General features: G+C 42.8%; 3 protein-coding genes across 3 annotated transcripts; 2 read left to right on the top strand and 1 right to left on the bottom strand.

Annotated features, from left to right (window-relative positions):
* The first annotated feature begins 19,533 nt into the window (after positions 1-19,533).
* Positions 19,534-32,708, top strand: Frs2 (fibroblast growth factor receptor substrate 2). Its single transcript, XM_032912738.1, has 6 exons — positions 19,534-20,755; positions 24,673-24,764; positions 26,999-27,185; positions 28,636-28,794; positions 29,224-29,387; positions 31,206-32,708. The coding sequence occupies exons 2-6, from the start codon at positions 24,699-24,701 to the stop codon at positions 32,154-32,156; spliced, it is 1,527 nt and encodes a 508-aa protein (XP_032768629.1). The 5' UTR covers positions 19,534-20,755; positions 24,673-24,698; the 3' UTR covers positions 32,157-32,708.
* Positions 32,709-42,506: 9,798 nt separating this feature from the next.
* Cct2 (chaperonin containing TCP1 subunit 2) lies at positions 42,507-55,184 on the top strand. Its single transcript, XM_032912727.1, has 16 exons — positions 42,507-42,610; positions 43,254-43,328; positions 43,416-43,481; positions 44,345-44,456; positions 44,910-44,986; positions 45,082-45,194; positions 45,935-46,137; positions 48,519-48,619; positions 48,820-48,947; positions 49,565-49,668; positions 50,774-50,893; positions 51,613-51,741; positions 51,873-51,976; positions 52,337-52,436; positions 53,169-53,310; positions 54,905-55,184. Exons 1-16 carry the CDS (start codon positions 42,608-42,610, stop codon positions 54,933-54,935), a joined length of 1,608 nt encoding a protein of 535 aa, XP_032768618.1. The 5' UTR covers positions 42,507-42,607; the 3' UTR covers positions 54,936-55,184.
* Positions 55,185-59,722: 4,538 nt separating this feature from the next.
* Lrrc10 (leucine rich repeat containing 10) lies at positions 59,723-60,987 on the bottom strand. Its single transcript, XM_032890802.1, has one exon. It carries the CDS (start codon positions 60,923-60,925, stop codon positions 60,101-60,103), a length of 825 nt encoding a protein of 274 aa, XP_032746693.1. The 5' UTR covers positions 60,926-60,987; the 3' UTR covers positions 59,723-60,100.
* Between the last annotated feature and the right edge of the window lie 10,155 nt (positions 60,988-71,142).

Here is a 71,142-nt window from a genome sequence, read left to right as displayed (position 1 = left end):
TAACTTTTAAAAAGATTTATTCGTTTTTATGTGTTTGATTACATCAAGTATGTGGTCTTCTCAGAGGCCAGAAGAGGGTGTCAGGTCCCCTGGAACTGGACTTCCAGGTAGTTGTGAGCCATCTGATGTGGGTGTGAAGAACCAAAGTCTGGGTCCTCTGGAAGAGCAGCCCGTGCTCTTAACCAGCACGCCATCCATCTAGTTTCTAATGATGTAAGAGTCTTTAGTATCATGATCTGTTTTAATTTCTAATTCTCTCTCTCTCTCTCTCTCTCTCTCTCTCTCTCTCTCTCTCTCTGTGTGTGTGTGTGTGTGTGTGTGTGTGTGTGTGTGTTTGCTAAATGTCTGTTGGGCTGGGTAATTATGGGAAAACAATAACCACTGTCATGTGAAATTTCCTTACTTCAAAGTTGCTTCCTTCAGTTGTAAAACCTGAGGTCATATTTTAGGTTTGTATTAGTAGGTTTTTATTGATTTTTGTTTTGTTTTTCTTGTCACTCCCAAAATCTCTTCTGGTATTTCTAATGGTGACCATTTTATGGAGTGTGTCGTTTTTATTTTTTCTATCATTTCTCCTTGTGTGACAGTTGTTTTTTAATGGTTTGCCTGCATGTATGTAGGTATGCCGCACGGATGTCTGGTGCCCCTTGAAGTCAGAAGAATATGTCAGATCCTCTGGAACTGGAGTTATGGTTGTCTGTTAGCCACCGTGTAGGTACCTGGGCAGGAGCCCTGTCTTCTGCAAGAGCAGCCATTGCTCCTAACTGCTGAGCCATCTCTCCATTCCCTTGTGTGTGTCAGTATGTCTTTTAAACAGACACTAGTAAGTAGATTACTGATACATAATGAAGGATGTATATGGTAGGGAGATCCGTGGAATTTCTGTGATTACCTTTAGGGAATATAAGAACAAAAGTATTTCAGGTATAGATAGCTTGTGCTCTTGGTTTGTGTGGCCAGTGAGCCATAGGTTGGGAGGTTAGTGCTCCATGTGGTAGTGTGGGCAGGTGGTGTAACTTAAAAGGGGTAGGGCTTAACACAAGATAATTTAAGTTCTAGCCTTTGCTGTCTTTAGAATGTGGGACCCTGGACATTCTCTCCAGGCTGTACTGAAAGAGCAGGATTGACTACTTGTTGTTTGTGGGGCCATGAAATCTTTTTTCTTTGTTGTGATGTCTCCCTGGAGATGCTCACTAGAGCCTGCTCCATGCTTTAGGGTTTCAGTCTTCAAGTTGATGAGCTTTATTTAGGTCTTAAAACACAGCCCACCCTCCAAGCATGGTGCTCACTCCCTTAATCCCAGCACCTGGAGGACAGAGGCAGGTGGGTCTCTCGAGTTTGAGGCCAGCCTGGTCATAAGTTCCATTTAATTAATTAATTTTAAAATACAATGAAAAACTAATGATGGTCTGTAAGACACATGTAAAAACTGAATTCAGGTAACTCAGCTCCCTGGATAATTTAAAAGGCAAGCCTGTTTTAAGACCAGGTTTTCTGTCTAGTGAAGGTTTTAGGCATTGCATTTAATTTTATTATGATAATAAATGTCATAGATTGGTGATGCTTATTTAGGTCTGTATACATCTTTTGCATGTGATAAAGATCTTGAAGAAATTAGTGAAGTTTCTACTTTGATATTCTAAATAGATCACAATGGAAAATGTAATATTTAGAAATACATTTTGTGTAGTGCCTAGAATATGGGCAGGATGTCTATATAAAACAGTTTTTTTTTAAAAAACAGTTTATTTATTTGTTTTATATATGTGACTACTCTGTCCCTGTCTTCATATACACCAAAATAATGGTTTTAAAATAAGACATTCCTCGTTTTGAGGAGTGTACGTTGGAAGGAAGATGAGACAGTTACTGACTGTAAAGATTACACACAGAACTTTAGAAACCATGTACACGATATATGCTATCACCCCCCCTTTTTGTTTTTAAAGATTTATTTCTTTATTTTATGTATATGAGTACATTGTTGCTGTCTTCAGACACCCCAGAGGAGGGCATCGGATCCCATTACAGATGGTTGTGAGCCACCATGTGGTTGCTGGGAATTGAACTCAGGACCTGTGGAAGAGCAGTCGGTGCTCTTAACCTCTGAGCCATCTCTCCAGCTTTCATTTTCCTTTCTTAAGCCTGAAACAAGGTGTAAAAGCAAACACTCTTAAGGATGCCTACTGACTTTGAAACCACACAGACCACTCTGTTATCTTCATTTGATTTGAAGGTTTGTGTTGAACATGTTTTGTTAAAAAACACTGAATCTTGGTTATTTTACTTTTCAATTATGTCTGTCTTCCTCCCCATTTTTAGTCATCCATACCCTGACTTAAGGGGCAGCCTTAAGCGTTAGTTTTTCTTGACAGTCCTGGACAAAGGTATTTTGAAAGTTAGCATCTATATTTAGTCATTTGGAACTTTAAGTTGGTAACTCCGTAGCATTACCCTCTGTGCCAAGAGCTAAGCTGTATTGATGTTTAAAGGCACATGATGTTTAGTCATGTGACAGTTTTCATTTTCTAGATAATTGAAGGCATTGGTATAACAAAGCCAAGTTATTAAAAGTCTTTGAAAATTTTTTGACACTTATTTATTGTGTGTGAGACTGTACATGGGGCCATGAGAAGGCAGCTCTGAGGAGCCAGGTCTGTTTCCTCCGTGTGGGTCAGAGAGTGTGCACAGGTGTCAGGAAGACAAGCGCCTGCTTAGCCATTTTGCTGGTCCTGTCTCTCATCTTGCAGATAGTTGAATTTATTAGTCTGATTTTCAGATAACTGAGACTATTCTGTTTAAAGTCTTCAAAGGGTTCTCCCCACCTCCTTCCCCCTACTTAGCTTTTCATGCCAGATTCATTGTCTAGCTCTTGAAGGCCCTGCTGATTATGTTTCTGGTATTCTGGATTTATTTTTACATCTTGGACTATATGAGAATAACTTTGTGAACTTTAAATGAAAATAGATTGTTTAGATGAAAGGTATGTTGGCAGAAGTTTGGGACAGCTCTAGAGATTGGATATGTTTGCTTTGGTCTTGAGGGCAATCACTGAGTCATACTTGGTGGGTCCTCTGTCCCCTGGCTAATCTCTGTGAAAACCCTGCAGTTTGCCAGGCATGTGATACATAAAAGGCAAAGTAGGCCTCAGCCCAGAGGGCGTTTGTTTATTTAAAGAAGAAGAAATTAAGTTCAAACCACCCTACTGTGTTACATCTAATTTAGTCATGTTAAGGGTTCTTAGACTCTTCTGATTCTTTCTAGCGCCTGTGATGCCTAAAGATAACAAATAAATTTGAAATAGTTGAACTTCTGAGAAAACTTGAAACTTTATAGCCACAAACAGAAATACTTTAAAAAAAAAAAAAAAAAAGGGCAGGAGAAAGGCAGTGTCATTTCTTTTGGGAGTTGTCCTAGTGGTGCTCATTTGTGGAGCTGTGCTGCAGATTATTTAAAAACAGAACACTAAGAATAACAGTGTGATACATACAACTTTATTAATTGTTGAACATACATAAGAATCTTTAAATTATTTTTTGCTGTTTTTTATTTTATGTGTATAATGCTGTGAGTGCATGTGTATATATGCACTGCATGCCTGCCTGCTGCTCTATGACACCAGAACGGTTGGATCCATGGAACTGTAGTTATTCACAGCTATGAGCTCCATGCTGGGAATCAAACCAGGCTCCGCTGGAAGGGCAGCAGTCTCTTAACTGCTGAGCATCTCTCCAGCTCCACAACTCTTTTAAAAAGCGTCAGTATGGACCTGTAGATGTTTAGACACTAAAGTCTGAAAACTGAGGATGGTATGTTTGGAAATCAGCTCATCTAAAGTGAGCAACTTATTTTTTGTAAATATTCTCTACCAGATAACAAGAAAGAAGTATTTATTGGGGGTGGGGAGTGCTTTCCCAGACAGGCAGCTATCTTTGATGAAGTGACTTATAAAAACCAGACTGTAAAGGAAAAGGAGAGAGAAACAAGCCAGGGCGGCAGGTGGGAGGGTTGCACAGAGAAAATGAGTTAGAAAGCTTTGAAGTGGGAACATGGCGTAATGTGTTTAAGGAGAGCACAGAGGCCATTGTGGCTCAAGACTAGGAACCGAGGTGGGTGAGTGGTAAGAGATCAGGGAGATGGAAAGGATTGTTTGTAAAGGTTTGTTATTTATTTAGTAAGAGTATTTCCTTGAAGGGTTTAAGAGAAGGATGATATGCTCTGACCTTCTTTTGAAAACAGCTAATCTCACTGATTCTCAAAGCCAGCAAGGGGCTCTGAGGAACCAGTACAGTAACAGAACTATGAAGTAAGCATGGCGTGGATTTTGTGATGAGTGTGACTAGAGAGGTTGATATAGTTTAGGGTTAGAATTGCCTGCTCAGGCTTTGTGGAACTCTGGGGTTGGTTCTTTAGAATGTCAACACGATGTCTGTCTGTCATTTGTCTGACTATCTCTCTTTGCACTGACTGCTTTCTTACCTTACATAGGAAATTTATGGGTAAGCACCTTCTAAAGATGGCCATGAAGTTTATGTATTTAATGCCCTAGTCCATGGTGATTATTATATTGTGGTGTGTGGTGGAGTCATAATTGCTTTAAGGCTTTTTTTTTAAGGGGAAAGAGCAAGTAATAGATACTTATGAAATGAATCATGAATCTTTATGGATACTCTAAATTTTATATAATTATTGAGGTTTTACTTCTGTGATTTTTATTTAATCTTGATGAGAAATATTACCTATTTGTCAATATTTGTAACAGTACTACTCAATGTAGTTTAAATTTCTTTTTAAAACACATAAAATTATTTCTTAGTGTGGAGGGAGTTAGGTTGGGTGACTGTGCCAGGATGTACATGTGCTGGTCAGAGAACAAACTTGGCTCACTTTTTCCCACCATATACTTTCTGGGGATTGATCCCAGCTATCAGAGTTGTTGGCAAATGCCTTGACTCCCTGAAACATTTCTCTGGCCCCAAGTTGAAGATTTTTTGAGACAAAGAATCTATTGCCATGAGAATTGAACAGCATGTCTACCTAAACAAATCCTGAACAAACTTTGGCAGGGAGAAATCTCACAGGCCCCACCCTACAGAGTACTGGCAATTCAGAACAGCCCAGCGAGGGAGAATTAGTCTTTTCTAAGGATAGGTTACACAGTACCACATGATGGGTGGTGCGTGACATTTTCCTTAGAGATTGAAACGTCTCATCCTACAGGGAAACCTCCTTAAGCAGCATGGTAAACAACTCAGAATAAACTCAGAAAGTCCCTGAAACTGACTAGGGTCATTAGAGTGAGCAATAAAAGCCGAGAGTCCCTCTCAGTTAAACAAAGATAAGCTACAGAAGACCAGGGAGAGCAGACCTGCTGCCTGGGAGAAGCAGAGACTAGCTGAATTGGCTGGAAGAGGTTTGGACCAAGGCACTTGGAAAGGTTGCTCTCCAGCCTGTTGAGTGCCTGCGAGCAGTGTGCTCTACGTTTCCAGGTTTGTGAGCAGCTGTCTTTGAGCTACTTCAGCTCTTGTCAGTAACTTCTCACCCATACTCCTGTAAATAACCTCAATAAAACTCATGGTCCACAAAGTTGTACTTTGGTGGTATCCATACTTTGGCTTGTTTTGGCCCCCACTCTTGAGTGAGTATGTAGTGTCTCCCAGGAAAAGTTGTCTTACAGTGATGAATCCTAAAGCCATAACCATGCAAACAACACTAAATGGACGTACGCACATGGAACCGATTGGTCCTGGGGATCAAACTCAGGTTATCAAGCCTAGCCAAGTGTCTCATCAACCTGTCTTGTAGTTTTAATTATCTTAAATATGTTTCTAAAGCCTGGTTTGATGGTATGTGTTACACATTGCACAGGAAGGTGAGGTAGGAGGATCTTGAGATCCAGATGAACCTAGGCTATCTACAAGACTCTGGCATTTAACCAACCACCGGAGCAACCAGCCAGACCTCCCTAACCAACCATGGTAGCACAAGATAATTTGCGCTGTAGTTTTCAGCAGTGCCTGGTTTATCTTACTCCTTTTCTCTAATATCATCTGAGAATGATTTGGATTTGTTGAAGCGAGAGAGACCATCCAAACATCTTCTGAGTTTTCACATGCACACAGACTCACACACAAATAGCATTTATTATTATTATTATTATTATTATTATTATTATTATTATTATTATGAGATAGGGTCTCACTATGTAGTTCTAGGTGTACTCACTGTGGAACTCTCTGTAGACCAGGCTGGCCTCAATCTCACAGAGAGCTGCCTGTCTCTGCCTCACCACTATGCCCAGCCACAAATAGCATTTTGTGGGTAATCATTCAGTTACAGCCTGAGAAGTAGGGGACTGCCAGAATTGTTGGGTTTGTTCTTGAGTTCTGTCAGAGTAGCAACATTCCATTCCCTATAGAAGACCTGTATTCCTAATGCTCTTTACTATACCTTAAAGACCATGAATGTTTAATAAAACATCTGCCCACCCCATGTTCTGGTACCTGGCAGAAACCACATATTCAACTCTCTCCTTCTCAGAGTCTTTACCAAAGGTGGAGCTGATGAAGAGCCAAGGTGGCCTAGGCTTTGTTCATTCTGTGTTCAGGGTGTGTCATCTTTGTCTTTTATGGCTTTTGCTTATGGAGAAAAGATGATGGCGGGGTAGTTGGTATCGTGGTGTTCTGTGGAAGAAAGGTGTTTGAGATCTAAAGTACTTAAGCACTTCATCAGTTGGGGTTAACTAATAACCAGTTTCTTCATTCTCTGTATAAACGTGTGGGGCACTCATTGGTACCACAGCCATTGCTTCAGGTGTCTAAAATAAATATATAAAGTGGACAGAAATCCCTCTCTCGGGCTTTCAGTTTAGGTATAATGGGCAAGTGCTTCATGGTGGTCAGAATGTGCAATGCATGCTTTCCTCTGTTTGTCTGTTTTGTCCCAGTTTGTAAGTCACAGTCAGGACTGTAAGGCCTAGCAGCAGCAAAGGTGTTGAGGACTCAAGCATTCTGGCCCTGGGGAACAGGGCCAGCTTTTTCTTTTTAAATCCTCTATAACTCTTAGCTTTGTTCATGGTTTCTATTAGGAGTTTGCTTATGGTCACAATAATGTAGTTAATTGTTCTTAACATTTTTATTATTTATAATATACGCCATATTCTCAATTACTGTACCCTTATTTCAGAAATGGCTACCAAGAAGTAGATGCCCAGGCGTAATGGTGAGGAAATCCACGGTAATCCACGTGCCATGAAGTAAGATGCAGCATAGCATCCATCCAGATTAGTAAGTAACCAAGTCGCTCTCCTTTACTGTAACAGTTATCTATGCTGGAAACATTTCATAAGAATGTGGGCATTAAAAGAGTTGCATACATTTCTGGTTTTACTGTGGAGTTCAGATTGGTTCTACAAAATATGTCTGCTAGTTTTCTTAAAACAACGGTGCATGTAGTATTACTGAATTACAGCTTTAGAAAGATGTATTGAAAAGAGTTACCTCCATCTAGTACAGCGTCCTTGTTGTTTTTGGAGATCTGTTTTTCATCCCAGTCTTTGTTCTTATTATAAAGATATAGTTTGATCATAGTGTTGTGTAGACAGGCTGTGCTTCTAATCTGGGTATGGTGCCACAGGCCTAAAATCCAAACACTGAAGTGGCTAAGTCAGGATGATTGTATATCTAAGGCCACCTTGGGTTATGTAGTGAGTTCAAGGCCAGCCTGGGATCCAGAGAGACTCAGTCTCAACAAATGACCAAATGACCAAATGACCAAAAAACCAAAAAACCAAGACAAAACAAAACAAAAAGCCCTTCTTTGAGTTAGATTTATTTCAGATACTTCTTCTTTGAATTAAAAACTTGCCCTTCAGTATTTAATTTGGGGTTTCTTAGTGGGGCAATAAAATATTCTACAATTAGATGATCCTAATGTTTATATAATATCAAAATATAATATTATTTTTGTACCTTAAAAAAATCATCCTACAGAATATCATGTCTTGGAGAAACAAGTGTCACTTGAGTTTCTGGTGTTTTAGAATATGAAAGTATGTCTCAGATTTTGTGCCTGACAAAAATGATTTGATTTCAGTTGATAAATAAGTGGTGTTTTTTATCATTTTTTTTTAAGATTTACTTTTTAAATTTTATGTGAGGGAGTGTTTGGTCCCCATATCTGTTTATCACATGCACACCTGGTTTCATTGGAAGCCAGAGAGGGTGTCAGATCCCTAGAACTGAACTTACAACCATGTGTTGGGAATGAAACCCTGGACCTCTACAAGAGCAACAAGTGCTCTTAACCACTGACCCTTTAAATGGCAGTTTTATAATAGGAGTGGATTTTATATTTTTGCTAAAATTACTTTTATTATTAAGAAATTACTGTCATCTGGGCATGATGGTGTGCACCTTTAATCCCAGAACTCACGTGAGTTTAAGGCCAGTCAGGATTACATAGTGAGATCTGCCTTAAAAAGAAGTCAGTTGTAACTGAATTTGATTTCGAAAATTTTCATTTTCAAGAAACTATTTTGAAACTAATTCTTTCTTACCTGAATATTTTTTAAAGTCTTTTAAAGATTTATTTATTTATTTTGTATATGAGTACACTGTAGCTGTCTTCAGACACACCAGAAGAGAACCTCAGATCCTATTACAGATGGTTGTGAGCCACCATGTGGTTGCCGGGATTTGAACTCAGGACCTCTGGAAGAGCAGTCGGTGCTCTTAACCACTGAGCCAACTCTCCAGCCCTTACCTGGATATTTTTAGGGGTCAAAATTATATCTGTTTTGTTTTTTTTTTGTCAGAAAAGAATTCCAAAAGGTAAGAAATCATTTGCATAATAGTAAACTAAATGGAAAAAGTAGAGTGCTTTCTACTGAAAGATAAATAACATCGTTTCTTTTGTCTTCTTTTAAACATTGTGTGAAGGTGCTTGTATGCCACGAGACCCCTGTAGAGGTGGGGGAACACAACTTGTGAGGTTATCTCTCCCCCCTTCCCCATGTGGGTCCCGGAGACTAAGCTAGGTGACTGGGCTTGCCTAGCCCTTTGAGTCATCTCACCACCCCGTTTTGGTGGTTGTCTTTTGTTTATTTTAGTTTTTTAAAGATGGAGTTCCTTACTATGTAGATCAGTTTGGCCAATAATTCACAGAGACCCTGCCCTAGTCTCCTTCCAGCATGGAGATCTAAGTTGTATGTCACCATGCCCGGCTGTTTTTGACTTTTTAAAAACAGGGTCTCATGTAGCCAGGCTATGTCAGATTCACTGTGTAACTAGCTAGCTAAGACTGCTTTGACCTACTGCTTGAATTATAGCTGTGTTCCACCGTGATAGATGGTGTTATTAGGGTTTCAGCCCTAATAGATATCTTTAAAACATTCCTTATGGACCATCCTTTCCAGTGGATTTTTTACGTTTTGATCTTAGCCAAAAGGCCGGCACACCAATCCAGTGGATTTTTTTTTAAATTTGTTTATTATATATAAGTCCCCCCCCCCGCAACAAATTTCAGGTTTTTTTTAAATGTCAGTAATGATGCATTTATAAAAATTTTGGTGAGAAGACCAGAACCTTTGTGGTTGATAATGATTGTCACATTCCATAGATTGTCAAGTGTTGCCCTTTAAATTGAACATGCGGCACAGTCCTTTCTGAGTAACTTTTGTTCTTAAGTCTTTTTATACAACATACTAATTTCTTTATTTTCACCTGGTATACTGCACAGATAAAACCCTAATGTTTCTGCTTTTACAAATGGAAGCCAGTTTTTTTTGGTTTTTTTGTTTTTCTTTTTTTGTTTTTTTGGGGTTTTTTTCGGAGCTGGGGACCGAACCCAGGGCCTTGTGCTTGCTAGGCAAGGCTCTACCACTGAGTTAAATCCCCAACCCCTGTTTTTTTTTTTTTTGTTTTTTTTTAAATGGATTTGGGATGGTCTTTCTCCTTACTGTATGCCTGTCCTGTCAGTTAATACTTTGCTGCATGAAAAAGATATAAATAGCTAGGTTATAGGTTAAGTCTTTAAGTAGTTTTTTTTTTTTTATTTGTGTGTGTAGTTTGTGTGTGTGTGTGTGTGTGTGTGTGTGTGTGTGTGCTCACGGGGTCAGGCCTCATGGCAGGCACCTGTACCCATTGAACTCTCTTGCCAGCCCCCTAAAGAATTTTTTGACCAGGAAGAACCTCATAACACAGATGTTAAAAAGCACATGTATGCAGTTAAAAAAGAGAATGAAAGAAATCAGTGAATAATTTAGTTTTTAGTTATTTTTAATGTTTTTAAATTTTATTTTATGTGTATGAATGTTTTGCCTGCATGAATATCTGTGTACTGAGTGTTCACTTAGTGTTCACAGAGGTCAGATGTGGGCGTTGGATCTTCCGAAACTGGAATTACAGACAGTTGTAGATCACCATGTAGGTATTAAAAATCAAGCCTGGGTCTTCTGGAAGAGCAGCCAGTGCTCTTAACTGCTGAGCCATCTTTCTAGCCCCAAGTGCTTTTATTTTTTATTTAAGTATGCATATTTTGAGTTCCACTAAAGCAGCATTTATTGAATTAATAGAATTTGGTTTACCTCTGTTATATATAAAAACATTTCATTAATGTTTCTAATTTATCACTAATACCACAAACTTTCAGTTTAGAATATTTTGGTTTCTTTAAAGGTTAGGTGTCTGGTTTTGTTGGGTAGGATATTTTAAGTGCCATTGTAGGTTATGTAATGAACAGTTTGATTGAATATATTTCAGTGTCACAGTTTTCTCTGCCTGTTTTATAGTATGGAGTTCATGTATAATGCATTGTAAAACTGTGTCTTTTATTCTGAAAGGCTCATTTTGCTTCAGACCCAGGTACAGGCAGAGATCAAGATTGGTTTTGAGTAGTTTATGTTATCTATGTCAGTCTAGATCTTAGGTCTTCAGATATACTTATTACTTGATTTTATTTGAACATCTGGAAACATTAAGAAATTGTCCATGTAGGTGGTAGAATAACGAATGCAGATTGACTGATAGTACATTGGTTAAATTCTTGTGGAACTTGAAGTTTAGCAGCTCAGTGGTGCTGGAAGTCCACCCCAGGGTCTCTTACCTGCTAGGAAGGTGCTTTCTGTAGGTTTTGTGTCTGAGAGTCAGAGACAGTCTGTGATTCTGAAAAGTTAGCACTTTCTGATTCAGATCCTTTGTCATGCGTGGGTCAAGGCTTCAAGTGTTAAATTTAACTGAAACTGAACTTTATTTTTGAAACTTGAGAGTTTATATTTTAATAAAAGTGTATGCTTGTTATAGGTAATTTTTTGTTTCATATTCTGCTCATGGAGTCTTGTAAGATCTAGCTGGATTTTACTTTTTTAGTTACTTGCTTTTAGAATTGAAAAACAAAGACCAAAAACTCAGAGTTGGTTGACACTGCACACAAATTGCTACCCCAGAACAAAAGTGCTGATGAAGATGAATCGAGCCTGTGATGTGGACTGAAAGGCAAACCTCTTCTCTCCCCCGCTTGGAAGAACAAGCACTTTCCTTGCCAACGAGGACTGACTTTAAGTGGACCAGCTGTCCATATTGGGAACATAGGGTTGCTAAGGTGACCACGCTGTTTGCAGCAGAATGCAGCTGAGAGGGCAAGTTCTTGCTGTGTGAGCTGAGGGAAAGAATGTGGTGTGACTGTGCATCATTCCTAATCACAGAGTGCTGTGTGGGCAGCCGGAGATGCAGGGGAGCGCCCATGCTGTGTGCAGCCAGAAACTCAGTTCACAGGGGAAATGTCTGCCTGCCTGCCTGCCTATGAAATAAGAGTGAATTTCTTTTGCTTGATGACATAAACATTCATTATATCTAATTTTTAAAACGTATTTGACACAAGTGTTTACTTATTCCATCTCGTCCTTTTTACTTGTGAATGCATTGTGGATAAGTTCCCAGTAATGATGTGTTCTTTGCAATTCTTTGACTTGACACTTTAATCAGGATTATTTGGAAAGTCCCTTCCCCCATCTTTACTCTTCTAAGACAGTCCTCAGACCTCAGCCTTTCTGACAGTAGGTCTGAGAACAGGCTTGCCCTGTTCTGCCTGGCTTAGTTGTTGCCTCCCTCTGCCCACCTCTGCTCCTACTGTTTCCAAGGAAGGGCTTACCTGGTTTTGTTGTTTGTCTACTTGTTTTTTATTTTTCTCTTTTGAGCATGGACCTTCCTTTGGAGTTTATAGGCTTGCCTCAAGCTCCTGTCTCCCCAGCCTCTGCTCCTGAGTGCTAAGGCGAGCTTATCTTTGTTTATGTGTCAATAAGGACAGATTATCTCTGCATGTGTGTTTGAGACAGTCTCTCACTGAGCCTGGGACTTGCCATTTGGGCTAGGCTGGCTTACCCACAAGTCCTGGGGATCTATCTGTTTGTGTCTCCCCAGTGCTGTGGCTGTAGCCATAAGCCTTCATTCCCAGCTTTTTAAGTTGGAGCTGGGGATCTGATCAGGCCTCCATCCTTGTGTGGCAAACACTTTACCCACCGAACCGTCCCAGCCCTGTGAGATCCTCAGGCATCATTCATCCTCTAATGCATCTACAGATCGGTTCTGACGTTTGTATCTAGTAAAAAATGTAGTGATTTAAAGTGAGCTGGAGAGACGACCTACAGTTAGGAGCACCTGACTCTTTTTCCAGAGAGGTCCAGTTGAGTTCCAAGCACTCAGGTCAGATAATGGCCACCCGTATTGACCGGAGCTCCAGGAGATCCAGTGACTTCTCTTGACCTCTGCGGGCGCTCGTAAACAAATGACATTCATCCTTACAGACACAAGCTCATGCAGAGAGAAAGGTACATCCTCATGCTTCAATTCTGACACACCTTTGGATTCTGTCAGGAGCACTGTCACTCATACTGAAGTAAGGTATATGTGTAGACACAGACTGAACAAGTATTGTTTGGATTGGAGGTGGGCTTTAAATAGCACTGTCCTGTAGGAGAGAGACGCACCAGTCCTTTAGGAACAAGGTGGATTCTAGGACTGGGGCAAACACAGAAGCAAAGGAGTAAACCCTCCAAAGATGGGGATATGTAAAAGGAGCACAGGAACCAATGAAAGCTCCCTGTGGCCAAAATTAAAATCATTTGAAAAACAAGGTCATGTGAGGTAGTTACTAGCGATAACTCAGTGTAGAAGAAATGCCCATGGCCGATAGTGGTATAAATACGTGCCTGAATAGAATAGAAGCAGGGAAAACCACTCTCTTGCGCAGAAGAATTCCAAATGATTGGTGAGTGTCACAGATAAAGCTCAGCAAAGAGACTGCCAGCCCAGCACACCAAACAGCTGAGCAGTGTTTTACATTCAGAGTTGAAACTGCCCCCCATACCCTCTCCTCTGTGTGTATGTTATTCTGGGAATGGAACCCAGGATCTTACATACAGTAGATCAGATCTTTCTCTGCCCTCCCACCGCCAGGACTGCAGTTGAACTCAGCCTCTTGAATGCTGGCAAGTGCACTTGTGGAGATGCCTTTTAGCCCACACCACCTCTTTCCATGCCCAGGCTCACCTTAGGCTTCGAACTCTGCCTTAGCCTCTTGGGTACCCTGAAGAATGGTAGGCCTGCAGCACCATGCTTGACTTCCTTGTTTTGTGAGTGCCAGCCTTCTTTCTAAAACATACTGTGTGAAAGAGTTGGAGTGGAATAGCTTCTAGTGGAGAAAATGGCAGGCACAGCCCCAACCAGGTGACCAGGCCATAGTCATTAACATCAGCCATGGTCACGTTGATAGTGTTTCAAGGGCTGTAAAATTTTATCTCTGGCTTTTCCCAACCTCACAATCCTCATCTTATTATAAGAAAAACATGAGGGGTTGGGGATTTAGCTCAGTGGTAGAGCGCTTACCTAGCAAGCACAAGGTCCTGGGTTGGTCCCCAGCTCCGAAAAAAAAAAAAAAAAAAAAAAAAAAAAAAAACCAACCAACAAAAAAAAAAATGAAACAAATTCTAGCAAAGACCTTTATAAAGTATTTAACCTAGTATTGCTCAGAATTGGAGGAGTCACAGAAATAAGGAACATTAGGAGAAAATGTTATAGCCAAGAGAAGCCTTAAGAGATTTTAAGATTGCATATAATACAAGTATCTTGGGGTGAATGAAAAACTTATGTAAAAACTAAGTAAAACTAAATAAGTATACTTTAAAAAATTTTATTAATTATGTTTTGTTTTTGAGACAGGATGTCATACTATAGCAAGGCTGGCCTGGAACATAGTGAAATAGCCTAGGTTGGCCTCAAACTCATGACAGCCCTCCTGCCTCGGCCTCTTAGATGTTGGGATACAGGCTTAAGCTTCCATAAATGTGTATTTTAGTTGTTAATAATGTTGTTTCTTACATCAACAAATGAGCCATGTAATAGTACTACGATGTTAATAGTAGACGTAGGTGGGCACAGGGTCTTCTCAGTGTTTCTCTAAATCTAAAACTTAATAAACTAAGCCTTTTCAAGTATTGTTTTCTCCCAGAAAATATGTACCTCAGACTTTTTTGAAAACCATATTTTTAATAATACCATGCTGTCGAGCAGTCCATGTTTTTATTTTATTTTATTTTAAAATCTATAAATAACAGTAAGGGAGTACTTTGCCTGAGGGTCCTGGTGAATGGTTCTTTTAGAGAGGCCCTCTGAAGATATGAGTGTTAGTTGTTATTTTTTTTAAGTCTTAACTCCTTTAGAACATTTCAAGTGTTTTTTTATCTTCAGGTTAACCAAAATTCTTATAAAATACTGACTATACTTTAGACTAATTTTTTGCCTGTTTTTATATTGAGTTTCTGTTTAGCTTAACTTGTAAAAGAAAGGCTGCAACATTAATGTTATTATTAATGTTGCTAAGTCTACTTTAGTATTATAAAAGCAGCCCTGTTGAAATTCAGAGTAGTTTGGGCCTTAATCTACAATAATTTTTTGTACAAATGTTTTTTCTTCCTAGCAATAGTTTTAACATAGTTTTAGTAATTTAAAGAGAGATACTGGTTGCGCATGAGTAACATTTATTTTTCAGAATAATTTTGCATAACAAGTTGAACGATCTGATGACTCTTGTGTTAATAATGCAAATATCATCAGAGCTCTAGTAGAGGACACAGTGCTCACTGCTTCCTAACTTGTGTGTTGGGGAGAGGAAGTGTTCTGAATACTTTCCTTTACCACAAGATTTTCTTAGTATTGACAAGATAAACACACTCATTTCTGGCATTTTAATTAAAGTGTGAAAGCACATATGCTGCCAATTCCAGTCCTAAACAACCCCAGTTTTAGTAATGGGAGTGACTGTAAGTCTTTACAGTGACTTTACCCTTAAGCTAAAAGAAGACGAACTGTTTACTCACTGATTTTCTTTTTTAATTTTTGAGTGAATTAGTAGAAAGAAAACTAATTGGAAGAAATTAATATTCCTAAACCATTACTTCAGTAGTTTTTGAGGTTTTAAAGTTACATTTTTTTTTTTTTTTACTATTTGTACAAATATTACTGTTTTAGCTAAGTAACTTTTCAATACACCAAAGGTTATCACTGTGTAGACCAGGCTGGCTTTGAACTCACAGAGACCCTCTTGCCTCTGCCTTCTGAGTACTGGGATTAAATATGAGCTGGGTATGGTGTTACTTGGTGCCTGCATTGGTCAATGGTTGTTGGATCCCCTGGAACTGGAGTTACAGATAGTTATGAGCCACCGTGTGGATGCTAGGAACCTAATTCTCTATAAGAACAGTATCTGCCCTCAGCTACTGAGGGAGCTCTCTAGCCCTTATTTTTTCCTGAGGTTTAAAATATAAGCACACCACTTTTTCTGTACCCCTCTTCTCTTCTTCCCTTCCCATGTCTTGCCCCTTCCCCATTGGTGACTTTCTTCTCTTTTAACCGTGTCCCTTACCAGGACAGAAAACAGATACACACAAATCAACATGTAATTGCAGCCTGCTTACTCATTGGGCATTGCCAATGTACACATGCACATGTTTCTAGGACTGAGCACCTGGTTTAAATAACTGTCAGGGCCTCAAACCTGGGCAAGGCAGGCTGATTGTCCTTCTCTCAGCATTGTCAGTAGCCTGTAGCTCTTCATCTAGGGTGGGCTCCATGAGACTTCTCCTATCTCAACTGGAATTTCAATTATTGTTGAAATTGTCCAGGCCTTGTTTAGGCAGCCATCCATGTTGTTGAGATTTCATGGGTGTAGTTCCCTGCTACAGCTTAAAGGCATTTAAAAAAAAAAAAAAGATTTATTTATTTATTTATTTATTATGTATGAGTACACTGTAGCTGTCTTCAGACACACCAGAAGAGGGCACTGGATCCCATTACAGATGGTTGTGAGCCACCATGTGGTTGCTGGGAATTGAACTCAGAGCCTCTGGAAGAGCAGTCAGTGCTCTTAACCTCTCTCCAGCCCCATATTTTTCTTAATTCAACATAGTTTATTGTTTGTGTGTGTGCGCACACATGTGTGTGTGCATGTGCATGCTCTTACATGTCTGTGGGTCAGAGGAAAACTTACAAGCAGTGGTTCTCCCACCGTTGGATTTCCAGGAGCAGTAAAAGCAAAGCTGCATTTTATATATAGTCACTTCCTTTTCACTGTGCGTGCATTGCATTCAGTTCTGAGTCATTCAGTAATGGAGAGAAACCAAAGAGGTTTAAGAAGTCACACAGAAGGCTGGAGAGATGGCTCAACAGTTAAGAGCACTGACTGCCCTTCCAGAGGTCATGAATTCAATTCCCAGCAACCACATGGTGGCTCACAACCATCTGTAACAATCTGACACTCTCTTCTGTTGTGTCTGAAGACAGCAACAATACTTACATACAATAAATAAATGTTTAAAAAAAAAAAAAAGGCACATAGAAGATCTGAATCAAATACCCAGAATACCCATGGTCCAGTAAGTTATTCTTCTTCTATTGGAAGTACTTACTTTGAGAATATATTTTCATGTACAAAGTATGCTTTTAAAGGAAGCACAAAATCTTTGCTACCCAATATATCTTATATGGTAGGTATTTGTACTGAAAGTTTTTTTTTTAATTGAATTTACATCCCGATCCCTGTTTTCCCCCTCCCCCATATTGTCTTCCCCCAGTGTCCCTCTCCTCTCCTCCTCTGAAAAGGAAGCAAGTCTACCACAATACTTTGGCAGTGCTAACAGTCAGAACAGTTCACACATAGGGTGATAGAATGGACTGTAGTGGTACACAGCTGCCACCTTAGTGCTCAGGAGCAGGACAGAGGAGGACTACAAGTGTGACAGTAGCCTGAGCTGAACAGACCCCTGTCTCAAACCCCAAGCAGACAATAACAGACACTGTACACACTGACTTCAAAAGGAAGCCAGAGCAGCCGGGTATGATGACATAGCCTTTAAACCTAGCACAGGCAGGCTGATGTCTCTGAGTTCAGGCCAACCTGCTCTACATTGTAAGTTCCAAGATAGCCATGGCTATATAGTGAGACCTGTCTCAGAAAAACAGACAAAAAAGAGGACAGAATGGATGTTTTTCAAAGATTTAAAATAGAATCTGAATTGTTCTTAAGTCCTTTCAGGTTAGCATACTGATTCTGTAATGAGTTCATCTTCAAAATGGATTTTTCTGTTTTTGTTTTTGCCACTCTTATTTCTCTTCAGCCTGTTTACTAACTGTAAGCTTACCCAGTGTGAAAGTGGACAGATGCTGAGAGCCCCCCCAGAGAAAGCAAGGGTGAAAGGTTTCTCTGATTCATTAGTTGACACTGTGAGAAGAGAGGTAGGCAGTGGGAGCAGAGCCTCAACTGAGGTCAGGGGTCAGTGGTAGACTCTGTTTAGCTGTGGGCATATCATACAGAGTCTAATGCTCTTGGGTATGTGTGCTCACACTAATGCTCTTGGGTATGTCACTGGAGAATGGAGAGGAGGTGGAGAATGGGACGTCTTACACCTTTTTCATTCATGACCCATTTGTGTGAGAAAGTTTTTTATAACTATAGGTGTATGTTTATAAAGTAAGTATACAATGGAAATAATCATTGATAATAAATCATGATGTTTTTATTTAAAACATATTATATATACACAGTTTTACCAAAAGCAACTTTGCATGCTTATTTCTACATAAAAAATTAAGTGTTGGGTGAATATGTAAAACTGTAGGACAAGACTATCAAGCATCTTCATAGATGGTTAATATTTTGTAATAAGTGTTGAGAGTACACACACTTGGTATGAGAAGATGTCAGAAGTATGTTTAGAACCATTTCTGTCCTAGGCCCAAACCAAAATTGACTGATCAACTTTTATGGCACTCAGGCGAGCAGCTTGAACAGTGCTTTCTAAAATCAAGCCTTCTGATGTGCACGAGTCAGAGGCAGACTGGTTGGGTACCTACCTGTAGAGGAGTAGGAAGTATTGTCTTTGTTTTCTGTAGTTAGGCCTTTATGATGGTGCCAGAGCAGAGAACTGTATGTACAGTGTAAATGCTGCAGTCACAGCACTTACATCCCCCTGTCTGAACCAAGGCGTTCTAAACTGTATTCACTGATGTTGGGGATGGGACATGGAGGGGGAAGGCACGTATTGCAGTGCAGTGGACTACTATCAATTTATTGCCCATTGATACTGCATTTATTTTTGATCATTGAACATTCACAAACTTTTGACTGGGACTGGAGAGATGGCTAGTAGTTAAGAGCACGTGCTGTTCATGCAGAAGACCCAGAGTTCAGTCCTCTGACAGCTCACAGCTGGCTAATTGCAGTTACATGGGATCCAACACCCTCTCTGACCTGAGCACCAGACATGTTTGTGGAACACAGATGTACATGCAGGCAAAATTCATACATATAAAATAAAAACAAATTTTAAAAACAAAAGTGTGGTGGAGAGATGTTGTAGCAGTTAAGAGCACTTGTTGCTCCTCCAGAGGACCCAGGTTTGAGCCCACGTACCCACAGCTGTCTGTAACTCCAGTTCCAGGAGATTTGATGCCGTGGCTTGGCTTCCACAGGCTCCATGTGTACACATGGTGCACAGACATACATGTATGTAAGATATGTGAATATACACTAAAAATAAAAATTGTATGAAATTCTCAAAGAATTAATTAAAAATATATTTAAAACACTCAAAGTAAATTCCCTTTTATTGTTGTCAATTTTTTTTGAGACCTATAGAGGTATTTTTGTTTGTTTTTAAGATTTATTTATTTTAGTTATAAGAGTTCACAGAAGTTCACACCAGAAGAGGGCATCAGATCCCATGACAGATGGTTGTGAGTCACCATGCGGTTGCGGGGAATTGAACTCAGGTCCTCTGGAAGAGCAATCAGTGCTCTTAACCACTGAGCCATCTCTCCAGCCCCAAGACCTATAGTTTTTAAAAAGCCATATTATCCAGATATGGTAGTATGCGCTCGTAATCCCAGCACTAGGGAGGCTAGGGTAGGAAGACCATCAATTTGAGGCCAGCCTCCCTATGTAGTAGAAACTTAGATGCTGCAACCCTTTAAAACAGTTTCTCATGTTGTGGTGACCCCCGACCATAAAATTATTTTATAGCTACTTCATAACTGTAATTCTGCTAGTGCAATGAATTGTAATTTAGTATCTGATATGCAGCATATCTGATATGCAGCTCTTGAGAAAGTTCATTTGTCACCCCAAAGGGGTCTCTACCTACAGGTTGAGAACCTATGTTAAGTCTAAGCCTTAGACTATCTAGCAAGGTCCCCATCTTTATAGAGAGACAAGCAAGAAGCTGTGCTAAAAGAGATGCAGACATGGTACCCATGGAGGGGATATGAGCAAGTACCTGGTGTGCTTGTTTATGTTCAGGTATTTGTAGTAGGAGATGAAATAATATTGATTATCTTAAGTACATGCTTTTGGAAGTGGTTATTTTGAATTATCATCCACTTGTGAACTCTGGTTAGTGTGTAGGTCTAATGGGAAGTTCTGGAAGCTCTGATAAAGTGCCTGATAGATACGATCTAGGTGTCCAGCAAACACCTCTCTGCTTGAGTGCATTTGGTACCCTTCCCTCTGTTGTAAACAAATTGACCAGAAATTTCCAAAAGTACAGTGATGTATCTCTTAGGACTACAGACTAATTTATTGCTAGAATGTCATTATCATGACTCTTTGGAATGTTTTTCCTATCAGTTTTTAGATTGACTAATACCTGTCTGGAGGTCTTAGGGAATAAAGATATAGAGGGTATATTTAAAGGAGTCTTGAGTTTCGGGACAAATCACTAAGAATGCAGAATCAGTATACTCCAGCCTTAGACAGGACTTTAGGCCTGGAAAGGAGTTGTGTTAATAACCAAGGTCATACATATAAAGACGTGAGCAGGCAGAATCAAAGCTGTAATGGAGAAGTAGAAGCCCCGTAGAACTTGGGTTGGTATGTCATTGCTTGATATTTAAAAATCCAGCTTAGATACCAAGTTTAAATGACTATTTTAGGTATTTGAGTTTATGTAGTGAGATGAACTAGTGGTGCATCCAGAGCCTAACTGAAAACTGTTGTTATAAAGGAGGTGACGTCTCAGGGCTGGATGCTTCCTTCAGTTAAGTATTGCACTCAGCATGATGATGCTCTGGGCTCAACTGCCAGGAAGAGATTGATTTTTTTTTTTCTGTTATTTCTAGGTTAAGGTAACAAACGAGGACATCGTGTTTTGAAATATGATTAACCTCCTGATGCAGCTTCAAAGGCTAACAACATTAATGGCCAGATCTAGGTAAGTTGAGATTTGCCTTGAAAGAAAGGACTGATCAATTTAATTTTGCTGAATGCAATTATGTGTGTTGATTTACTGACTCCCCTACCCCCAGAAAATTGGCTTTTATTCAACAGCGTTTACTAATATAGAATGTCCAGCTGATTTGTGGGATTTTTTACCGCAGACCAAAGCTCCCTCTGGCTATTAAATGCACTCAGATATGTGTGTTCTAGGGGAGCGTAAGACCCCTTACATACATACATACATGCTGAGTTCTGGTTTGAAGAAATGTGCTAATGAGCTCTGTCCAGAATTTAAAATGCCAGTGCTTATTTTGGGCTGTCACACAGATGTGGCCTCCAGATACTAGTCTGCTGTTCAGAAATGCAGACTGTCCAGCACCCTGCCTTTCCCTTGCCTAGGACAGTGTGATTCTGAGGAGAGTGCAGAAACATGAGTGCAAATTCCTCATCTTTTAGGCAACACACAGCCATTATAATCAGGACCACTCAGCACCTTCCAGTACGCACATGAGAACGGTCAGCAGCAGGCAGGCACACATGAGGGAGGCGCTCAGGGCACCCACCTTCCATTGCAGAACTGTTTGTTACTGATAGAATGTGTACCACAACTGCCAGCTGCAGCTTCTCACTAGGGCTAAGTCTCTGCTTTCATGCCAAAACCCTTGTCCTTCATCCCTCTTCTTTGCTTTTCTCCTGACCAGAACATCCTGTAATTTCTGTCTCCTTTACCCTCAGACTCTAGATCAGTCAAGCCCTCTGACTGCCGAGTGCATAGTTTTGACTCTCATCTTTTGCTCAGGTCCTCTTACCTAAAAGTCTTCATGGTCACTCACTCACTTGCCAATCTCTTCAGCGCCCTCAGTTTGCAACCTTTGTCTTGTATTTTATAAGATGGGAGATGCCATCAACTTCAGCTTATTCACTATTACCTGCCTGTCCTTGAGAGAGAGGGAGAGAGAGAGGGAGAGAAAGAGGGAGAGAGAGAGAGAGACAGAGACAGAGACAGAGAGACAGAGACAGACAGAGAGAGAACATGTGTTTTTGTACATGTGTGTATGCATATATGTATGTATGTACACATGTGTGCATGCGTGTGTGCTGTACAGGTAAACTATAGGGGCCAGAAGAAGGCATCTATCCTTTGGGCCCGAAGTTACCTCTCTAGTCCCTTCCATTCTTATTTTTCTTTTGCCTCAGAGTACAAGGCAGTCTACTACCTCTTAGTAGGCCCCAAAGTCTGGCCCCTGTACCTAACTCACCTTTAGCTCCTCAGCTCACTCTGTCATTTAGGTTCCCCCCACACACTTCCCCTCCATGTTTTAATAGAAGAAAAAACCTTTTTCTGACCCGTTGATTATAAATCTGTTTCTTTAATTCTATGACACCTTAAGGAACGATAAGCATATGGTGCTCTCAGGACTTAGTATAACCTCAGTACTGAGAAAACTTGAGACAGGACAGTTATAAGTTTCAGGCCTCCTCCTACCTTTTTTTTATGTGTGTGGGCTTGAGTGTATGTATGTACATACATATATGTGTGTGTATGCATGAGCCGGCAGAGGGCAGGGGGCAGTGGATCCCCTGGAACTGGAGTTACATGTGATTGTGGGCCATCATCTGAGTGCTGGCAACCAAACCTAGGTCTTCGGCAAGAGGAGTGAGTGCTCTTAAGTGCTAAGCTGTCCCCGCTTCAGTGTCCATGCAATCTGCCGATCTAAGCTCCTCCCTCAGACCCATATTCACATAGTTAGCTCTTTTGTACATCTCCGTTTGTAGCCTCAGGTTAGGGTAGTTGAAGCTGAGTCCGTCATCACTTTCACCAGGAGGGTCTGGCCATGGAACCAGTACTGGCCACCCACACAGCAGACCCTTAACTTCTTGCTCCTTTGTACCAGTCTAGCCATTCAGCACTGCGGACTGTGTCTCTAAGTCATCTCTCTCTTCTTGTGCCTACTGCTGCCGTGCTGTTGGGTCTTTATCCTAGTTCAGGTTTCTGTTGATTTTTGAGTTAATCTCACACAAATGTATCCTGCAGGCAAATAAATTTTAAACACACATCTGAGTATCTCCCTTTTGTGGTTAAAATGAATGAGTTTTAAGGAGGTTGGAGAAAGAATGCTATATAATTTTAAGATTTTCAAAATGTTTCTATGAATTGCCTCTTTTTTGTAAACTTAAAAAGTATTTTTTCCCATTTAGTAATTTAGCCCTTGTTGGTAAGGAGCGTAACATGTATGGACCATGACTCTGTTAGACGGTGTGCTAGTGCCCTAGGGAGTGAAGGCAACCAGGGGCCTATCTCTAGAGAGAACACAGTGGACTGAGTCAGTGCAGACAGAACCACTGCAACAGAACATGGTAAAAGGCCATGACAGTCCACTGTGGGAACAGTGGAGGTGGTCCTTCTTGGGGCTTATATACTATTATGACTTTTCATCTTAGTTATAACTGCCCGGCAGATCACAGATGGCCTAAAGTACCTACTGTGTGCTGAACACTAGGATGCAAGGATGAGTGAGGTGTGCTTCTACCGGGAAGGGGCTCATAATGGAGGGAGAACAGATAGCCAGCACCAGTCTCTCCTGTGTACAAAGCGTGGTGGGTGCTTTGCTATCGGACAGCCTGGGGAGCTTAGATGGGGATGTAGGAGAAGTGTAAAGTCTAAATCAGCCTAATTGGCTTGGGCCAGGAAAGTTTCATCTTGTGACAGGGAAGCCACAGAAAGCTGTGTGGAAGGACAGATGTGAGCTGACAGGCTAATGTGGGGAAAGGTGGTTTGTCACTATAACTGAGGTAAGGTAGGCAGCTCAGCAGAGGGACAGGAGGGTTTGCTTGTTAAACCTGAAAGTGGTAAAGAAGTGTCTTGGTTTCAGTCAGATCTGTGCTTGTGATGCCGTGGCTCCTCTGAGGCTCCTGTGTGCTTTTCAGTCTCCGTATAGCAAATAGCAAGTGTATCCCACCCTTCTCCTCTGTTTAGAAGTAATGCGTTGGCATTCTCCTGTGCTTACTTGGAATGTTCTTGAGTGTATTCTCACCTCTTTAACCTTTCCTGTCTGACCTTCTGTGGCAAAGAATTAAATACACAAAATATCAGGTTGTCCGGTGCTGTGTGTTTTGTGCTACTGGTGGAATTTTGAATTGACCTTCTTTCTAATTAATGTACTGTTTAAGATTTGCTATTGTATGAACTCTTCGATGTTGCCAATGAACTCTTACCTAATAGAATATAGAAAAGGTACTACAATGACTAGTTAAAAGTATAGCACACACCCCCCCCCCCAAGCTGAGGACTGAAACCCAGGGCCTTCCGCTTGCTAGGCAAGCGCTCTACCACTGAGCTAAATCCCCAACCCAACATCCTTTTTTAAAAATTGTTTTTGGTTTTGTTTTGGGGTTTGTCTGTCTTGTCTGTCTGTTTGTTTGTTTTTGAGACAGGGTTTCACTGCGTAGCCCGGCTAGCCTGGGGCTTGTTATGTAAATCAGGCTGACCTCCAACTCACAGAGAGCTGCCTGTTTCTGCTAGGATTAAAGGCATGTACCACATGCCCAACTTTTTTTTAAAAGGAAGGACATGAAATTTCTGATAAGCCATAAAGGATTAGTTTCTTGATTAACTGTTGAATAACTGTAAGCTATTAGTTAGATACTGGTATAAGGTTTTAGAATAAGCAGACTGTTATAAACTGGAGATGTGAGTTTCTGTGGCATGTACAATTTACTCTTATCAAAAGCAGAATTGACCAACTAGTTGGTCAACTAGTTGAATGAAATTAGTCCTAGACATTAGCGTTGTTGGGCTTTATTTTCTGCACCAAAGAATCATGCTTGTACAGAATGCTGTGTAATCTTTTCCTGTTTGAGATCTTTTGTATCCTGTCTATAATAATTTTCTTCAAATTCTTTTCTGTGTAGTGCTCACATGGTCTTCTGAAGAAGCCATGGGTAGCTGTTGTAGCTGTCCAGAGAAAGACACTGTCCCAGATAACCATCGGAACAAGTTTAAGGTCAGTAAAACCAGCAGAGCTATGTTTCTCCTTCTACCTCCCTGGATGTACTCCAACACTTGATCTTTGTTGTCTTTTTAAAAAAATCCCCCTTTCCCCCCACAGAGTGCCTTTTTGTATTTGAGTAAATATGGCGCTTTCTTACTGACCATATGGGTTGTTCCTCTGTTCTTCACTGCTACAGCAAATACCTAAAGCTAAATACTTACAAAGCAGAGAGGTTTGTTCAGTTCACAGTTCTGAAAAGTCAGCATAGCAAGCTGACCTTACCCAGGGACCCCTTTACTAGACTGCCTCCTTGTGGGAGAGTATCTTACTAGTTTATAAGACCAGAATCCTTGGGGTTGGGGATTTAGCTAAGTGGTAGAGCGCTTGCCTAGGAAGCGCAGGGCCCTGGGTTCGGTCCCCAGCTCCGAAAAAAAAGAACCCCCCCCCCAAAAAAAAAGACCAGAATCCTGAGAGACTGTGGACTGCCTGAAGTCTCACAGGATCTGTATTGATTCCTTTTGAGGGCACACCCCCAATGGCCTAAGGATCTCCCACTATGCCTCAGCTCTTTAAGGTTGTACCACTTCAGCACTGCCACAGTGATGACCAAGCCTCCGACACATGAGCTGTTATGCGGACAGACCATAATAGGAATCCTATTTTAGTTTTCATTTGGTCCTTTTTGTTCAGTTAGTTTTGGTAATAATTTTTTAAATGTCATTTTACAGTTTTCTTGTGACTACAAGTTTAGCACTTGTGAGCTTTCTATTGCTATAACAAAAATCTTACATCAAAGAATAATTTTATTTTGGGTCAGTCTTAGAGGTTTCAGTACATGGTCTGTTAGCCCACTGCTGTAGGATACAGATGTGATAGCGCATCAGGGCACAGTGACCAGAAGATCCTTCTCTTAAGCTCTGAGACACCTTCACACATGCTTAGATCATGTTTTTTTCTTAATAAGAGGGTCTCACTGTGTATCCAAGGCTTCGTGCAGGCCCAGTCCTCCTCTTTCCTCTATTTGGGACTGCATGCACACGCCACTGTGTCTGGCTTGATTTCTTAAGTGCACTGTGCTTGCAGTTACTGTGATCCATCCTGAGGTTGGCATACAGTTAGTCCTCTTTCGTCTCTCAGTAACCTATGCTAAAATAGGCTAACTACTCCCAGAGCTGTTTAATATCACTTAGCAATCTTACCTCGCTGTGCTGGGAGCCCTCGCCTCTTTTTTTTTTTTTTTTTTTTTTTTTTTTTTTTGGGAGCTGGGGACCAACCCAGGGCCTTGCATGCTTCCTAGGCAGGGCTCTACCACTGAGCCAAATTCCCAACCCCGAGCCCTCGCCTCTTTTTTTTTTTTTTTTTTTTTTTTTTTTTGGTTCTTTTTTTTTTTTCAGAGCTGGGGATCGAACCCAGGTCCTTGCGCTTCCTAGGCAAGCGCTCTACCACTGAGCTAAATCCCCAACCCCCAAGCCCTCGCCTCTTGATGACATGTATCTGTTTCTGTGGAAGTTCAACCCCTGTTCCCTGCCCACTCTGCTGTCTTGGGCAGTTTGTGTGGTTAGGAAGTCTTACCTCCACTAGTGCAATGGAAGCCTGTAGTCTAGAGTGTTAGGAAGACTAAGTGGGGAAGTCCATGTAGATCCCCTGCCCATGCCCCAGGGATAATGATCTCCCGGATGGCACCCTTCACTCTTAGTCCTTGGCCATTTTCTTTGCTGTGACAGTGGGAGTGGAGCCCAAGGCCTCAGGCATGCTAGTCACCTGCTCCAACACTGGGTCACACCAGCCTCCTGGGCATTTTCTGAAGCTCAGAGCAGTCCTCTCTTTAGACAGACTTCGTGCCTGCCTTAATTTGTTCTCTTTGAAAGGTGATTTCTTTGTTGTTTTAGCACCGTGCCTTCATATTGTGTTGTCATCTTGTGAGCCACCAGATTTCCTCTGTGAAGTTAATCCTACTCAGGCCTACAAGGAAGGACCCTTGTTTTCCTCAGGCACCTTAGGCTACCATTGCCCCCTTGTATAGGCTCCGTTGCATTCGTTTGTCAACAGTCTGACTTTGTGTTTGTGTCTTACTAAATGGGAATGTGAATTCTTTACGCATGTGGATGGGTATTATTGTACACAGTCCATGCCCTACACACACTGGCGGTGGATGGAGTAGCAAGTGCAGGAGAGGCTGACGAGTCATCCGCAGTGCGTTGTTTTCTGAGAGGCAGTGAAGTGCTGAGTTCCTCCCATCTCTTTAGGTCATTAACGTGGATGACGATGGGAATGAGCTAGGCTCTGGTGTAATGGAGCTCACAGACACGGAGCTGATTCTGTATACCCGGAAACGCGACTCGGTGAAGTGGCACTACCTCTGCCTACGACGATATGGCTATGACTCAAATCTATTTTCTTTTGAAAGTGGTCGAAGGTGTCAAACTGGACAAGGTAGGTAAAGCCTTTATTTCTCCAGATGATACATATTCAAAGCACTGCACTTCCGGTTACTCTTTGCATAAAAGCCTGGGCATGGAGACCCATGCTTGTACACCTAGCACTCGGGAGGTAGAAGCAGGAGGATTGTTGTAAATTCTACATAGCAAATTCCTGGCAAGCCAGGGTTAAAAAGGAAGACGCTATGCCAATAAATACCACACAAAACTCCCAAAAGGATGGTTAATAAACATAAATTATGAATTCATTTACCAAGCATGCACTAAACACTTTGTCCTCGGTAGAAATAAAGTAATTGGTTTTTTTGGTTCTAACTTCTTGGGCAAAGAATGTGAGCAGTGAAGTGGTGCCGTAGCTGAGAGCTTCACATCCTCCTCCTCAGGCAGCAGGCAGAGAGTGTTGGCCTGGCCTGTGCTTTTGAAACCTTAAAACCCACTCCCACTCCATGTCCTCATGTAAGACCAAACCTCTTAGTTCTGCTCATAGGGACCAGTCATTGAAATATGAGCCTGTGGAAGCCATTTGCTCAGACCAGCAGGACCCCTGCTTCAGAATGTCTTCTCTCTGAGTGTTCTTTTTTTTTTTTTTTTTTTTTAAGATTTATTTATTTATTGTATGTGAGCACACTGTAGCTGTCTTCAGACACATCAGAAGAGGGCATCAGATCCCATTACAGATAATTAGCCTGCGTATGGTTGCTGGGATTTGAACTTAGGACCTCTGAAAGAGCAGTCAGTGCTCTTAACCACTGAACCATCTCTGCAGCCCTCTCTAACTGTTCTTACAACTTAGCAAAAGCCTTATTACCGCATATTCATTATACATAAAATGGGCTTCTTTGGCATATTCATGCATGCACATAGTAAAGTTTGACCACACCCACCTCCCACTCTTGCTAATCCCCTTCTCTTCCCAGCTAGTCCCCCATCTACTTTCATGTCATTTGGTGTGCAGGAGCTGGAGATGACAACTTGGGGAAATTCAATGAGTCTCATTAGAGTTACTTATAGGAACGTGTGAAGGTTTGTTCAGGAGTACAGGCTACACCATTGATAAGTGTGTCTTTCCTTCCCACATAGCCATTAACTAGTTATAAATCCTAAAGCCCCTTGAGCCAGCTCTTTTACTTGATGATAGGGTTTGTTGATGGGTCGACTAAGTTCAGTTCTCATGTAACAGCTACGGTCATGTCTGGAAGTCAGCATTCCAGACCGCTCCTTGCCCTGTCTCTGGGTCTGACATTTTTTTGCCTTACTATATTGTTTCTTGAGCCTTGGAGAGGTCTCAAATATGACCAAATATTCAATAGTCATTTGTTTTTGGTCCTTTGAATCAGCCTGTGCAGTTGTTGCTGACTAGAGCAAAAGGAAATTCTTTTGACCAAAGTTCTTATAGCTTTTTAAAGGCATGGTTACCATGTTATGCTCTTGATTTATATTTGTAGGAATTTTTGCTTTTAAATGTGCCCGTGCAGAAGAATTATTTAACATGTTGCAAGAGATTATGCAAAATAATAGTATAAATGTGGTGGAAGAACCCGTTGTAGAAAGGAATAGTCATCAGACAGAATTGGAAGTCCCTAGAACACCTCGAACACCTACAAGTAAGTAGCCCATTTTCCTTTCATGGTGCATGTCAGACATTTATGAGATATAGGTTATGGATATTTAATCTAGAGCAATTGGAAATGGTGAACAGCCACCAGATCTCTACTAGCTTTAGTTACAAACACTTTAAAAATGAAAACATTAAACAGCTCATATTGTCTAGAATGTGAGTTAAAGGTAGGAGTATAGGTCAGTATCAGAATGCTTGCCTTGCCTGTGTGTTGGGGGCTGTGAGGGGGGCTTTAGCACCAGCTCTACAGAATGAACAGCCAGTCGACGAGGTCAGACTGTACGGGCTGCTTTCTGTGCTCTAGCTCTTGACAGGAAGGGTCACCAACTCCCAGTGTGTGTTAGTCTCACTCATTTTTATTCTCTGTTCTACTCCATGTCCTGCTTTTCTTCTCAACACAATAAACAAACCACAGCTCCAGGGCTTGGTGCTCAGAACCTACCTAATGGGTATCCTCGCTACCCCTCGTTCGGAGACGCTTCATCCCACCCCTCAAGCCGGCATCCTTCTGTGGGAAGTGCCCGCTTACCTTCAGTCGGCGAAGAGTCCACACACCCTTTGCTGGTGGCTGAGGAACAAGTAAGGTCTAACTGTGTGAGTGAAGCTGATTGTGTGGGTTAAAGTGTACTGTGTTAGTGCTTGAAGCTGTTATTCAGTACGGGATTTAACCTCACTGTGAATTACTTCTGCATCAACAGTTGAACAAGTGCCATGCATTTGCTCCATGCATTTGCTAGCATGCACAGCTGCTGGGGCAGCTTCACTTTCCTTTTTCTTTCAGAGTAAGGGTTTCCCTATGCAGCCCTGGGTGTCCTGGAACTCACTCTGTGGTCTTGGACTCACAGAGATCCCCCTGCCTCTGCATCCTGAGTGTTGGGATTGAAGAAACTTTCAAGTAGTTTTTCAGTACCTAGAGAGGTGCATCTGTCAATGAAGAAAGGCAAACTAATAGGCAGTTCTGAATAGAGTAACCCTCAGTGGGTCAAGACTGTATGCTGCTTTTGATGTCTTAGTCTTTGTAACCATCAAACAACAGAGGGAAAGGTAGACTTTGCTGTCCAGTTGTTTGGAGCTCTTTGGTGTTCCTCACTAGTTCTATGTGCAGCCAAGTATTTGAACATATATATTATCAGATATGTTTATCTTTTGTAAAGTGTATGATCATTCATAATTAAGAGACTTTTAGTGTTTTTAAAGTATAGTCCACTGAATATTAGACATATTTATATTACTTACTATAATTATATCTACTTGAGTTTTGCATTTCATTTTGAATCCTAAAATTCTTAGTGTCCTTCAGATACTTGTAGATTGTCTGCTACAATACCATCAGACCTTTCTGAGCAGCGACAACCTTACTAGGTCGCAGCTACTTTGCATCTATAAATTGTATAGAACTCTTACACAGGACTTTCCATTTTGTTGAGTGAGATCATGAGGAGATAGTGACAGAGCTGCTTTTTCCTTTCGTGCTTGTGTTTCTTACTTCTGAGTCATGTGGTAATTAATACCTGAGAATAACTGCAAAAAGAACATCCTATTTGGTCCTGACTTCTTCCTCCTCTTCCCTCTCCTCCCCTCCCCGCCCCTCCCCCCCCCTCCCCTCCCCCTCCCCTCCTCTCTTCTTCCCTCTCCCTTCCCTCCCTTCCTCTCTTCCCCTCTCCCTCTCTCTCCCTCTCTATCTCCCCCCACCTCCCTCCCTCTCTCCCTCTCCGTTTGAGACAGGGTCTCATGTAGCCCATGATAGCCTCAAACTTGTCAATCTTCCTGCCTCTGCCTGCAGAATACTGGAATTACAGGTATGTGTCACCATGGTCAGCTGACTTCCTGCCTAATGAATGCAGCCCTGTTTCAATATAATGCTGCATGTAGTTATTCTTTTTATAACTTAAGAGATTTCTCCGTACTTTCCCTACCTCCAGTCTTTTGATTAGATAAAAAGATAGGTGCAAACATTTTGAGATAGCAGTACATTTAAAGAGGAAGTGATAAAATTAACATATGTAAGCCAGGAATGGTGGCACAAACCAATAATCCTAACATTTTGGAAGTAGAGACAGTTGAGTCTAGTTTGACGCCAGCCTGGGCTACATAGTAAGACCCTGTTTCAATAAATAAATGGAATGAATTGACATGACCAGTATCTATTTAAACATTTTATGTGTATGGGTGTTTTGCCTGTGTTTATGTGTGTAGTGCCTGTAGGGGCCAGAAGAGGGCACTGGAGTTACAGAACGTTGTGAGCTGCCATGTGGGTGCTAAGAACTGTGAACTCTCTTGGGTCCTCAGAAGAGCAGCCAGTGCTCCTTACCATTGAGCCACCTCTCCAGCTCCGACTAGTCAACCTGCGTTTGTTTTGTGCTTTACACTGGACTGATTTGCTCTGTTTCTTTTTAGGTACATACTTATGTAAACACTACAGGTGTACAAGAAGAACGGAAAAACCGTGCCAGTGTGCACGTTCCCCCAGAGGCAAGAGTTTCTAATGCCGAAAGCAACACACCAAAAGAAGAGCCAAGTAATACTGAAGACAGGGACCCGCAAGTGCTTCTTAAGCCTGAAGGAGTCAAGTTTGTTTTAGGACCAACCCCTGTTCAGAAGCAGTTAATGGAAAAGGAGAAACTGGAGCAGCTTGGAAAAGACCAAGTCAGTGGGAGTGGTGCGAGTAGCACGGAATGGGACACTGGCTATGACAGCGATGAACGCAGAGATGTGCCCCCTGTTAACAAACTGGTGTATGAAAATATAAACGGGCTGTCTATCCCTAGTGCCTCAGGGGTCAGGAGAGGTCGTCTGACATCTACCAGCACCTCAGACACCCAGAATATCAACAACTCAGCACAGAGAAGACCTGCACTATTAAACTATGAAAATTTACCATCTTTGCCTCCTGTGTGGGAAGCCCGCAAGCTCAGTAGGGATGAAGACGACAATTTAGGACCAAAGACCCCATCTCTAAATGGCTACCATAATAATCTAGATCCAATGCATAACTATGTTAATACAGAGAATGTAACAGTGCCGGCAAGTGCTCACAAAATAGACTGTTCAAGGCGTAGGGATTGCACACCCACAGTCTTTAACTTTGATATCAGGCGCCCTAGTTTAGAACACAGGCAACTCAATTATATACAGGTGGACTTGGAAGGGGGCAGTGACTCTGACAACCCTCAGACCCCAAAAACACCGACCACTCCCCTCCCACAGACCCCCACCCGGCGCACAGAGCTGTACGCCGTGATAGACATTGAGAGAACTGCTGCTATGTCCAACTTGCAGAAAGCGCTGCCTCGGGATGACGGCACGTCCAGGAAGACTAGACACAATAGTACTGACCTGCCCATGTGAGCCGGACGCATTACGTCGGCGTCTGCACCTTCGCGAGCTTTCCACCAGGAAGAGGCAGCGCTTGTTCTCCTTTCTACACTAACTCCTTTTGTAGACTGATCTGTTTTCCCTGAGTATTTCCTGTGCATCTTTAAAGGGAATTAATGCAGAGCAGGTACTTCACTAATTCATGATGTTGTGCTCATCGCTGTACAGCAGCGTCCTCGTTTTCACAGTGCCTATTTACCATGAGAAGGGGAGGGAGTGCATACTGGCTGACGTAGACTCAGTGTTCTGGGTGTGTGCATCTTTCATGTCAAAGTTGTGGTTGCATTCGAACCTTTTGTAAAGTCTCTTGACAGTGCACATCACTAACATAATGCTAGGCCCTGAGAGGAATCCTGTAGGTCACTGTTCACAGGTTATGGTCTCCAGCATGCAAGGTGAGGATTTATTTCATCAGTTAAAGGCTTTTTGACCTGGGCCACACTTGTGTAAAAGAAACAAAGATAACCACACTTCCTTTTGTACCAGTTAGTTCCTCTGTCTTCAGTGTCACTAGAAAGAACCCAGTCTAGTAGTCTAGTTGTGTATCGGAAGGCAGAAAGGAGACAGCTCCGCGTTCTCGCCTCCCGGTGTCATTTGAAGGGCATGTCCAGATAGCATCTTACTCAGAGTTATGATGGGTTTAGGAATCAGTCTCAGGTCACTTTACCCAAAAACATTTGAAAGTCTACACCATGATCTATTGGTGTTTCTTTGTGATAGATTATTGAAACATTGTTTCTGGAGACATCTGTGCCATTGAATCCCCACGAGCTTCAGTTTTAGCCCCTTCCGTCTTTCGGCTGTCTTGCCTTGTTATATAATATCTTTTAGTTACAACACAATGTTTGTGCACCATTTTGGAATGGGATTGTGTGTTTGCTCTCACTACTTAGTCTGAATTTTCATAGTTATGGTCTTGAAGGTCCATTTGGAACTGTTCTCTGACAGGGTTACCCTTGTCCAGTATTTATTCATCTGCTGTTTACTTTCAAGTTGATGACAAAAGCATCATTTGGATTTTGAATTTCATTTGTGTCCGTGGGTAATCTCTTTAGTAGCTGAGAAGAAAAGGAAGATACTCTTAAAGGTTTGAGTCCCCACCAAGGGTCCTGTCCTCTCTGGGATACCCTGTGCAGCACGTTAGCAGGGGTTGTCCCAGCTCCACGGCCACAGTCCCACTCTGCCGGCTCTGCTGTCCTCTCATGTGGGGCTGGGCTCTTCTTATCCATGATGTTGGCGAGCTGATAATGTTGTTGCCAGCACAGCAGGTGCAGGGAAGTCTTGAAGCAGTTCGATTATGTCATAATTGTGAATGTGAAATGAAGAAAGTTTATATAAACTGATGTGATCCCAGATTTTGAACTCTTGGAAATCAAGAACACTCCCAAACCATTGTATAGTAAATGGAAGGTTAGGCAGCCTTATGAAATAGTTTACTTGTTTTCTCTAAAGTTGAGGACGTTTCATGTTATGATCTGGATATACCAGATGTGACTGAATAAAGGTTTCAGTCATCCGACGTTCAGTGTATTTAGGAACTCAGCACAGAACAGTGCCTGGATTAGCAGAACAGGACTGGGGCCATGAGAAGCGAATTATTACATGTGCTCATCTTTAGTGCCATTGGGTTATAGCATAGCAGGCCTTTCCTTTTCCTTTTCCCTCTGTGAACTAAAATGTTGACTGTTCTCTTCAAGAGAGTAGTGGCTACATGTGCTGTTTCCATGGTTAATACTCTGTTCCCCACTCGTCCTTCTCCTGAGTAGTTTGCTGGTTGTGCCAAATTTCAGGTGGTTTTGGTGGCGTGGGGTAAGGACACTGACGGGAACAGCGTACGACTTCCTCCGTAACGAGCAGCCAGACAGGAGTAACTCCACCTCAGAGGACTCTTCTCTCTGGGCTGGATGCTCTGTTCTTCCTTTGTGCTCCTGGCTTCCCTTCCGATTGGACTTAGGGTCATAGTTTTTAGCTGACCAATACCACCATTTCAGCTGTGCTTCAAGTAGTATATGGCCTAAGAGTGCAAACGGGACCACTTCATCTGCTAAGAATTTGATTTTAGGGTACAGCATGAATATTAGGAAGAGGTAAACAGGGATGTTAATTTCTAGATGTCTTCTGGAAGCCACCTTTGTTTCTGTTTAGTCAGTCATGCAGAATACCTGTATCCTTTACCGTCGTCTCACAGTGACATTGAGCTCGGCCCTGGAAGAATGTACCTGCTACCATTTGGTAAACTTTAGAGCGAGACTTTTCACTGGCATGTATTTGTAGCCATATGTCTCAGATTTTCTGAAGCAAACCTAATTTTAGGTAATTGGTTTTGTTGATTAGTTCATGTGACCCCACTTTTTGGTTTTGGAAATAAAATCCCTGCTCCCTTTTTTCTCCCCATATAAAATCCTTTTTTAGTCCATATAGATCTTAACATTTCTTTTCCAGACCAGGGCTGGAAACTGATGGGTATCACTAGTGTTTTCTGAACGTTGTGTTTCCCAGTTTCATCTTCCTTTGAAAAGTGAAAATATGGTGCCTTCCCTCCCTTCCTCCCTCCCTCCCTCCCTCCCTCCCTCCAAGAAGATTGGAAAACCGTTCCTTTATCTCCTGCTGCTGTGGAGGTGATGAGACATGCACTTTACTCTTGAAGACTCAGCAAAAAGCTTTTCACTTCTCAGTATCTCCACAATAGGCCGCATTTCCGACTTAGGGCATTTGCCAAGCAATCTTTGCCATTACAGATATTAATGTTGCCCCCCCCCCGCTGTGTTATAAGTCAAACGTGTTTGTTTATGCTCCCACTGCACCCACCCGAATCTGTGGCACAGCATATAAAATGTACCTCACTAAAGTTCTATTAAAAATGGGACAGGGGCCTTATGTTCTCATAATTCCCAGCAGTGTGCCACCATGTATTTGCCTCAAGGCAAAGGTTTAACGAGCTAACAAGTACTTCCCAGTTCCCATGTGCTGTTTTCTACCCACAATACCCAAGTGTTTGTGCAATGTGTAGTGCGTATGTATAAATATATATATATATATATATTCTTTAGAGACACCATTCAGAAGTAATGTATTGGCATCTCATTCATATTTCTGATGTGAAATATATGGTACTATTTACTTTTTCCTTAATGTTTGCCAAATTTGAATCAAGGCATTGGTACGAAATTCAGCATGTGTAGGAAACATTTTGGCTTGAAAAGTTAGCAGATCCTTTCACCCTGTCAGTGTGCTCCGCGCAGACCAGCGCCCTGCCGTCTCGCTGCCCAGTTCCCATCCCTGTGTCCTTGATTTTCAGGGTGTAACACAATTCTTTCATAGCATCCTGTTGTTGAAATTCTCTGGCAATTGGACAATGACAATGTGGAAACAGGCTGGTATAGATAGTACAGTAGTCACCGGGTGCCGCATTTGCATTAGTAAATGCAAAATAGATGTTTTATAAAGGACAGACTTTGTGTTATGTTTCTATTTTCATTACAGTGTATAATAATGTAAGATTATTGTATGTTCTAATTTGCATTATAAATGTTTTTTTCCTACATAAAGGCATAAATATAGCAACTTTGTATAAAGGTAGCTTATTAGATTTAAATTTTTCTTTTATAAAAGTTGTCTACAGTGGGACTACCATTGCCAAATTGTATATGAGATACAAATCTTCCCCTATGGTTAATTTCTTTTCTAAACATTCCATATTTCTCTAATGAAAGACGCGATACTGTACTATGCATAAATTGTGTTTTAATGCTGTTGTATATCAGCAGTTTAATTTTGGGTTGGCAAACGTAACCACTGTTAATTACAATAAAACCTTGTGTGTATAACGGCGTCGCTGGCCCTCTCACCCCTGTCCTTGTTCTCACTCCCCCATCAGTGCCAATGTCAGTCGTTCTGTAGCATGGCAATAAAGCAGACCTTTTACACTGAGGCAGAGGGTGGCTCTGTGCAGGGCACGGGGGCGGGAGGCCCGCCTGCCCACCCATAGCCGTCGTCCCGGTGTGGGGCTCTTTTGCCATATAAGCCATGTTGTCAGGCGTGAGAAGTTATATATGATGTAAACATGCTCTAAGGACAAGTGTGGCTGTGCTCGAAAGCTTTGTTCTTGATGTAACAGTTATAACTAGTTTTTAATCTTTGGAAAAATCAAAGTCCTTGAAGTACAATCAAGACTTTATTAACTGGAGTACTTAAAGAATAAGCTAGTGATGGGATTTTGTTCAACAAGGGCTAAGCAACACTTTAAAATGTTCTTATTTATTGTCTTAGTATACTTCACTATCCTGAAATTACAATGTGTAAACTGTGGTTTCATCTTGGACTATGTAGCATCGTGCAGTGCCATACTGTTACCATTCTGGCATAAATACCCATGATGAGGTACTCAAGTTGATACTGGAAGCTGAGCTGACCATACACTGACCTTAAGCATTCATGAAAAACTGCTTTGTTGAATAAAAATCTGATGAGTTCTTATGGTCACTTTCCCCTTATTGCCAAAAGTAGATTGCAATAAAACCCAAATAAAAGTTTGAATACTTATGTAAAGTTTTACTGTATTGATATCCCACGTTTCTTGACACCTTATGATAAAGGTGTTAATTCACCTTAAGTTGAGGAGTGCTGCTGTACAAGTGAATGCAGTGCCCATGTAGACCAGCAGAGGGAGTCGATCCCCAATAGACTGGCTGGTGGGAAACAAACTGTGGCCCTCCGTCTGCAAGACCAGTATGTGCCCCTAAACACTGAGCCATCCCAGCCAGACTGTCTTCAAGGAGGACACAGACTGCGTTAAAGATTGCACATTGATTTGGCAGACTCTTTAGTATCTAATGTGCGTGGTCATTCCAGTTTATCTCACTCAGTTCTGGGAACCCAACCCTTATTTTAGCCACTGAATGAGATTGCCAAGTCTTGTCTAGTATAGCAGACATGGGGGTGAAATCATTTAAGCAGTATTGGGGTTAGCCAAAGCCACAAATGGTTGGGTGTGTACATGGGCCACATTAGAGAATGCTGGAATTGGTTATGGTGTGCTGAGCATCTTTGAAGACTAGGGTGTCAGTGCTCAGACTATGAAAGCTTCTTTGAATTATTTATGCATTTCTCCTTCAAAGAGCTTTTGGGGACAGTAACTGGTCACATGTTCTTATTTAACAGATGGGCTTAAATTTGGCCCTGTGCTAGTCACCGACAGTGACCTTCATTCTCAAAAGAATCTACAGTTAGGCTGTCACTAGTAATAGAAGACAGTCCCTTTCCTTCCAAAGAACTAAGCACTAAGACATAGATTGCATATTACAAATGACTTCTATAACTTTAGAATGACAGTAGCCAAATTCCACAAAATAGAGGAAGGTGTAATTTTTCTTTTAAATGGTGTGTGTGTGTGTGTGTGTGTAAAGAATTTAGGTTTTGGAGGTTTACTTATGAATATTTTCTTCAGGTATGTAGTTAATAAATAGTAGTGCATTCTAGAAAATGCACATAGGTTATGGAAGAAGCATTTCTTGTGTACTGAAGCCTATCAAGATTTCCTTAAATATGTCCCATCTCTGGAGAGATGGCTCAAGAGTTAAGAGCACTGACTGCTCTTCCAGAGGTCCTGAGTTCAATTCCCAGCAACCACGTGGTGGCTCACAACCATCTACAATGGGATCTGATGTCCTCTTCTGGTGTGTCTGAAGATGACAGTGTACTCATATACATGAATAAATAAATACATCTAAAAAAGTATAATGATGGTTCTTTTAGAGAGGTCCCACATATTGAGAAAGAATTTCCCTACTGACTACAAAAGAAGTCAGTACTGTCCCCACCGAAAAACCACAGGGCCCAGAAGCTACCTATAAAAACAGACAGCAAAAGCAACCGCGATGTAGTGTATTCTTTCAGTACTGACAAGTTTTTTTTCCATAGAAATTAGAATTTTGACTTGTAAAATACCTTAATTACCAGGTACTGTCACAAATGGTAGCTTGCTTAACTTAAAACCTTTTAAATGTTAATTTGTGTGTGTATTTGTATGCGTGTGCATATGTATCCACAACTATCCTTGGAAGCCTGAGAGAGGACCTGACACTCCAGATCTGGAGTTTCACGCAATTGTGAATTGCCAGATATCCGGGTGCTGAAAACCAAACTCCTGCCCTCTGCACCGAGAACCAGCACTCGTAACTGCTGAGCCATCTCTCCAGCCCCACCCCCACCCCAGTGAGTACTTTAAAGATGATCCTGGCTGCTGCTGGTGACATGGCTCAACTACACTGACTGCTCTTCCAGAGGTCCTGAGTTCAATTCCCAGCAACCACATGATGGCTGGCAACCATCTACAAAGAGATCTGATGCCCTCTTCTGGCATATAGGTGTATATGCAGGCAGCACTCCTACACTTTAAATAAATAATAAAACAAAACAAAGAAAAGATGATCCCAGCTAATCTTGCAGGCTTCCTGTCCCCATTGGCAGACTATTAAGTAGTAGCACCCTGTATGGTGAACGATAGGATAGTGTCGTGTCACACAGTAAGAATCCGAGTAGGTGTGGATTCTGGAGTCCTACTACCCTATAAGAATTATGAAAGTTCTTGAGGAATTTCAAGAAGTCTCATTACCTGTGTTCTGGTTGTTTGTTATTTCAGTTATATCTCTCCAGACTAGCAGTTCTCAACCCATGGTCATGGGGATTGAACAACCCTTTTACATGGGTCTCCAAAGATCAGAAAACATATTTACATTATGATCCGGAACAGCAAAGGTACAGATATGGAGTAGCAATAAAAGTGATTTTATGGCTGGGGGGCACCACAGCATGAGGAACTGTATTAAAGGGTCGCAGCATTAGGAAGGCTGAGAGCCACTGCTCTAGACAATGACCGTTCTTTCCCCCAAGTCACCTCTTAGCAAATATACTTCGGAGCTTTTGCGTGTCAATCCAAGTACACCAACTGCAGAAACAATGTTTTCCAAACCACACTGGAGTTACACCTAAGCTGAGTAGAGCTTGCTATAGCCCAGGCACCCTCTAAGAAAGATAGTCTTGCTTTTGTGAGATTATATATTCTGATTACATTCATACACCAGGAAATTGAGGCACAGAAGTAAAGTAGCTAGAGGTAGTCAGTTAATTCACCAAAAGGGATTCCAACCATAGCGAAGAAAGACTGAGGGTGGTTAGATGGGGGTTGGTGGGGAGGTGCGTCACAAGACAGGATGAAGAGAGCCAAGAGAAACAACCTGAGGAGTAAAAGGGGAATAAGCAGGGTCCGTGGACCATGTAATATGCCCAGCTCAAAACTGCTGCACAGGTTATAAAACATTTTGTGGGGGAAAGTGATACATTCAGCCAGTGGGACTTTTGGAATAGCTTTCAGTCAATTCAGAACATCGGTGGAAGCCCAAGATTACAAAACTCGTCTTAAAAACAAGCTGCCATTCAAGTCCATTTAGCAAAATTCCAGGTGAAGGGAGTGGTAAGAGGAGGAGACCTAAGACGCAGGGGAGAAGACAGTCTCTAGAGCCCCATTCCAGGGGACTGACTCCTGGCTGCCTCTCAGCTCAGATCTCCAGGAGGGCAGGCCTGTCTCCCTGTTCTGTTCAAAGCCTTTATGCTCGCCTATCTTTCTAAAGTCTGACAGGGAGCGGACATTGGTAACCCTTCACCCACAATCCTCCAGCTTGCCACCCACTGGACACTGTAGACTTGGTGCACAATAAAAACAGCAGCCTTTTAAAATGGCAGGTATGGGGGTTGGGGATTTAGCTCAGTGGTAGAGCGCTTGCCTAGCAAGCACAAGGCCCTGGGTTCGGTCCCCAGCTCCGAAAAAAAGAAAAAAAAAGAAAAAAAGAAAAAAAAATGGCAGGTATGTTAGCTTCTTAGTGTGACTTGCTTCCAAATACCACCTGGGATATACCCATTAAAATACTTTTCAGGGGGCAGAGGCAGGCGGATATCCATGAGTTGGAGGCCAGCCTGGTCTACAGAACTAGTTCCAGGACAGCTAGGGCTACACAAAGAAACCCTGTCTTGAAAAAACAAAAACACACACACACACACACACACACACACACACACACACACACACACACACACACACACACACACACGAGCGTTTCCTCAGAAAAACTTCCCTGTGACAGAAGACTGGTTAATTTTAAAAAACCAAGTTCTTGGGCCTGAACACACTCCTTGTTATTGGATCTTAGGATAGTGTAAACCAGGGTTACGCAGACTTATTTAAAAGAATGACTGTTGTGGGCTCTGTGGACCCATATAGCATAAACAACATTTGATGGGGGGCTGGGAGGATTGTTCAGTGGTTAAGAGCCCTTGCTGCTCTTGCAAAGGACCTGAGTCAAATTTCCAGCAACAGGGTTAGGTTGCTTACTACTCCAGCTCCAGAGGCTCTGATGCCTCTTTTTACCCCTTCCCGGCACCTACATGTAGATGCGAATACACAGACACACAGAGAAATGAGACTTTAAAAAAGTCTCCGTGGGCAAAGGCATTTGCTATTGAGCCTGACAACCTGAGTTTAGTCCTCGGGACCTATGTGATGGCAGGACAAAACTGGTTTCTCAGCGCTGTCCTCTGGCTTTTTACATTTGTACACATACATATGCACACATAATTATTTTAAGTGATGGGGTTGGGGATTTAGCTCAGTGGTAGAGCGCTTGTCTAGCTGAGGTTCGGTCCTCAGCTTCAGAAAAAAAATATATATATATATATATATATATTTTGAGTGCCTATGACTTTAAAAGCAGTTGAGGGAGGGCTGGAGAGATGGCTCAGAGGTTGACTGCTCTTCTAAAGAGGTCCTGAGTTCAATTCCCAGCACCACTTGGTGGCTCACAACCATCTGTAATGAAATCTGATGCCCTCTTCTAGTGTGTCAGAACACAGCAACAAGGTACTCATTCACAAATAATGTTTAAAAACCAGTTGATAACTAGATTTGACTGTCCATAGCTCGCCAGCCCGAACTTACTATATCTAAGGGTAAATATAACTAAACATTGAAAATGCCTTAGTGTTGGCAAGTATCAGAAATTTAGGTACTTACTAAGTGATCAAAGAGAGAAATGTTACCAATGGATAAAAGAAAAACTAACATTCTTTTCAATCATTTGGGGCTTTGCCTTAGGTATCAAGAGCAAAGAGAAAAACATTTTAATATTTTTAAAAGAATTATTTATTTTATGTGTAAGAGTACACTGTTGCTGTCTTCAGACACACCAGAAGAGGGCATCAGATCCCATTACAGATGGTTGTGAGCCACCATGTGGTTGTTGGGATTTGAACTCGGACCTCTGCTCAGGAAGAACAGTCAATGCTCTTAGCCACTGAGCCATCTCTCCAGCCCCAAGAGAAAACTTTTTAAAAACTGATTTATTATGTAGTTTATGTATGAGTGCTCTGTATGCATGTACACCTATCTGCATGCCAGAAGGGCATCAGATGGTTGTGAGTCTCCATGTAGTTGCTGGGAATTGAACTCTGCACCCCAGGAAGAGTAGATACTGCTCTTAAGCGCCGAGCCATCTCACCAGCGCCGAGAAAACTATTTGTAATAAGCTGAAATATTTCAGACTTGATCTTTGCGGAGAAGTCATGTAAGAGTTATAATGGGCTCTCCCCTACCCCGAGGGAAAACAAATGAGGAAAACCTGAACTGGACTACTAGAGCCAATGTCTCAGCTAAGACTCACTAGCGCTTGTCCTGGGCAGTTAAAATCCAATTAGTGTCTTAAAATTAAATGAACTGCAGGAGTAGTGGCGCCCACCTTTTATACCTGCACTGTGGAGGCAGGGTAGAAGGATCTCAGATGGCCAGCGATGTCTACAGCCAAGCTAAGCTAGAGTTACACAGTAAGACCATGTCTAAGAAGTTAAATGAAGATTCCTTTATAATAATAATGTTAAAATTTATTATTTAGAAGTCTATTGATAAATAACCCTGCCAAAGTAAAATAAAAAGCACGAAAAATGGAATGGTTGCTACCGGGACGAGTAAATAATGGAAATGATTAGTGTGCAACACTTGAAAATGTACAACTGACCTTAAAACAAATTTTGAAAGATTAAATTTTAAAAATGTATGTTAAGCAGGAACTTCGTTTCCGTGGCAACCCGCGCGGTACAAAGTCTCTTTGTTCTCCAGTTCTATTCTAAATCAGCTCGCCCCTAGCCCCGCCCACATCTCAATGATTTCCGCTACTGGGCTAACACCAGCCGAGGCCCCGCCCTTCTACAGAGAGCAGCTACACTTCCGGCCCAGCCCGCCACGCAGGAGGCGGAAACCCGCGCAGGTCGGCCCCGCCCCCTGTGGCAGATCGTGTCGTCACTTCCGCCTTCCTTTCCCCTAGCTGGCTTCCCGGCGCGGCTTGTGAGGGATTATCCTCTACTCCGAATTCGTCGGAACCATGGTGAGCCTAGCTTTCGGCCCAGGCCTTCGGCTCCTGCCCGGGTCCTGCTGTGTCCCGCCTCCCCTCTGCTCCTCTTGTCTAACCGGAGTCGCAGGCTTCCTGCGGCCGTCTCATGGACCCTCGGCACATGGCACGGGCCGGGCATGAGGCCTGCGTGGGACCCGCTGACCAAGCTCTCTGCGTGGGGCTGGAAGGGAGAGCGCGCCCTAAGCCAGCATCTCTTTGTAAGATGAGAGCTTCTCATCTAGGGTACCTCGACCACCCCCAGGCCTCAGCCCTAGCGGAGAAGTTTCTAGCTACTCTTGTCGGCCCCGCCCTCTTCGGGGCGGGTCTTGAAGGGCGAGCGGCTGTGCAGGCCTGTGAAAGATGGAGGGTAGCTACCTGGTGGTTGGTGCTTGCCCATCCTTAATGTTGCCTTGAGTTTTGTCATAAACACTAGTGGGTTGATGTGATGGCTTATCCCTGGCGCCTACAAGAACGTCCCTCTCGCCATTTAAATAAATACCCACTCCGACGACTGACTCCTGAAATTATATCGGAAACCAGTTTTCCTTTAGATAACCTTACCGATCTAGTGAGAGGCCCTAGATGTGTCTTATCGAGTACTGGCGTTCAAACGGCGTGTGTTACTTTCTCCTTCTAGGCCTCCCTTTCCCTTGCACCTGTTAATATCTTCAAGGCTGGAGCTGATGAAGAGAGGGCAGAGACAGCTCGCCTGGTAAGCCCGTCTGCTTCTTTTAAATGAAAGATCCAACTCTTTGTGAGTGTAAATTTTGACCGCCTTTTCTGATTTTTCTTTTTTAAGTCATCCTTTATTGGTGCCATTGCCATTGGAGACTTGGTGAAGAGCACTTTGGGACCGAAGGGCATGGTAAGAAAAATAAGAAATTTTTAGAAGTTTCTTTTGTTTCTAGTTTTGTTTGCTTTTCCTGTGGTCTTGTGTTGTAGTGGCTGGCCAAAAAGTACATTTTTTTGCTTTTTGGGTTTTTTTTTCCTTTTTTTCGGAGCTGGGGAACCGAACCTAGAGCCCTGCGCTTGCTAAGCAAGCGCTTTACCACTGAGCTAAATCCCAACCCCCCCAAAATACAAACCATTTAATAATGGTTTAAAGCCTTTGGTGTAAATTTAGTAATAATTTTTTCCCCTTATGTTTTGGAATCTAAAACTTTAAATTAGAAAAAGTCCTTTTGTATTACCATCCCCAATCACACATCTCTCTCCAGTGGCAGCAAGAGTTACCGTTTGCAAAACCTGGTAGCGATGGTTCACTTACAGATAAGTTTGTCATGTTACATATTTTTTGCAATGCATTTTTTAAATAACAGATACCATTTTTTTGTTTATGTCTATGTGCTTTTAGTGTGCTGTTTTCAGAGTTCATGCTACCTCCTTTTATGTGAATAGATTTTTATAGCCTTGGTACTAATATTTTTAACTGATCTTTTGGTTAATACAGAAAGGGTTCCATTGTGATTTTTTTTTCTCTAGTATGCTATACTTTAACTCTCGTATAGTGTTGTGGGATGTGCTTTGAACTTTGCTGATGGACATTTGTCTCCTTCGTAGTCTTGTGGTGGTGTAGCAAAGCTAGTTTGTATTGTCTGAACTTCTAAGATTTTACACAGTGAGGTTTACAAAGCACGTGGTAGCCAAAGAACCTTTCAGAGGTTTCTGTGTCAGCAGGTATTCTTCAGGAAGTACTTAGACCTTAGTTTGACACAAATTTCCTTTCAGGATAAAATTCTTCTAAGCAGTGGACGGGATGCCTCTCTGATGGTGACCAATGACGGTGCCACCATTCTCAAAAACATCGGTGTTGACAACCCAGCAGCCAAAGTTCTAGTTGGTGAGTCTGAAACTTACTTATTCTTTTCTAATAATTTATTTCCTGGCAGGTTGTGTTAACTATTTAAATGAGAGATATTGGCATTTATCAGTATTAAAATGAAATTCAGAAGTATTGTCATCCATAGTCCGTATGGCTGCTACAACCACAGACTAGGTAGTTTTTAAATGATACAAGAGTCTTTGGCTGAACTGCCAAGTCCAAGATCGGTGGGCCCTTTTCTGGTGAGGTCTTTTTTTCTGTCATAATGTGACAAAAGACATAATGTGCTGAGACAAAAAAAGATTAGGGATTAGTTTCCATGAACTTGTGAGGTACATTCAAGCTAAAGTATTTAGAGCTTTAAGGTCTTCCAGTCAGATCTGGAACATACTATAAATGGAGTGTAGGTTTGCTGTGGAAGTTGTAAAAGAATTTAGTGATACGGAGGCATAATTTTGCTTTTTTTCCTAGATATGTCAAGAGTTCAAGATGATGAAGTTGGTGACGGCACCACCTCTGTTACTGTCTTAGCTGCAGAGCTACTCCGGGTAAGAGCGGCTGACATTTCCACCTTAGTACTGGGACTGTGGTTTGAGCAGTAGTCGAATCCTTGGTCACTCTTATGTGCCTTGTTTATTGGCAGGAAGCGGAATCTTTAATTGCAAAAAAGATCCATCCACAGACCATCATTGCGGGTTGGAGGGAAGCCACAAAGGCAGCAAGAGAGGCCCTGCTGAGTTCGGCTGTGGATCATGGGTTGGTATACCGCAGTCCCCTTGGGAAAGAAATCTAGAGAACCCTGAGCATTATCTTGGTACCTTGCTCTATCCTAGCAGCTAAAACCCATGCCACCCGCCCAAGAACCTTGGCTAGGCCTTCACTTCCCCTTCAGAACCTCGGCCTCCGGTCTCTAGAGTTAGCTCTCACTAGCCTCAAGTTCACTGCCCAAGTGCTGGGAGTACAAGCCTGTTTCCATACCTGCTTTATTAATCCCTTTAACATGATTCTTAGCCAGCATGTTTCTGGGTATTGATAGGTTCTCTGCGACAGTAGTCGTGAGGTGCTTTAGTACGGGACTGATGAATTTTCTTTAAGCTATATTGTATTTTTGAGAAGTTTTAGCTTTATAATATAGGAAATTTGCTACTCAAGAAATATTTCTGTGAGTGGAATTGCTGAGTCCAAAAGTCCACCTATTTTAGTTTACTTCGATGTGTATTACTAAATGAACCTCCGGAGACGATTTTTATTTGTGCTGAGTGTGTTGCAGACAGTAGCTTCCCCACTGTGACAGTATTTAATAGGCTTGCGTGCTCAGGTCTCTGGGAGTTTGGGAGTTTGGTGGGAAGACAGGATCCCATTGTTTTCTTTTTCTTGATTTTGATGACCTTAAAGGCCTGAGTAGGATCAGGTACTTAGATGAATCTTTGAAAAGTAAAGTATACTTAATGAATTAATAACAAGTACGTTTTCTTCTGTCTGATTGGTTTTATTAGTTCTGATGAAGTCAAATTCTGGCAAGATTTAATGAATATTGCAGGAACAACATTATCCTCAAAACTCCTTACTCACCACAAGGACCACTTTACTAAATTAGCTGTAGAAGCTGTGCTCAGACTGAAAGGCTCTGGCAATCTGGAGGCGATCCACGTCATCAAGAAGCTAGGTGGGAGCCTGGCAGACTCCTACCTTGATGAAGGTATGTGTGTGCCAAGCATACCCACTGATCAGAGAGCTTGTCTGTTAGGACCACTCAGCTGCTTTTGTCATTTTAACAATTTGTTGTGTTGACAGAATGAATCCTCTTTAACACTACTTGAACATGTTTTAGTTTCTCGATTTCATACAGGGTGAGGTCTTACTGATGATGGAGAAACTCTAGCTTTGCCCAAAGCTGATCCCCAGTGCTACTCTTTAGGATTATGTGTGTTTTCCAAACAATCTCTTAAGTCAAATCACTTAATTAGCAGGTTGTTATAAGGAGTTTTCGTGATTGATATTTTATTGACTTTTGTGTGGCATTTGCTTTTTTTTTTTTTTTAATTAAAAAATTTGGGTTGGGGATTTAGCTCAGTGGTAGAGCGCTTGCCTAGCAAGCGCAAGACCCTGGGTTCGGTCCCCAGCTCCGAAAAAAAGAAAAGGAAAAAAAAATTTTTTTTAGACTTATTTTCATAACTGTTGCCCATGGAGGTCAGAAGAAGGTACCAGAACCCCTAGAACTGAAGCAAAGAAAGATGACTATGAGCCATCACCATTTGGGTTCTGGGAACCAAACCAGGTCTTCAGAAGAGCAGCAAGTGCTCTTAACTGCTGAGCCATCTCTTCAGGCCCTGTTGTTTTTAAAGAGTTTTGTCTAGCTAGTGGTGGCCTTGAGTGAATGAGAGACAGACAGACAAACGGGGGTGGGGTGGGTGGTGGATGACCTTAAACATCTCTGTTCCTTCTGTTGTCTCCCAAACTCTGATTATGCAGTGCTGAGAGATCTGTCCAGGGCTTTGCGAATGCTAAGTAATCTGTGCAAGTTTGTGTCTCTGTGTGGGTGTGTGCATATCAGTGGCCAGAGGCAGCAGCTCCACTCAGCTGGAGTTACAGACTGGTGTAAGCACCCTGGGGTGAGGTGCAGGGAGCCAAATCAGGGCCTCTGCAGCAGTATAAGCACTCTTAACATCTGAGCCATCTCTCCAGGTTGTTTTTGAGAAAAAGTATTTTTGAAGTTTCTTTAGTTGACAAATAATTTTTAAGGTATAGAGATGTAGTATTTAAGGACTGAGTGATGCTCTTTTCTTAGTGTAATTTGTAGGGCATGTGTTTTTCAGTTCTTCACATTGTATTTACTTTCAAACGAGCTGTGGACCTTATAGGCATTTTCTTAAAGTGTTCAAAAGAAGCAAGTTATGTTGTGTAACCTTGTTTCTTCAAATGATTTGAAATCCTGGTTCTCGTGTGTGTCAAATGCCATTTGTATTACACAATTCTGAAAATATTTTGGTTACATTGATATGCAAAGGCTCTGTAGTGTTTCTAGTGGTCTGCCAAGTAGGGGAAGCCTTGTAACAGTGGCTCATACTGCTCCCATTCCTGTGTATGTGCTCTATGCCAGGAATTATAATGGAGCCTTAGCCCTGTGTAGTTCTCCTGATCATCTGCTAAGTGATAACAAGCTGACTAGAGCAGAAAGCACAAGGTAGGCTTAATAAGCCCGTTGTTTGTTACATGTCTGGAAGAAGTCTTTCCAGACGGTCAATTCCAGACCCTAGGATGACACCAAATCAACAAGGCTGGAAATTAGCATCTCTGCCTTTAGTTGTACATGATTTACATGAGTATCTGGTTGACCCTAGCCTTGGCCATGAGGGCAGAGCATGATTGGGACCAGGTTTATGTGTTGTGTTGTCCATGGTGGTCCATTTTACTGCTAGGCTAAGCTGTCTTGTTTATTGTGGGGTCTCTGTTATGTTGCCCTAGCTGTCCTGGAACTTGCTGTGTACAACAGGTGGCCTCTGTCTCTGAGAGACTTCGAGTTCTCACTGCTTGTTTTGTCTTGCAGGTTTTAAACTAGTAAAAATGAACGTAATGTTACTACACTGTAATCCATAGACTCTAGTCAGTTTCAGGGTGATATGTTTTATTTCTGTGCTAATGCTGTAGGATTGCCTGTGTGTACTCTCTTCTTTTAGTCATTTGCTTTATAATGTTTATGGGTATTTTTGCCTACATATATGTCTGCCATGTGTGTGCCTGGTGCCTGCGGATCCCCTAGAACGTTGGATCCTCTAGAACTGGCAATACTGAGTGTTTTCAGCCAACATGTGGGTACTGGGAAATGAACCCAGGTCCTCTGCAAGAGCCAATAGGTGCTCTAAACCACTAAACTGTCTGTCCAGCTCCGTGGGTTCTGTTTGTCAAGTATATTTTAGATACTAGGGTGATGTTTGGAATCACTACTATAATGACATACTTCTTAGATTCATGGTACATTGAACTTTAAAGTACACTATTTGGATTACTAATTTGCGAACAGACGACTGCAGGTTTACACATGCGTCCTAAAAGTATTTATCACATCTTTGTTTATTGTAGGTTTTCTCTTGGATAAAAAAATTGGAGTAAATCAACCAAAGAGAATTGAAAATGCTAAAATTCTTATTGCAAATACTGGCATGGATACAGACAAAATAAAGGTATGTGACTACAGTTCTTAAAATGCTGTTGCTGTTAACTTTTAGGAGTCAGTCAAAGTAAATAACTTTGATCCATGTACAGATAACACCCCCATCATACTTTGAAGTGTCTGTCTGTAGAAACACTGCAGTACAGTGTGGCTAGAGCTTTGTTTCTAAGGGACTGACGCCTAACTCTGCCTTTCTGTCTTCATTCTTAGATATTTGGCTCTCGGGTAAGAGTTGATTCCACAGCCAAGGTTGCAGAGATAGAACATGCAGAAAAGGAAAAGATGAAGGAGAAAGTTGAACGTATTCTTAAGCATGGAATAAACTGCTTTATTAACAGGTCTGTGTAATCTAAAGTTATTTTTTCTTATAAAAGTTGTATTTCCTATCAAGTTACTTATTGTTAGGAACTGCTGCACATGGTTTTACGTAGGATTGCAGATGGAGGCAGTTGATTGGGTCAGGACACTCAGTGGACTCTTAGCTTCCGGGCAAGTTTTGTGTGCTCTCGGGTTCCTCGGTTTTTATTGCGCTCTTCTCAGTACTTTTACACACATTTTTATTGTACTCACCTTTCGTGTGCTCATACAAGGATACAGTGCTTGCTGTAGTATGAAGTAAGGCTATATTAGTTGGGTATTGTGCTTTAGTGTGAAGCCCTGTTAATGTTGAACACTAGCAGTGAGGTAACGTTGATCTAATGGAGAGTGACTGACTACTAGACAGGTAGAACATATTGTGGGGTTTCAATTTCTGTTTTTGCTTATGCTATAGAGGTCAGAGGACAACTTGTCGGGGAGTGCATTCTCTATCATTTGAGACCCAAGGATTGAGCATAGATCATGAGGCTGGATATTTTTATTTCTGATGAAGTAAAAATGCTTGCAGGTTTTGCATTCTAATGTGATTCACTTTGAGAGGTAGCCATTTTGAGCATAGTGTGTATTTTATTTGCAGACAGTTAATTTATAATTACCCTGAACAACTCTTCGGTGCTGCTGGCGTCATGGCTATTGAGCATGCAGATTTTGCAGGTGTGGAACGCCTAGCTCTTGTCACAGGTATGGAAAAGTGTACACCGTAGTAGTTTCTAGTAAGTTACTGTGCAATGCATTAAGGATCTGAAGAAACCTTTTAAGGAGCTAAGAGTATATACTTTGAATTATACCCTTTAGTTTACTTAACATTGTTTGAAGAGTTACGTTCATTGATTGATTGTGCGTGTGTATATGTGCTCTGGTTTGCTTGTGGAGGTCATAGCATTGATGCTGTCTCCTCTTCACCGTGTTGGTCTTGGGTGTTAAACTCAGGTTACTAGGCTCTTTGGCAAGTGCCTTTACCCGCTGCACTGTCTCACTGGTCCCTCTATTATTGTATGCAACTTTCTCTTACTTAAAATACTCAGTATTCAGAAGTTTCTCAGACTGTGGTTTTTGGGGGTGTAAAGTGTTTGACAGTGTACAGTGAAATGACATATGGTAGGACCCAAGTCTAAATATGAAATGTATTTATATTAGGTGTGTACACCTTACACAGGGAAATAGTTTATGCAGTGTTTTTGACTTGCATTTTTACTCGCTTTTCCACCTGGGCCATTTTCATTCTTAAAGTTGCACATTTAGGGTTTCAGTTTTGGGATGCTTAAAGTGTACACCAGATTTTACACACACACACACACACACACACACAAAATTTACCGTAACTATAGACTTCTTTCTTGGTTTTTTCTTTTTTTCTTTTTTTTTTTTTTTTTTTTTTTTCGGAGCTGGGGACCGAACCCAGGGCCTTGCGCTTGCTAGGCAAGCGCTCTACCACTGAGCTAAATCCCCAACCCCCCTTTCTTGGTATTTCAAGACAACTCATTCTTTCTTACAAAAATAAAGACTTGAATTTCTAGGCATAAACCAATTTGAGCTTAAAAGAGAAGTATTAAATCTTAACTAGTTTGTTTTGCTGAATACTAGTTCCTTGTGCCCCATGTGAGTTAAAGTTAACAGTAATCTTTAATGGCGACTTTGTGTCCTTCAGAGTGGGTCAAGTATGTATCTTGTGCTTGAATTTAAACATAACTTTTCTAAGTTTTTTATTTCCCAAATGGTAAAAATGTTTAAAGAGTGAATCAATTTAGTAACAGCCTCTAACTCACAGATGTGTTAATGTTCATAGGTGGTGAAATTGCCTCTACCTTTGATCATCCAGAACTTGTGAAGCTTGGAAGTTGCAAACTTATTGAAGAAGTTATGATTGGGGAAGATAAACTCATTCACTTTTCTGGGGTTGCCCTTGGTGAGTGACTATGTAAATCTTGGATTAGGTACCTAAGTCCTTGCTGGCCTCTGGAAGTGGAAAAAAGTTGTAGGGTTAGAGAGATGGCTCAGTAGTTATGAGCACTGACTGTTCTGTCCTAAGTTCAATTTCCAGCAACCACATGGTAGCTCACAACCATCTGTAATGGGATCTGATGCCCTCTTCTGGTGTGTCTGAAGACAGCTATAGTGTAGTCCTATACATAAATTTTTTTTTTAATGGTTGCTATAGTGCTGAAATCTGTATCCTGTGAGCTTGAGATGGCCCTGTGGGTGGAAGTGCTTGGAGCCTGAAGACCTAAGTTCCCTTTCTGGGACCATCATGGTAGAAGGAGAGACCCATCTCACCACTGACTTCCATGCATACATACATCCACACACATACATACGCACATGACTAAGGATTAATAAGTGGACTGGATAGATGTGTCCTACAAGGGCAAATGTAAATTTTGAGAGTCCCTATTTTATGTTTTGTTTCAGTGTGTTGAAGTCAGGTTGATATTTGCTGCCTTTTGAATTGAGTACATTTAGTATGACTTTTTCTTGATCATTCAGAACATATTTGAGCATGGATTTTTGCAGAGAAAGCATTGGAAGGAAAACCCAATAATAGTCACTCATGAATACTGGAATCCAGATGGTTTTGTGTAGATGGCTAGATGGTAACTGGTTGATAAGTATTACACTTACCTTTAGGTGAGGCTTGTACCATTGTACTTCGTGGTGCCACTCAGCAAATTTTGGATGAGGCTGAAAGATCTCTGCATGATGCCCTTTGTGTTCTTGCCCAAACTGTAAAAGATCCTAGAACAGTTTATGGAGGAGGTAAGCATTTGGAGAATGTTACATACTTTGCTCTTGTCATACACTATGTCTGACTTAACATATGAAGGTATTGGCTCTTACAGAAACAGAGACAGCTGGGTGCATAACAAATTTTTGGGTTAAATTTGTAGGTTGTTCTGAGATGCTGATGGCTCATGCTGTGACAATGCTTGCCAGTAGAACCCCAGGAAAAGAAGCTGTAGCAATGGAGTCATTTGCTAAGGCCCTGAGAATGGTAAGCTGGGAAGAGAAGCCATGAACACTTCATGGGCATTTATATAAACTAAATGTGTTTTTCTATCCTAGAAAAAAGTTTTTCTCCTTGCCTTTACAAAAATGCAGTAGTTCACAATGTCTTATATTTTGAATGCACATTTTATACCTAATCATGAGTAGTTATTAAGAAACACATCCAGGCACGGTATTTGCCTATAATCCCAGCACTTGGGAGGTTGAGGCCAGGATTTCAAATGTGAGACCAGCCCTGTGTGCATAGGAAGAGCTCGTCAGGGTCTTCAAGGCTATACATTTAGCTGGCTTTCTAGGTTACAGACAGTGTGGTCCTTGGTGGTTATTTGTCATTTTCAAATTGCAGTTGCCAACGATCATAGCTGACAATGCAGGCTATGACAGTGCAGATCTGGTGGCACAGCTCCGAGCTGCTCACAGTGAAGGCCGTATAACTGCTGGACTGGGTAAGAAATCAAATGGACTTCTGCATATATGGACTTTATACATATGCATCTCTATACACACACACATACACACACACGCACACGCGGTGCACTTTGGTCATATCCCCTTCCCTTTGTTCTCATAACACCTTTCTCCATCACTGAACCCTTTGTTTCCAGGTCCCTCTCCTGCTCACATGGGCGGAAGGTTATTTACTTGGATAAAGGTGCCTTCTCAAGGCTGTACCCTGAGGAATATGACTCATCCTTCCCCAGCAGCCATAGTAGCTTGTCAGTGAGGATGGGCCTGTAGGAGCCCCTTTCTTTTCAATGATGGATGGAATGTTAATGGGCCTCTCAGGTCCAGAAGATAGCACTCCAGAGCATCCTCCTCCTCCAACCCTTAGTTCCCTCTACCCTGCACTGCAGTGTTCTCAGAGACCTGTTGAGGGCCGAGCACTCAGGCATTTGTTTCCTGTACTTTCCCCAGTCACAAGGCTCCCCACGGACTCTGTCTGCTGCAGCTTTTCTGAGCAAGGCAGCCCCACTCTGTGCATATGAACCTAGCCCTCTAGACGTGCAGCTCTGCTGCCAGGCTTAACAGTTGTTCTTGCCATGGTTTTTAATAGTGCTTTTATAGATAACCTAGCTAAATCAGGCACTTAGGTGCAGTAACAGCTTTAGTTATATTACAAATCATCAGGCGAGATGTTTTAATGCCTTTTGTTCTTACTTTAATAACTGCCTTTTCAGATATGAAGGAAGGCAGCATTGGTGATATGGCAGTACTGGGTATAACCGAGAGCTTTCAAGTGAAGCGGCAGGTTCTTTTGAGTGCGGCGGAAGCAGCAGAGGTGATTCTACGAGTGGACAACATCATCAAAGCGGCACCAAGGTATTAGAGCGCTTGCACTCCTGGGACAGTGTACTGAGACAGAGTCCAGGGAGCTTGATAATTGTATTTAACGGGACAGTTATTTTAGTAGACTGCTACATAAGCTATCTAAAATATGTAGTCATAGTTCTTAAGATTAGAAAGGCTTAGGAAGAAAGTGGTTTGGGTAGCCAGGGGCCCACTCATCTTGGAAGGACTAAAGAGCCAGGCTTATGAAGGTCAAGGATCAGGGAGCTGTGAGTGTCTGAGCTTCAAGCACTAAGATGGCAGGTGCCTTACACATGCATGGCTCATAAACATTCTTAAGTACCCATTGACCAGTCCTTTCCAGTCCATATTGTAGAAAGTAACCAAGTTCTCTTTAAAATGCTGTCACACACAAGTGGTTAAATTAAGTGCATCCGTCTGCTTCATGTTGCTGTGTCAAATTGTGACGACGGAAGGATTTATTTGGGTTCACAGATTTAGATGTTTCAGTTTCTATTGCCTTGGGGTGGAATAGTTGCCACTGAGGAAAAGAAAAGGAGTTTGTGCCCAGGATGCCAAGGGAAAAGAAGGTGGCGACAGTTTACTTAGAACCTGGGCCTTAGCAACATTGGTTTGACATGCAGTGTTAGTGGAGTGGTGGGGATAAACTTAATCCTATAGAAGGTTCAAAAAAGAAAACTCAAAGTACAGTCTCCCTCGGAAAGTACAGTTCCCTCAGAAAGGGGAAATTGAAGTGCAGGTTGCAGTTTTGAAGTGTTCTGTAAGTGAACAGAGAAGCTGCCATTAAAGGAAGCCCAAATATCTTAAGTGGAAGATTGTTAGATGCAAGTTTAAAATTCTTTAACTTTGAAACTTTGGAGAGTTCCTGGGGGTGCTCGCTAATTGTCCCAGAATCTCACATACGTGGATTTTTAAAATTCTCACTTTTTCTCACACTGTATAATTCAAAAATGTTTAAAAGCATTTTAAAACAAATATAAAGTTAAAATTTCACTGTTATGCCTGCTGTCCCTTTGCAACAGTTCGTTATGTCTCCGTCACTATGCGTGCAGTCACTGGAGAATTAGGCGTGAGGGATGATTATGGCACAGTGTGTTCTCTGCTCTAGCGGATCTGTGGGCAGTCCTGTGCTCCTGAGTAGATTGTCGTCCAGGACCCCTGTGTCGTTGTTTGGCTTTGATTTGATGTATCTGTCTGATGAATTTGGTAAACTTTCCTAATCCTGACATCGAAAAACATGAAGTAAGCCAAGTATAGTAGTATATTCCTTAGAAACTGAGACAGAAGGATTGCAAGTTCAAGTCTAGTCTTAGGATATATAGTAAAGCAAAATCCAGGTTAGCCTTTTGTGGGAGGTACATTGTTTAGTAAGTAGGTTGTTTGGGTCAGACACAGAACTGTTGGGTACAGGCCTACATGATGCATGAGTTTTCCTGTGTTCTCTTAAAGTGTGACTGATTGAGTGGTGTTACGTCCTTATGGGAAGTGGACCCACAGTGACTTTAGTGAGACAAAGGTTCTTGTATTTGTAGTCATTGAGAATCTAGTTGAAATCATACTTTTCATTTTTTTACTTTTTGTTAATGTGATTTTTTTTTTCTTATAGGAAACGTGTCCCTGATCACCACCCCTGTTAAGCATTCCCATTTGCTGTTGAACTCTGGACCAGTTCATAGCAAAGCTGTATTTGAAAGACTTCACCCTTTAAAGAAGACTGTGGAATTGCCGTGTCCATGACAGCCTTAAGTTTGAACATTTAGCTGACCTTCTGTGTTAAACATGGGTCTAATTTATTTGCTATTTCATTTTCCATACAGTTCAGTTGATTTACAGGTTCATTTCTCATACTGTGTATTAAAATAAAAATTCAGTTACTTAGTCCTTAATGTCTTTTTTTTTTTTTTTTTTTTTTTAGATCCAATTGATAAGATATAATTGCCCACTTAAATATACAAAGCCCAGTACCATCCATCCCTTAGGAACATTAATAACCTGTAAATACACAGAGCAGAATCTTAACATCACCTGCCATGGCTGTTTACTCTCTCCTGTCTCTTCCTTTCTCCCAGTCCTTAATGTCTTAGTGATCTGTATATATCATATCCTATTTGAAATCTACTTATGGAAGCAATCATACCTCAGTGAAGAGTTGTTTCAGCCTAATCAATTCCTGACTTTATCCTTTTATAAAGTAATTGATTATGCATACACACACACTCAGTCATGCATAGCTTTTACTGAACATTAATTTAGAGTAGAAGTACCATAAGGTACAGTTCTGATTTAGTTTAATATAAGTGCCCTTTCTTATTTACGTGAGACAACACTGTTCAAGTTTGGAAACATGACATTTAACTGTCCACCTCTCTCTGGTGCCTTAATAAGATAACTTCTTCCTAAGATAGTGCGTTTGTTTAGATGATAGTATGACTGTTAGGTAGAGAACTGAAATGTATTGGGTTTAATTTACACTTGACATAGATGCAGAAGTTAATCAGAATATTGCAGAGTGCACAGAATTGAAGATTGCCGAAAAGCTTAGATTTACTGGCTGCCAGAGCATCAGGGTGCCCTCAGGGAAAGGGGGGCTGTGAAAGTTGGTAACAGGGCTAAGAGCCATTCAGTCAGCAGCATGTTTGTCACACAGCGTGATCCCTAGCTCACGATACACACCTGACTCCAGCATGGAAGGGCTAAGTCAGGAGGGTGCCTGGGGTTGCTAGTCACAGCTAGCCTTGTTACTGACGTGCGTGGGCTTCAGGTTCAGTGAAAAGGATCCTGTGCTTAGATATATGTGTGTGAGTGCTTTGCCTGTCTGTGCCATGTGTGCCCCATGCCTGAGGTCAGAAGAGGGCATGTGATTCCTTGAAACGGGAGTAGAGTGGTTGTCAGCCACCATGTGGATGTTAGGAACTGAACGCAGTTTCTCTGTCAGAGCACTGGTCACTTAGTCATCTTTTTAGCCTCTCTATTTCAATACTAGGAATTTACTAGGGGCTGGTAGGATGGTTCAGTGGTCAGGTGCTTGCTGTCAAGCTGGAGGACTTGAGTTTAATCCCTGGAACCCACATAGCAGGAGAGAACCGGCTCCTGTAAGTTTTCCTCTGACTTTCATATGTAAGTGGTGTCCAGACCCAAACACCAAATGAATACATGTAAAAGTACAAATTGCTACTAGTTGTTAATGACTAGTGTCACTGCATAGAAAACTGCAGGATTCTAGGATCCAGTAAAGGCTGCACTGGTCTCTCTCGGGTTGACTCCTCCGTGAGGACTGGACTGCTATTGTTTGACTTGGGAGGTGCTGACAGGATGTGGGAGGGAATCTGTTCTCTTCCTGATTCTCAGAGCAATTTCAACTCTGCAAGATCTGGTTCTAATTTCTTTTTTCTTTTTTTAAAAAGCTGTATTTGAATGGTGTCTCAGGTGGGCATTTGTGCTGAGTGCAGGTGTCCTTGGAGGAGTTGGTGTCCCCAGGAGCTAAAGTAGTTGACTTGGGTTCTGGGAACCAAACTTAGCCCCCTAACCACTGAGCCGTGTTTCCAGTGGCTGTTCTACCACGGCTGTCAAGTGGATGTGAGCGGCACTTCCCTAAGGCTCACAGCCTGCTGCTGTTGGTCCGTCTCCATTCCTGTGGCCCTTTCTCCATCCTCTTCAGTCATGCTTCGTAAGCCCGCCATTGCACTCACATGTCGATGCAGGATTTGTGAGCTTGCCGGGTTCCTGCGTTTTAATGTCTTTAGAAGTGGGAACTTGGGGCTGGGGATTTAGCTCAGTGGTAGAGCGCTTACCTAGGAAGCGCAAGGCCCTGGGTTCGGTCCCCAGCTCCGAAAAAAAGAACCAAAAAAAAAAAAAAAAAAAGAAGTGGGAACTTTTCTGTGGATCACAATTGCTATAGAACTTTAAAACCCCTAGCATGAGCAATAAAGGAAAGCTGGATTTAGATCTTGGTTTTACCTTGTGTTGCTGAAAATGGAACCCAGGCACACAGGTGACTAAGTGGCAGAGGTGGGGATTGAGTCCAGATAGTGAGGCGGGTTCTTCCCTCAGCCAGGGTACTGCGGTGTTCTCTGATGGCTGTGACCTGTGCTCTTAAGTTGTTTTCACTGACTTGAACGCAGAAGCCGTCCTTGCCCAGCCCTGAGATTTTGAGACTGACTAACCCTGCCTTAGCCTCCTGAGTGCAGGGGTTGCGGGCATGTGCTAGTATCCTGGTAAACCCCGCCTTTTGAGTGCAAAATTACAAATTACAGTGGTTGCCACATAGGGCAAAATAGAAAAGGTTGGCGGTCTGTTTTTCTACCATAAAGATGAGTGCATGAGTACAGTGTTTGAGTTCAGCTGAGGTACCGATTGAGGCTGTCTCAAAAGAAAACAAGTTAGCTGGAGTTTTAACTGCTGCGGTAAGACATAACCCGAGAAGGATTTAATTCATCTTACGTTTCCAGAAAGTAACTCTGTCCCCCAGGGAGGGAAGTCAGAGAAGAACCAGAAGCAGAAGCCATGGAGAGGAGGTGCTTCCTTCTCATGGCTGCCTTCACTTCCCCACAGAACCCAGAACCACCCCAGGAGCGGCACCTTCCCTAGTGAACTGGACCCTTCTGCTTCAACTATGAATCAAGAGAATGCCACACAAGTTTGTCCACAGGCTAATCTGGTGGAGGCATTTTCTCAGTTGAGGTTCCCTCTTCCCAAATCATTTCTAGCTTGTGTCAAGATGACGTCTATGTAGCTGGTACAAGTTAATACTACTCATCTCTAAAAACTGAGGGGAGGTCAGTAGGTAAAGTTTGCCTTCATTCCTACCTGGGATGGTCTGCAGATTTCCCTCAGTCCTTTAGGTTTCCAGACTGAAAACCCAGGGAAGAAATAATACTTGGTGCTTCAGCCTTTCTTCCTTATTTGCAACGAGATCTTAGTATCTCCAAGACCACCAGAAGATGCCTCTCAGCTCACGACCCCTTTGGTAAACCTCTATTTCCAGGAATATCTACATTATAATACGTAGCAGCAAAATAAGTTATGAAGTAGCAACAAAAATAATTTTATAGTTGAGGGTCACCACAACATGAACTGTATTAAAAGGTCGCAAGCATTAGGAAGGTTGAGAACCACTGAACTAGAAGAAATATAAATGCCATATAGACGTCATTAAAAGAGGCTTTTTTTGCGGGGGGGGGCATATATTTGAGAAAAGTACGTTGCAAGCTTACTGATTTAGAAAAAAACAATTTGGCTATCCACCAAATGTTAGTGATTTAAGGGCAGTTGCATACTCAATGAGAACTCTGATGAGTTAGCTTCAGCTCAAGGCTATAGACCAGCTTATGCTAGATGCCTGTTCGTCTTGAGAGGGAAGACTGTAGCCGAAGCTTCTTTGGAAGGCAAATTCTTGTTTGCAAATTGTGTTTAGAGTCAGCCAAGTATATGGCTTCAGTCACCTTGAATAAGAATAGACTGGAAAAAAATAGCATTCTAGCAATCTAGTAGGAATGTGGGCTCATTGCTATAAGAAGAAATCTATCCCTCTGGGTATAAACATACTACATTTAATGATTAAGGGCATCTTTGGCGGCGGTCTGGTCACTGACTGCAAGTGCTCTGCACCAGAGAGGTGGTGACAGTATTATGTGACATTCCAGGACCTCCTCTGACTCAGCCAGCAGTATTTCTGAAAGGATTCTGACAGTCCAGAACCGTGCTTGTCCTCCATGGTCAGTCCTCCCATGGTTCTTTAGAAAACCTTCATATAGTTCGTCTTAGTAAGATGACAATTTGTGTCCTTGTGTTTTGAAAAGGTTATTAAATCATATACTGACAGCGTTTTAGAATTTATGCATTTGTGATACGTTCTTTCATAAATAATGCCCAAAATACCTAGATTTGTAGACTGTCAACAGACCCTATGAACAAAAACCCAAACAAATGATGACAAAAGTCAAGATAAAAGCTGAAACTTCAAACTTCAAATGCTTGTTCTAGGCGAACCGATTTTTACATTCTACCTTTAACAAAGAATGACTCTCGGGGAGCATGACTGTTCTGGAGGGCAGCTTGGACCCCCCCCCTACCCCCGAGGAATCACGAGGCTGCCTAGAAGAAAGGTTTGGTTTTTCAGATGACAGTGAACTCAGCCGACCTTAGTTCAAACCTTACAAAGGAAAGTGAGTGGAACCAGCTTGAGCCACTGTGAAGTCAGAAGGCCCAGCTCCACTGAAAGACTGCTGTGGTGTTTACAGCAGGGGCTAAAGTGCTGGGACGCTCAGGCCTGTGTAACCACAGCTTTTTCCTTTAAACCAAGCCTGACAAGGCAGAGTTGTCCCTTTCAGGAGCCAAGTTAGTAACACCAGTACATTGATACTACACGGAACTTCATGGTAAGGAAATAGGTAGGTGTGAGAGCGAGAGACAGACCACCCGAGCATTTGATAGCATTCTTTATTTTAACAAACACCATATACGAAGCACTCACCAGCCTTGTGACCAGCCACTTCTGCAGAGTGGAAAAGGCTGAAGTGTGGTGTGTGGCCCTTCTTGCGCTCCAGTGTTTCCAAGTAGCTCATATGAAGGAGCTGCTTCTGGCACAGGAGTGACACTCACTCTGGGTTCCAGGTCAGCAACAGCACACACCTTCCCCTTAGGAAGAGGTGCTGTGGACTGGAAATGCTTTCTTCTCAATGGTCCTGTATAACCTCGACTGGCTCTCCATCAGCCCAGGGATGAACCAGGACTATGCCTTCTGCTCCAAAGAGATGCCTTCGGAACAGATGGGTCCTCTGAATTGCTCTTCAACAGCAGCTGCTCAAGAGCTGGGAGGAAGAAGGGGAGGAGGTGGCTCTTGGTTCTCTTCCTTGGCCAGTGCGTATCTCCTAGTTTTTCTGCGGTCAGGCTCTGGGGTCTCCTCTGCCCATCTCCCAACGCGGCGAACACCTTTGCCCACCTTCGGGGCATTTCTGCAAGGATTGTGATCATAGATGACCAGCTTCAGATTTGTCAAGTGGGCCAGGCTGGGGAAGTAGCGGATACTGTTCCGATCCACGTCTATCACCTCCAGGAAGGGCATGTGAAGCAACACTGAGGGGAAGTCAGCGAGCTGATTGCCTGAGAGCCAGATGGTTCTGAGCTCGCGCAGGCGCCGGAGCTGGCCGGGCAGCAGACGTAGGGCGTTGGAACCTGCATGCAGGGTTTTAAGGAGACTCAGCTCACAGACCACATCCGGGAGCCGGGTGAGGCAGTTAGACTCAAGCCACAGGGTCCTGAGGTTCTGGAGCAGGCTGAGCTCATCCGGGAGGTCACAGAGTTTATTATTGCCCAGGTAGAGGATGCAGAGCTGTTTCAAGGTACACACCGCCTGGGGAAGAGCTTTGAAGTTGTTGAAATCCAAGGCCAGGATCTGCAGGTTCTGCAGCTGTGCCAGGTCGGGAGGCAGGCTGTGAAGGTGGTTGTCGCTGAGGTAGAGCTTTACCAGCTCGGTGAAGGAGCACACGTGCAGTGGGAAGCGACGGAGCTGGCTCCCGCTCAGATCCACCATCCTGTCCAGAGGCATCTCCCGGAGGTCTCCCACCACATAACTCTGGCAGCGGTCCGTGGGGATGAAAGCCACGAGGGCCCGGATGGTGTTTCCCATGGGAAGCTGGCTGCGCGGCGAGCCCCTGCCCACCAACTCTGTCAGGGCGTAGGCTGGCTCTGCCCACTGCTCAGGATCCCTTCTACCCTCTCTTTATAACCTGGAATTCTGTGACAAAAGCCAGTCACTTTGACAGAATAAAGTGCTCCTGATAGCAGCTCGAGTGTCTGGTGACAGGCCCGACAGGCAGGGTCTGGGACATCATGTCCAACTCACATATTTGTCTTTAATCACTTAAACCCCGATATCTTATCTACTCTTTCCAGATTTTTTCCCCCAATGATAAAATACTGTAACAAATGTAGAGAAGTAAAAAAGAAAAATATCTATATTTGTACTATGTAGGTAACACTGTAAATATTTGAATGTATAGCTGTCTCCTTTTGTTACAAATGATTAATTTTTTTACTTACATGTGAATTTAAAAAGTCACACTGTGACTATGTACTTGCAGCTATAAAATATGCAATTACTTTAAGTCCTCAAATAGCATTCCACATGTATGCACAATGATTTACACAGTTTTGCACACTGGACCAGTCGGTTACTTGTAATGTGTGGCTGTTCTAAACACCCTCATACACACATGTGAGAGCAGTGGGGGCTGGGACCTAGCTCAGTGGCAGAGGGCTCACCCAACCCAAGCAAGGTCCTGCTTCAATTCTGAGTGTGGCACAAGGCAACAACCACACATGCCCTAGGTTTTCCAGGACACATCCTTGAAAGTGTTACCAAAGGCTTACATCCTTTACAGATTTTCGCCACAGTTCCAACAAGCCTGAGCCAATATATAATCAGAAGCAATGGCTTCTTGCATTGTTACCAGCTAACATCCTGCCACACTTTAAAAGGGTGCGTTTGAGCTGGAAGTGTAGCTTAGAGGTAGAAGTGAGGTCCTGGGATCCATTTCCATTTTTGCCAAAACAGACACAAAAAGCCCTTCTCTGACGAAGGACAAGAAGGAAATGGGAAGCAGACTAGCTGTCTTCAGACACACCAGAAGAAGGCATCGGATCTCATTACAGATGGTTGGGAGCCACCATGTGGACTCGTCTTCTAAAGCATGGATAATTACATTGTAACCCTAGGGGGCAGCTGTGCCAGATGCATTTAAACACCATCAAAGCTCTGTGCTTCTCTTCCGTAATAGTGTCCAGTCCAGAAAGCAACGATCTGCCAGAACATTCTAAGGACTGCTCAAGAACGAGGGCCTTCAAGGTCTGACCACTGGGGGTTAGAGAGATGGCTCAAAGGTTAAGAGCACTTGTTCCGTGCCAGCCATATCTGACGGCTCACAACTGCCTTTAACTGCAGCTTTGTGTGTGTGTTGGTGGGAGGGGGTTGATGATCCAGCACCCTCTTCTGGCCTCTGTGGGGACTTGCATACTTGTGTGTCTACACATATGCACACACACACACAAATAAATATAACTGTTAATTTTAAAATCTATCCACTGGAAATGGAAGCAGAAGTGTTTACTGTCTCTCTGCTCTTTGCTATACGGCAGGAAACCGGCCCCTCCCCCTCCTCCATGCTTTTCCCCACTCGCTGGCCGCGTATTGTCACCTGAGGTGACTTTACAAGTCAGCGGAGTATGTGGAAATCACATACTGAAACTGGCAGCACTTTGGATCATCCTGGATGCCTGAATAAATTCTGAACAGACACCTCCCTCCTCACAGCTCCCGTGCCTCATCCAACACCCCACGGAATCTGGGTAGGTGAAAAGTAAATTGACCAAGTCATGAGTCTCCTCCTGTTACTGTGTTAGCCTTTAGCTCTCCTTGTATTACCTTGTTTTAGATCCCCTCCTTACAGTACCTTGTTAGAGTATAGATAATTGTTACAGAGAAGCAGATAAATCTATATATGGACTTGAGAAGTTACTTAGAAGTCTGTAAAAACAGAAGCCACGTTCAGAACCATTTCATGATTTCCATCTATGAAAAGTTTCACGTACATCCTTGTGTAGAGTAAGAATTTCTGTTAAGAAGTAATGGTGATTGTTTATAAGAAATCTTCCTGGAGATTTAGGATGACATGGGGGATGTTAACTTTCCATTTGCACTCTTTCGTGCCGTTAGAATTTTTTTTAAAGGGTATATATTATTTTAAAATTAAAACTCGGCCAGGCAAGATGTACCTGTGTACTCATAATCCTAGTCCTTGACACCGTGAAGCAGAAGAATTGCTGCAAATTTAAGGGCCAGCCGGAGTAAGTAACGAGTTTCCAGGCAGCTTGGCCTGCAGAGTGAGACCCTGTCTAAACAAAAGGAAGATAATAAAATACAATGTAAAACTAAGCCCGCAAACAAGGAAGCTGGCTTGCTGTTTGGAAACAGCCGCCTGGCTTGGTGTCCTTCTCCAACACCTTCCCTGTAAGAGACACTGCAGAGCCACAGGCCAGGAGCATCCGGGAGACCTGGAGTGGCCTGCAGAACCTGTCACCGCTCATTTCCTACTCAGGGGATTGTAACCAAAGCTGGTGGCTTGGGCTTCACTAGACTTTGAGTGTCAAGGGCTACTATCTTGAGCTCGCTCCTTGCTTTGCGTGTTTGTGTTTTGTAACAAGTACTCTATATTTAACCTAATCGGCGGTGACCACAAATGGTCACGAAGCAGTGCCCTCCTTGTCCCTAGAAATGATAACAATAGAGGTATTGCTTCTGGCTGTTATTTCCTGAGCGCCTGCTAAGTGCTAAACCCGGAGCCCCGTACTAAAATTCGTACACAGAGATAAGTGTTTTACTCTGTTTCTTCTACGAGAAACAAGGGGCTCAGGGAGCCTTTATAATGACATCACATACTTACTGAGCACAGTTAACAACGGAGCCACCAGGTAACAGAGGACACCATTTCACCCCGGCAGGGAATGCTCGGGGGCTGGGAGAGTAGAGCACTTCCTTAATCTTTGCTCCAATACACGGGACTTCCAATCAGCACTTTACCACTGCTCCCACCCCACCCCCAAGTGAAGGTGGGTAGTTGACACGAGTCTCACGATTTGGAAGTCGTTTTCTGCTGACTTGTGTCTCTGACCTGTGGTACTCATTGCTGCCCTGGCCCCCGCTTATCTCTTCTGCAGAGGTGGGACCTGCTTCCCTGCATCACTAGCAGCAGAATGGGGTGCAGAGGGAGGAGTCACTTGTTCTTGTCCCACCCCAGCTGAAACCGGTGGTTGGAGTTGAGGTCTCTGATTCAATCACGGGGAGTAGGTATTTTCCAGCTCCAAGATTCACAATTCGAGGGGCTCCCTAAAGATAAGGTGAGTTAAATACAAAGGCGAGTTGTGTGCCCACAGCCAAAAAGAACTACAAGTGCCTCCAGAACTGGCCTGGGGTTCCCCCTTCCTCCCGTGGCTGCCCGATCCTGCAGGGTGATTTCTCGGCCTGTGTCCCTGTGATTGTCGTGAACAGTGTATTCAAGCAGAGTTAATTAGGATGGGATGTGTGCCACTTCCCAGAGCTGGGACCCGAGTGGTTTTCTGAACAATCACGAGGTGTGAAGAGGTCTTCAGTGGGAGGTCTATGATGTTAAGACTCCAAAAGCATCCAGTTTTGTTCAGAGCCACAACTGTAATCGTGTTAGATTACACACATCAGCTGTCAGTTTAAATACCACCAGTAAAGACCGAAACCAGAGCCATCCACCAAAACAGCCACTGCCAGAGCGACATTTGGTTAGCTTTATTTATTTATTTATTTATTTATTTATTTATTTATTTATTTATTTATTTATCTATTTATCTATCTATTTATTTATTGACAGGATTTCTCAGTGTAGCCCTGGCTGTCCTGGAACTCTCCCGTGAAGAGCAGGTGCATCCGGAGTGCAGGGATCAAAGGCGTGCGCCACCGCTACACATCTGATTCCACGATTTTAAAAGTTAAAAAAAATTAAAAGATTTTCTGCTTTACTATATTCTGTTTGATTTTGAGGAGTTCAGAGGGTTCCTACCACCCTCAGTCCACAAGGTGGCGGTAGAGTTTATTATTGAGAGTTTATTATTAAGAGAGCTGTTAAGGAGACCATTTGATATCTGAATCTGGACCTTTTGTCTGTCTGACTTTCTTTGTCCTCTCCTCCTCCTCCCCACGCTTCCATTTTAAGATTTACAAACTTTATTGGTTCAACAGTAAACAACTAAGGAGACATTAACACCCTTGGAAAACAGACCTTGTATATTTCTTTGAGCTTTGGGAGTTAATTTTGAGCCACCTTATGCGATTCTGGGAACCAAATTTGGGTCCTCAGCAAGAGCCACACGCTCACTTTCCTGAGGCGGTCTCCTTCCGTTTGCTCTTAATAGCAATTTCCCTCCTCCAGGAGATGGTTGGTAACATTTGAATACTTTGTTTATTTGTCTGGTTTTGATACAGAAACACCTTTGCTGTATATGCAGGAGCAAAATGCCCAAGTTCAACTGCTCCTGTGGTCAACCTCGCACAGAGAGGAGACTGTCGTACCTGAGAGAGAGAGACAGCAGTGTTTAGTGGGGAGGGCTGAGTATTGCTGAATAGTCTACAGCATGTGGGACAGACCCTCCCCTCAACTAAGAATTATCTACCCCCCAGTATCTCCTTCCAAGGTTGAGGAATCCTTAGCTGTTTGTGCCAGTGTGAGCCAGTCGCTTTTCTTTTCCTTTTTTTTCCGGAGCTGGGGACCAAACCCAGGGCCTTGCGCTTGCTAGGCAAGCGCTCTACCACTGAGCTAAATCCCCAACACCAGTCACTGGGGTCTTGCTGGGGTCTGTATCACCGAATCACTCAGCATATTAAACAGCTAGGATCTTATTTTTTAAGTGGAGCAAATTGTTTGTAGTCTTGGGGAAGATTTTCTTTCAATTTAATACAGTGGGTGGGTTAGTATTGAAATACTCTACATACAACCAGCCTTTTATAGATTCTGGGCCAGGAAGATGGCTCAGTGGATAAGGCTGCCTGCCGCAAAAGCCTGCTGACCTGACTTTGGTTTCTGGAACCCTTGTCAGGATATAAGGAGAGACCAAGTTGTTCTTTGATATCTACATATATGCTACAGAACTTCACAACCACCCCACATCTAGAATATAAAGATAATGATCATAATAAAAGCAACAGGGCTGGAGAGATGGCTCAGCGGTTAAGAGCACTGACTACACTTCCAGAGGCCCTGAGTTCAATTCCCAGCAACCACATGGTGGCTCACAACCATCTGTGATGGGATCTGATGCCCTCTTCTGGTGTGTCTGAAGACAGAGACAGTGTATTCATATAATAAATAAGTCTTTAAAAAAATAAACAAGAACCACAGCACAATAATATTATTTGTTGAAGTTGATTGTAGTTGTGCATACATTTGGTCCCAGCAACCAGTGCTCAGGGGACTGGGGTTGGAGTTTAAGAAAGAAGGCCTTCCTTTGGCAGTCTTGATATTTCTGAAACGTCCTAATGACCTGTGGGTTGATAGGTTAAATTTGTAAAGGAAGTTTTGGATTTGAACCTGTGAAGTTTGAATTGACTGTGTTTTACGAAGGACCCACCAAGCCAAGCCTTCTTCAGTCTCTCTCCCTTCCCCTCCCCCTCTCCCCCCTCTCCCCACATCTTTCTTTCTCTCCCACCCCCTCCCTCTGTCCCTTCTTTACCCATTCTTCCTCTCTTCATCTTGGTGACAGGGTTAGGAGAGAAATCCTCGTGTGAAATACCACATGACTTCAGCACCAGCCTCCGTCATCAGGGGTTTCCGCTCGGCCCTCCAAGCCTTCTCTGTCAGGCGTGTCTGAGTCTCTCTGGGATGCAGACGTTTGCCGTAGTCGGAAAGCAGCTTGAATCACATCGACAGAACTCCCAGCAGCTTAGAACCTCCTGGAATTCACGGAGCAGCCTTGAAACTTTGGGAGTCACTGAACCATTGCAACCTCGAGTGTGTGGGAAGAGGTTGCAAATTTTAAACAGTGAAGCAGATCTTTGGGGCTGGTGTGTTTTTAGATGGTTGCAGATGAGGGGACATCAGGGGAGGTTGTGAGAGGCCAAATCTTTTAAATTCAGATTCCATTTTAGAGAATTTGTACTCAGGTTAACTAACAGGCTGGTACCTAGCATTGGTTTCCAAGTTACTGCCCCCTCTTCCCCAACAAAACACAAGCCTAGCTCCAGTTTCTAGGCTAATCCCCAACAAGACCAGCATCTCCAGGTCAATCTCCCCCAACTAATTTGGACTTACCAAGATAACACCCCAAAGGCCCGCCTTCTATCTAACAACCACCAATGCAGAGGGAAATAGAAGTTAAGTTTATGGTTTGACTCCCAGCACCACCAATTATGCTAAAGGCCATATTAGCTCTCCAATTAAATGCTCAGCAGGCTAGAAGCGTGTGCGCACACACGCACACACACTCACACGCCACTTGCTGCTTTCTTTCATTTTTTTTTAATTCTTGTTTTCGGAGCTGGGGACCGAACCCAGGGCCTTGCGCTTGCTAGGCAAGTGCTCTACCACTGAGCTAAATCCCCAATCCCCACTTGCTGCTTTCTATAAAACCTTACTCCTTAGATGTTCGGGGACTCTTCCATCAAAGCCATCCTGCTGTGTCAGAGCTGGCAGGTGGGGAGCCCAATCTTGAGCTTGTGAATAAAGACCCTGGTGTGATTGCATCAGATCGGCTCCTGACTGGTCTATTGGGGTATGAGAACTCTTCCTTGGTAGAGCAGTTGGCACGCTCTTAGTTTCTGCCAGTGTATCTCCTTGGTTGTCACCTTTTAGCCTGCATACATTGTAACAGTAACTTTTGTTCTCCTGGTGTAATTGTTGTCTGGGAGGTTTACTATCTCCATCTGCTAGCCTAAGCCTAGAAGTTTCTAGCCTTCCAACAACCTAATCTAGGCCTAGAATGCTTGCAGCCTCTGAGGCTTACTGCTGAATAAGCTCACCCTTTCTGGTTCTTTTTGAAGTCTGTCTGTCTGATTCAGCTGTTACGGTTCAAGCTGACTGGTTCAATCTGGCCTTTCTCTTCTAGCCTTTTCCGAATTGCTCTGCTTAGCCTCATGCTAACTTCGGCGACATGTTCTAATCTTCTAGCTCTTCTTGGTTTGCTGGCCCACTCTGTCTTCACCTATCTGTAGCTTGTTCTCTCTTCGTCTGCCTTTGTAAAACTCTCCTGTAAAAACTCTCCTGAGCCTCCTCCCACACTGTGCTGCTCCACCCTCCCTCTCAACTCTACAGTACTGCTCTCCACAAACTCTACTGTATTCCTGTATTGGACTCTCTCCTTCCTGTGCTGTCTGTCTCTCCCTTAAGTAGCTTCCCTTTCCTCTCTCTTCTCCTGAGAGCTGGCCGTATCCTATTCTGTCAAATCTTTCTCTGATTCGTCACTTTGTCTGCCACTCAATTAGACACCACTTTCAAACATGGGTGCTTCCTTCTACAAACTGACTTTACCTTCATTGTTTGGGATTAGAGATGTGTCTTTATTCCAGCCAGAGAAATTAAAGGTGTGTGCCAAGGACTGAAGAAACAGGTTCAAGGGGTTGAGGATTTGGCCCAGTGGTAGAATGCTTGCCTAGCAAGCGCAAGGCCCTGGGTTCGGTTCCCAGCTCCAAATAAAAAAAAAAAGAAAGGGGAAGGAAACAGGTTCAAATATCCTGTGATGATACACTGCTGGGTTGATATTGGGATGAACCGAATGAAATCCATGTGAATTGAGACCAACCTCATGAACTCACACGTACTTACGTCTGTCTGTCTGTCTGCTGTCTGTCTGTCTGTCTGTCTGTGTTTTTCCTCCCTCTTCTTCAGGAACTGAACTCCAGGCTTCATACACGCCAGGCAAGTGCTCTACCACTGAGCTACAGTTGATATCTTCTCTATTTTTTTTTCAGGATTTATTTGATACGATTTCTATGTAGAAGGCATTCTTACGGTTTCCCGTACTGAAGCATGTCCCCACTGAGGTAACCGTTATGAAGCAGGAGCAGCAGCTCATGGAGTCTTACCAGCTGGAGAGGTCCTTGGTGCTTCCGCTTAGAAGGTGTGTTACAAAGCAGGATGACCAGAGGGCGTTTGTGTGACTGTCGTGAGCAGGTTATAAGAGACTATAAGCCGTCTGGGCACATCGGGCTCACAAGCGTCACAGATAAACTTGGCCGCTTCAGAGCTTCAGGGTGAGTTAGCTGTTTTTCTCGGTTTCATTTACTCAGGGGGAGGGGAGATTTGGCATCGGTTCAGTATCATTCTGCTTCAGGAGTCTGTTGGTTCTGATCTTCGCTGGACACTGCCCACTTGGACTCCATGTGTGGGGTAATGTGGTTAGAAGGGTCCTAGGCTTGGACTCTGCAGGTCTCTTTGAACTCTATCGGTTTGTTTTCTTTCTGAGATCTCTTTCTCCTCATCTGGAAAGAAGAGGGCTGTGTCCCTAACAGTCCATCAAGCTAGGAAGCATGCATTTCCTGCCGGGACTTTAGCTTTAACAAATGCTAGGCATATTTTATCGGAAATGTCAGTTCTGCCGGTCAGTTTTATGTCAACTTAACACAAGCTGGAGTCCTTGGAAAGGGGGGAGCTCCACCTGGGAAAACGCCTCCACAGGTTGGGCTGCTGGCAAGCCGGCAGGGCATTTTTAAACTGGTGATGGATGTGAAAGGACCCAGCCCACTGTGGGTGGGGCTGTCCCTGGGCTGGTGGTTCTGGGTTCTATAAGAAAGCAGGCTGAGCAAGCCAGTGAGCAGCACCCTCCATGGCCTCTGCATGGCCTCCTGCCTCCAAGTGTCTGCCCGTTTGAGTTCCTGTCCTGCCTCCTTCAATGATGAACGGTGAGCGATGTGGAAATGTGAGCCAAACGCACCCTTTCCTCCTCAAGCTGCTTTTGAGCATGGTGTTTCTCCCATCAGGGCAATAGTGACCCTGATGCTTTTTCTCTATCTCCATAGTATCGCCCTTCTAAGAACATCATACGGTTAGAATCGTATGGGTTGTTCAGACTGGCCTCTTTCTCTCGGATATGTGATTTATGCCTCCACACCCCTGGTGCAAGAGCTCCCAGCTTGCCAACCCATTTCTGTTTCACGCTGAATGGAAACTGTTGGGATGTTGTGGGCTCTTTACTCTCTTACCTATCGAGCAACACCCTGGCTACTTGCAAATCGTGGTAGTCATGAACAAAGCTGTTGCAAACATAAGCACTCGTTTGCAGTTGTGTGTGTGTGTGTGTGTGTGTGTGTGTGTGTGTGTGTGTGTGAATGTCAGTGTTTGATTTATTTGGATAAATACCAATGAACACAGATTGCTCATTATACAGTAGGAATACACTTGGATTTTGAAGAACCTACCCATCTCCCAGACTGTCTTCCAAAGTGGCTATCCTGTGTTAGCATCCGCAGCAGACGTTAAACTGGAACACCACAGAGACTGGCCTACTTTCTCCTTTATATATACAATACAAATATTTTCCATACGTGAGAAGTAGACATGTCCTTCTCCTTTTATTTCATTAGTTTTTTATTCATTTGCACATTCTGAGGTAAGCCGCAGCTGGGCACTCTAGATGAGTGGGCTCTCGGCTGAGGTCTCGCGTTACCAGCTGCACGGACAGTGGCTGCCTCTGGCAGGCGGTGTCTCAGTCCGGATGTGAGGCCCAGAGACTTCAACAAGAGGGAGATGCTTTTGAAGAAACTGAAGAAAAGTGGAAAGATTTATGGAGAGAGTCACATCCTTCTGGTGTCCATAGCAAAACTTACCCAGAATCTCAGGCCTGGTTTCTGGCCGTTTGGGGTTCACCAAGCTCTGAGCCTAAGGCCAGGCTCTGTAATAACCAGTTCTGTAAGCCCCAAGTCCCCAGTTGCCCCTTCTAGATTTCCTGCTGGGAGAGCAGTGCATTCAGACTGTCCTCCCACCCCCACCTGATCTGTCCAACACGACCTATTCCTTAGAAACCCTGGCTCTTTCTGGGAAGTGCCCTGGGGCATTCTGGGACATGAATGAAATGCTGGCGCAAACTTCAGGTCGGGCTGACCTGGATGTCCTAAGAAACAAACACCTGTTGCTGGAAACGCAAATCTGTAGAAATCAGAGATGAACCGTGGGTCAGAATGGAAGGTAGAAAGTGTTTGGTGGAAAGTATCTTTAAGAATATTCCTGGGCTGGAGAGTTGACTCAGCTGCTTTCCCAGAGGACCAGGATTCAATTCCCAGTACCCACATGGCAGCTCACAAATTGTAGCCCAGTCCCAGGGCATCCAGAACCC

The sequence above is a fragment of the Rattus rattus genome, chromosome 1 (assembly GCF_011064425.1).
Source record: "Rattus rattus isolate New Zealand chromosome 1, Rrattus_CSIRO_v1, whole genome shotgun sequence".
NCBI lineage: Eukaryota > Metazoa > Chordata > Mammalia > Rodentia > Muridae > Rattus > Rattus rattus.
This window is presented reverse-complemented; position numbering and strand designations above follow the sequence as displayed.

Coding starts and splice junctions, on each gene's coding strand:
- Cct2 (XM_032912727.1), top strand. Junction 43,329..43,415: donor GGGCAGAGACAGCTCGCCTG/GTAAGCCCGTCT, acceptor TTCTTTTTTAAG/TCATCCTTTATTGGTGCCAT. Junction 48,948..49,564: donor ATAAACTGCTTTATTAACAG/GTCTGTGTAATC, acceptor TTTTATTTGCAG/ACAGTTAATTTATAATTACC.
- Frs2 (XM_032912738.1), top strand. CDS start 24,699: ATGGGTAGCTGTTGTAGCTGTCCAGAGAAAGACACTGTCCCAGATAAC. Junction 28,795..29,223: donor AACACCTCGAACACCTACAA/GTAAGTAGCCCA, acceptor AACAAACCACAG/CTCCAGGGCTTGGTGCTCAG. Junction 29,388..31,205: donor TGCTGGTGGCTGAGGAACAA/GTAAGGTCTAAC, acceptor GTTTCTTTTTAG/GTACATACTTATGTAAACAC.
- Lrrc10 (XM_032890802.1), bottom strand. CDS start 60,925: ATGGGAAACACCATCCGGGCCCTCGTGGCTTTCATCCCCACGGACCGC.